Source organism: Saccopteryx bilineata, chromosome 8, assembly GCF_036850765.1.
Source record: "Saccopteryx bilineata isolate mSacBil1 chromosome 8, mSacBil1_pri_phased_curated, whole genome shotgun sequence".
Classification (NCBI taxonomy): domain Eukaryota; kingdom Metazoa; phylum Chordata; class Mammalia; order Chiroptera; family Emballonuridae; genus Saccopteryx; species Saccopteryx bilineata.
The window spans coordinates 17,624,962-17,697,050 of NC_089497.1; the positions used below are offsets into that span (position 1 = coordinate 17,624,962).

A 72,089-nucleotide genomic window follows, 5' to 3' on the forward strand; every position below is an offset into this window, starting at 1 on the left:
CAGAAAGCCAACTAAATGGGAAATGATATTTTCAAACAACAGCTCAGATAAGGGCCTAATATCCAAAATATACAAAGAACTCATAAAACTCAACAACAAACAAACAATCCCATAAAAAAATGGGAAGAGGATATGAACAGACACTTCTCCCAGGAAGAAATACAAACGGCCAACAGATATATGAAAAGATGCTCATCTTCTTTAGCTATTAGAGAAATGCAAATCAAAACGGCAATGAGATACCACCTCACACCTGTTCGATTAGCTATTATTAGCAAGACAGGTAATAGCAAATGTTGGAGAGGCTGTGGAGAAAAAGGAACCATCATCCACTGTTGGTGGGAATGTAAAGTAGTACAACCATTATGGAAGAAAGTATGGTGGTTCCTCAAAAAACTGAAAATAGAACTACCTTATGACCCAGTAATCCCTCTACTGGGTATATACCCCAAAAACTCAGAAACATTGATACGTAAAGACACATGCAGCCCCATGTTTATTGCAGCATTGTTCACAGTGGCCAGGACATGGAAACAACCAAAAAGCCCGTCAATAGATAACTGGATAAAGAAGATGTGGCACATATACACTATGTAATACTACTCAGCCATAAGAAATGATGACATCGGAACATTTACAGCAAAATGGTGGGATCTTGATAACATGATACGAAGCGAAATAAGTAAATCAGAAAAAACCAGGAACTGCATTATTCCATACGTAGGTGGGACATAAAAGTGAAACTGAGAGACATTGATAAGGGTGTGGTGGTTACCGGGGGGGAGGGGGGAATGGGAGAGGGAAAGGGGGAGGGGGAGGGGCACAGAGAGAACAAGATAGAGGGTGACGGAGGACAATCTGACTTTGGATGATGGGTATGCAACATGATTGAACGACAAGATACCCTGGACTTGTTATCTTTGAATATATGTATCCTGATTTATTGATGTCACCCCATTAAAAAAATAAAATTATTAAAAAAAAATCCACCCATTTTGTTGTAAATGATCCGATGTCATCATTTCTTATGGCTGAGTAGTATTCCGTAGTATATATGTACCACATCTTCTTTATCCAGTCATCTATTGAAGGGGTTTTTGGTTGTTTCCATGTCTTGGCCACTGTGAACAATGCTACAATGACCATGGGGCTGCACGTGTCTTTACATACCAGTGTTTTTGAGTTTTGGGGGTATATACCCAGTAGAGGAATTGCTGGGTCATATGGTAGTTCTAGTTTTAATTTTTTGAGGAACCACCATACTTTCTTCCATAATGGTTGTACTACTTTACATTCCCACCAACAGTAGATGAGGGTTCCTTTTTCTCCATAGCCTCTCCAACACTTATAATTACCTGTCTTGTTGATAATAGCTAATCTAACAGGTGTGAGGTGGTATGTCATTGTAGTTTTGATTTGCATTTCTTTAATAGCTAATTAAGATGAGCATCTTTTCATATATCTATTGGCCATTTGTATTTCTTCCTGGGAGAAGTGTCTGTTCATGTCTTTATCCCATTTTTTTATTGGATTGTTTGCTTTTTTGTTGTTGAGTTTTGTGAGTTCTTTGTATATTTTGGATATTTGGCCTTTATCTGTGCTGTTATTTGAAAATATCATCTCCCATTTAGTTGGCTGTTTGTTTTGTTGTCAGTTGTTTTTTTGTTTTGTTTTGTTTTGCTGTGCAAAAACTTCTTAGTCTGATGTGGTCCCATTCATTTATCTTTGCCTTCACTTCCCTTCACTTTGGAGTCAATTTCACAAAGTTGTCTTTGTAATCAAGGTCCATGAGTTTAGTACCTATGTTTTCTTCTATGTAATTTATTGTTTCAGGTCTTATATATAGGTCTTTGATCCATTTTGAATTCATTTTAGTACAAGGGGACAAATTGTAGTCAAGTTTCATTCTTTTATATGTGGCTTTCCAGTTTTCCCAGCACCATTTGTTGAAGAGGCTTTCTTTTCTCCATTATATGTTGTTGGTCCCTTTATCAAAAATTATTTGACCATAGGTCTGACCTGTGGTGGCGCAGTGGATAAAACGTGGACCTGGAAATGCTGAGGTCACCAGTTCGAAACCCTGGGCTTGCCTTATCAAGGCACATATGGGAGTTGATGCTTCCAGCTCCTTTCCCCCTTCTCTCTCTCTCTCTCCTCTCTCTCTCTCTCTCTCTCTCTCCCTCCCCTCTCTAACATGAATAAATTTTTTAAAAAAGAAAAAAAAATTTGACCATATACATTTGGTATTATTTCTGGGCTTTCTATTCTGTTCCATTGGCCTGAGTGTTTATTTTTCTACCAATACCATGCTGTTTGATTATTGTGGCTCTATAATATAATTTGAAGTCAGGTATTGTAATGCCCCCAGCTTTGTTCTTTTTCCTTAGGGTTGCTTTGGCTATTCAGGAATTTTTATAGTTCCATATAAACCTGATGATTTTTTGTTGCATTTCTTAAAAAATGACATTGGAATTTTGATAAGAATTGCATTAAATTTGTATATCATTTTGGGTAATAGAGTCATTTTGACTACATTTATTCTTCCTATCCAAGAACAAGGTATGATTATCCCATTTCATTATATCTTTTTCAATTTCCCTTAACAATGCTTTGTAGTTTTCATTATATGGGTCCTTTACATTTTTTGTTATGTTAATTTCTAGGTATTTTTGTTGTTGTTGTTGCAACCATGAAGAGGATTATTTTTTTGAGCTTGTTTTCTGATGTTTCATTGTTGGCATATAGGAAGGCAATGAACTTTTGTATATTAATTTTGAATCCTGTGACCTTACTGTATTGGTTTATTGTTTCTAGTAGTTTTTTTGTGGAGTCTTTGGGGTTTTTGATGTATAGGATCATATCATCTGCAAAAAGTGAAACCTTTACTTCTTTCTGAATACAAATTGCCTTTTATTTCTTTTTCTTGTCTGATTGCTCTGGCTAGAACTTCTAGCACTACATTGAATAAGAGTGGAGAGAGTGGACAACCTTGTCTTGTTCCTTATTTTAGGGGAAAAATCCTCAGTTTTATGTCATTTAATATAATGTTAGCTGATGGTTTATCATAAATGGCCTTTATTATTATGAGATGTTTTCCTTCTATACTCGTTTTGTTGAGTGTTTTAAACATAAAATGATGTTGTATTTTATCAATGCCTTTTCTGCATCTATTGATAAGATCATATGCTTTTTGTTCTTTATTTTGTTGATATGGTGTATTACGTTAATCGTTTTACGTATGTTGAACCATCCTTGTGATCGTGGGATGAATCCTACTTGATCATAATGAATTATTTTTTTAATGTGTTGTTGTATTTGATTTCCTAGTATTTTGTTTAGTATTTTAGCATCTGTATTCACTAGAGATATTGGTCTGTAGTTTTCTTTTTTTGTATTGTCCTTGCCAGGTTTTGGTATGAGGTTATATTGTTCTCATAAAATGTTTGGCAGTATTGCTTCTTCCTCAATTTTTTGGAAGACTTTGAGTAGAATAAGAACCAAGTCTTCATTGAATGTTTGATAGAATTCACTAGCATAGCCATCTGGCCCTGGACTTTTATTTTTGGGGAAGTTTTTGATAGTTGTTTTTATTTCCTCCCTGCTTTTGGGTCTGTTTAGGCTTTCTGCTTCTTCATGACTCAGTCTAAGAAGATAGTATTGTTCTAGAAATGTATGCATTTCTTCTAGATTGTTAAATTTGGCAGCATACAGTTTTTATTAGTATTCTACAATAGTTCTTTGTATATCTATGATATCTGTGGTGATTTCTCTTCTTTCATTTTGGATTTTGATTATATGAGTCCTTTCTCTCTTTTCCTTAGTGAGTCTTGCTAAGGGTTTGTCAATTTTGCTGATCTTTTTAAAAAACTAGCTCCTTGTTTTATTAATATTTTCTATAGTTTTTTGTTCCCTATGTCATTTATTTCTGCTCTGATTTTTATTATTTCTTTTCTCCTGCTGGTTTTGGGTTGTCTTTGTTCTTCTTTTTCTAGTTCCTTAAGATGTAAAGTTAAGTGGTTTACTTGGGCTCTCTTGTTTGTTCATATAGGCCTGTAGTGATATGAAATTTCTTCTTATTACTGCTTTTGCTGCATCCCAGAGATTCTGGTATGTTGTATTGTTATTGTCATTTGTCTGTATGTATCTTTTGATCTCTGCTTTTATTTATTCTTTAATACACTCATTTTTTAAAAGCATGTTGTTTAATTTTTACATTTTTGCAATTGAATTGTAGTTTTAAGGCTTTATGATCAGAGAATATGGTTGGTATCATTTCAATCTTTCTGAATTTGTTGATGTTATTTTTGTGGCCCAACATATGGTCGATTCTTGAGAATGTTCCATGTACACTAGAAAAAAATGTATGCTCTGGTACTTTGGGATGAAATGTCCTGTAGATGTCTTTCATATCCAATTGTTCTTGTGTTTCATTTAAGGCCAATATATATATATATTTTATTTTCTGTTTGGATAAATGATCTAAAGCCATCAGCGGTGTGTTGAGGTTTCCAAGTATGATTGTAGTTTTGTTGGTTTTTGTTTTTAGATCAGTCAGTAGCTGTCTTATACATTTTGGTGCTCCTTGGTTTGGTGCATATATATTAAAAAGTGTTATGTCTTCTTGATTCAATGTTTCCTTTATCATTATAAAATGACTGATTTTGTCTCTGATTACCTTTGCCATCTTGTAGTCAGCATTGTTAGATATAAGTATTGCTACATCTGCTTTTTTGGGATGTTAATTGCTTGGAGTATTGTTTTCAAACCTTTCACTTTGAATTTGTTATTATTCTTGTAGCTTAGATGTGTTTCTTGTAGGCAGCATGCAGTTGGATTTTCTTTTTAAATCCATTCTGCTACTCTGTGTCTTTTTATTGGTGAGTTCAATCCATTTATATTTAGTGTATTTATTGACACTTAAGGGTTTCCTATTGCCATTTTATATATTGCTTTCTGATAGTTTTGTATCTTGTTTGGTTATTCTCTTTTGTGTTTCTATCACTTGTTTTTGCTTGGTTGTAATCCATACTTCTTTCCTCTGTTACTTCTTTTTTCAAGCCATGTGTTTCTGTGGTGATTTTTTCTTTTTTCTTTTTTTCTTTTTTTTTTTTTGTATTTTTCCGAAGCTGGAAACAGGAAGAGACAGTCAGACAGACTCCCGCATGCGCCAGACCGGGATCCACCCGGCATGCCCACCAGGGGGCGATGCTCTACCCACCAGGGGGCGATGCTCTGCCCCTCCGGGGCATCGCTCTATCATGACCAGAGCCACTCTAGCGCCTGGGGCAGAGGCCAAGGAGCCATCCCCAGCACCCGGGCCATTTTTGCTCCAATGGAGCCTCGCTGCAGGAGGGGAAGAGAGAGACAGAGAGAAAGGAGAGGAGGAGGGGTGGAGAAGCAGATGGGTGCTTCTCCTGTGTGCCCTGGCCGGGAATCAAGCCCAGGACCCCTTGCACGCCAGGCCGACGCTCTACCACTGAGCCAACCGGCCAGGGCTTTGGTGATTTTTTCAAGGGTCGTTACCATTAAGTAATGGAAAGGATACATATCATATTCATTGCAGTACATTATCTCATGAGTGCTTCTGCACTGCATCCTCCTTTGCTAGTGTTAATCTTTGTCCTCTCTCCTTTTTCGTTTTGTTGTCACAGATTAATCTTGTTTCTATTGAGATCTTAATGGAGCTTTTACTTGTAGTTTTGTTTTGTTCTGTTTTTTGTATCTGGTCAGAAAACTCCCTTTAGTATTTCCTGATGTGGTGGTTTTCTGGTGATAAGTTCCTTCATCTTTTCTGTATTTGTGAATGATTTTATTTCTCCTTTGTATTTGAAGGATAGCTTTGATGGCTGAAAGTTCCTCTCTTTCAGAGCTTTAAAAATTGGGGTCCACTCTCTTCTAGCTCATAGAGTTTCTGCTGAGAAATCTGATGATAATCTAATGGGCCTTCCTTTTTATGTTATATATTTTTTTTCCCTGGCTGCCTTGAGAATTTTTTCTTTGTCATTGGTTTGTGCCAATTTCATTATGATGTGCCTTGGAGTAAGTTTGTTAGGGTTAAGATAACTCAGTGTTCTGTTTGCTTCTTGGATTCAAGGCTTTAGTTCTTTCTACTGGTTTGGGAAGTTCTCATCTATTATTTGTTTGAATGTTCTCCATTCCATATTCTCTCTCTTCTCCTTCTGATATACTCATTATTTTTATGTTGGTCTTTCTGATGGAGTTTGACAATTCCTGTATGTCTTTCTCATTTTTTTTTAAATTCATGAGTTTCTCTCCTCTTCTCTCTATAATACCTGTAGCTATCTGTCTTCTATGGCACTAATTCTCCTCTCTATTCGGCCTGTTCTATTGTCTAAGATTGTTGTCTCATTTTTCAGTTCATGAATTGAGTTTTTCATCTCTGTTTGATTCATTTTCATAGTTTAAATTTCCTTGGTGATGTATTCTTTCTGTTAGTTGAATTGTTTTTTGAACTCCCTAATTAGCCTTTCTGTGCTTTCTTGTATATCCCTGAGTATTTTTAGAACTTCAATTTTAAATTCTCTCTCAATAAGATTTCCAAGCTATTAAAACTTTTTTCTGTAGATTTTTCCTCATCTATCTGAGCTACATTTCTGTCTTTTGTAACCATGATATTTGATTTCTTTTTCCTTAGTGTCATTTGAGAGTGGTATTTTTAATAACATTAATAAGAGTTGATAAAAAAAATATTGAGAAAATGCAGTGAAAACCTGAAAATTCTAATGTGCTAAATGGAACAAAAATATGTAGAATGAAAGGCCTGAGTTTGGGAAAGTGACAAAGAGGCAAAAAACGAGGCAAGAACCCACAAAATGCCACAGGGAAGAAATTTGGATTAAGAATAAAATAATTTGTTTGTAAATGATGGTTTAATGAGAGAAATAGTGTAAGAGAAGAGAAGGAAAAAAGAAAAAATACAAAGAAAAATGAAAATTCTATTTTATTAAGTGGAACATAAACTACATAGAATGGAGAACCAGAGTTGGGGGAAATGCTAAAGAGATAAAAAGCAAAGTAAAAAGCACACAAAATGCCACACAAAAAATTTGAATCTAGAATAAAATAATTTGTGGGTGAGATTCAAATGAGAGAAAAAGTGAAAGAGAAAAGAAGAAACAAAAAGAAAGAGAGAGAGAGAGAAAACAAACTGAGTTTTTTTTTGGGGGGGGATGTAACTCATAGAGAAAAAAATAGAAAATGTAACACCTATGGTAATGAAGTTCAAAATGAAAAGAAAAGAATAAAACAGAAAGAGAATAAAATGACCAAAGTGAAAGAAAAAAAAAAAGATAAAAGGGGCCTTGGCTGGTTGACTCAGTGGTAGAGCGTCAGCCTGGCATGCAGAATTCCCGGGTTCGATTCCTGGCCAGGGAACACAGGAGAAGCATCCATCTGCTTCTCCACCCCTCCCCCTCTCCTTCCTCTCTGTTTCTCTCTTCCCCTCCTGCAGCCGAGGCTCCATTGGAGCAAAAGTTGGCCCGGGCACTGAAGAAGGTTCCATGGCCTTGCCTCAGGCACTAGAATGGCTCTGGTTGCAACAGAGCAATGCCCCAGATGGGCAGAGCATCGCCCCCTGGTGGGCATGCCAGGTGGATCCCAGTTGGGCGCATGCAGAAGTCTGTCTGACTGCCTCCCCATTTCCAACTTCAGAAAAATACAAAAAATAAAATAAAATAAAATAGAAAAAAAATAAAAAATATAAGAAAAAAAATGAAAAAAGTTATAAAGACTAGATTTTTCCTGGTTTTGAGAGGTTATCTTCCTCCTTTTTTCTTTCTTTTCTCTCTTTTTGACTGGTGGCAATGTACCCCAGGTTCTGCCACTGTGACACTCTTAGGCAGAGATTTGCAGTTGATGGGTTCCTATGGCGATCATATAAACTAGGGTTCAGTCCCATTGGTAAGCAGAGCTTGTTAGCATTTGCATGCTTCAACAATGGGAGAGTCTGTTTTCCCTGAGCCTTTCCCCAAATCTCTCCTTCCTGAACCAGCAGCCTGGGGATCTAGCTCTTCACTGCCTGGAGAGCAAGAGGTTCTAAGAGCTCCCAAATCCCCCTTTTATCCCCACTCAAAGCAGCGTTCTGAGTAAGGCTTTGCCAACCACAACCGCCAGCGTAATCAGGGAGGGCTGGGAGCTGATTGCTCTCCAGGTGTCTTTCTATGAGCCTCCAGGTATGTCTAGTATGCCTCAGTGCTCTGCAGCTCTACTCTCCCCAGGCTTTTTACACTTTGTAACCTGCATTGCCTGGCAGGAAGATGCCCCAGTCACTGCCTGCAGAGCAAGAGGTCCTAAAAGCTGTCAAGTCCCTCCTCCAGGTTCATTCAAGGCACAGCTCTGTGTATGAAAGCTTTGTTAACCAGAGCCACCAGCTCAAGCAGGCAGGGGAGTGAGCTGATTTCTGGTTCTAGTTAAATTTGCCTCAGTGCTCTGCGGGTCTGCTCTTCACAGGCTTCTGCCTTGTTGGGAAGCCTACAGCACAGCCCAACCAACTTCCACAGTGTTCTCTGAGGTCTGTTCTGTGGGATTGCACTTTTTAACCTATATCAGCTGGCTTCAAGTTGCCCCAACCACTGCCTGCAGAGCAAGAGGCCCTGAGAACTATCAAGTCCCTCCTCTGGGTCGGCTTAAATCGCAGGGCTGGGAAAGAATGCTTTGTCAGCCAGAGCCACCAGCATAAGCCCGCCAGGCAGTGAGCAGACTGCGGATTAGGCTCCTTTCAGCACTCTGCAGGTGTGCTCTCCAGAGGCTGTCTGGGCGCCCTTTCCCCCACCACTTTCGCAGTCTGTTTCCCGGGAACGTGCTTTGTTCACCTATAAGGCTTGCAGAGGTGCTGCACTCCTAGGGAAGCCGGCTCTCTGTGCACTTCCCACATGCTTCTGTTTGGGGCACGGGGATTATACAGAGACTCTGGTCACAGCCCACGCAGAGGGCCACTGCTGACTGTCTCCGACCCAGCCTCTCTGTCCTGGAATGCAGGCTCCTATGCCCGAAGCGCTAGGTGGATCCACTGTCACATTGCCCATGCTCGCTGACCGGGAGACTGGGAGTAAACAAGGCAACTGCTCGCCCACCTATGCTGGAGTCTGCCACTGGAGTTAGCTCCGTATGGGCTGAGCCGCGGGCACACTCTCTCCTTGGCTTGAATGTCTCTGCCCTAAGACCAGTTTTGTCCTCGCCCCCAGCCCTCCCTTCTTCTCAGATCTAAGTGAAAGCTGCCCTGGCTCAGATCAGTGAGGAAAGCGGAATACTCCATTTATCGTCTTATTTCCTTCAGAGTGGATTATATATTCAGACACCTTTACACCCAATCATACCTTTGTTTGATGTATGTGTATTTCAGATGCTCCTGTGATTGTTTTTTTTGTCTCTTGATGTTGAATTTGTTGAAATTTCAAGGAGAGGTCTTGGGAGCATTCCTCACGACGCCATTTCTCTGATGTCACCTCCATATTTCCGTCTTAAGTTTTATTAATGAATTACACTAGACGAATATCATCATTAGCAGAGAGTTGTCTCTTTTTCTCTGTTTTCTCAGTATTTAACAAAGCATCTTGGCTTGTGTCTTGTGCACATTTTGATGCAAAATGGTTTAATTCTTTCAAATTTCAGGAAGGAGACAGCACTGGAAAGCCCACTGCAACCATTACATTTCAAGCTGTCAGAGTCATCAAAAACAACATCCAATTAAAATTGTTTGTCGTAGTATCTCAAAGATCTATATGTCAGATATAAACAATAAATAAATTTAAACCATCAAAATAAGATGAGCTATTCCAGAAAAAGGTAACAAATAACTGGACTTAATTTAAATTAATATAGTTTTTTTAATCATATATATTTTTAATATGAAATTTCTTAAAACCAAAAATGATTCTTAATTTTCTATATTTTAAATTAAAATTATAATATATTTACATTTAAAATATTTTTTAACTTTATCATCATTTGTTAATGAAATTTTTAGTTTTTTAAATCATACTCATAACAAAGAGGGATTAATTTTGTATAGTGTTCCTGGTCAGAATTCATGATTGTGAGGTCGGTTGACAATGGGGGAATGTCAGGTGAGGAACCAGGCCTGGGAACTTTGGCTGGAATTGCCCATACCCATGCACGCCAAAAATAAATGGCTCAGAGTACTTTGAAAAGGAACAACTGTCTGTCAGGCAATAAAATTTCAGCACGTCATATCAATTTGCCTTCACCCTACCGACCCTATAAATTACCTCCAAACAGAAGAATCTGTGTGACTTCTCTGGCCCGTTTTGTGGACCAGAGAACCTAGTCTGGGAGGCGTTCTACCAAATAAAGCTTTGCTGTTCCACACTTTGTGGCTACACCCTTCTTTCTTCCTTGGTGGGAAAAATACCTTATATTTGGTGCCGAAACCCAGGAGAAGCAGGAAGCCCACTGGGGCCACTCCTCTCCCCTTTCCTTCCGAAGAAGAACAGGATCTCTAACCTCCCACCCATTTCAGCACACGGTACAGTAAGTCCTCTGCCTCCAGCTTCCCCTCAGTTCTTTCTGCCAAGACTCCCTGTTCATAATCACAGCTGCACCAGGGACCCCTTATCCGTTCCGAGTGCGTGTGTGCCCATGGAGACATCCCAGACACTCCCACTCTACCTAACAGTCCGGTGGCCAGAGCTTGAGTTGTGGGATGTTAATTCTTATGTCTGATTACTCCAAGGGCTGAGGGTGACCATAGAGGCACAGGAATCTAAAAACCTGACTCAAAAACACTCCTGGAGTGCCTTATCTGGAACCTCTCCCTCCTTAAAGATGAAGAAACTGATCTTCTTCTTTAACATGGCTGGGCCACAGAACCCACTGGATAACAAGACCAGGTGGCCTCCTGAAGGTACTTTCAATTTTAACACCTTCACCAATTTAACTATTGCCAAAGAACTGGGAAATGGTTGGAGATCCCTTACATCTAGGGCTTCTAGTATTTGCGCTCCTGTCCTAATCTCTGTGCTGCCTGCTCCATGGTGCAGGCCATTTTTGGCCAGAGAAACCTCAGCTAAACTCTCCACTCCAGATCTTTCCTCCTTTGCTGACTCCCCTGAGGAACCCTCTTCCCCTCCTGCACAAATCCCTCCATCCTATAAGATTCCTCCCCTTCCTTCACTGAATCCTGTTTCTCATCCCACAAATACTAGTCTCTCTCTCTCCTCCCCAGTCAGTGCTCACACCAGATCCCACTCCAGGCCACAAGAAGGAACCAACCTCCTATGCCCTCTCCGCGAGGTGGCCGGAACAGAGGAGTTGTAAGGGTTCATGTCCCCTTCTCCCTCTCTGATCTGTCTGCTATCAAAAAGTGTTTAGGCTGCTACTCTTCCAATCCTACCACCTATACCAAGAAATTCCCATATCTCACTCAGGCATGTGACTTCACTTGGCATGATCTCTGTGTTATTTTTTCTACCCTTACCCTGACGAACGGGAACAGATATGGACAATGGCACAGGGTCATGCAGATAAGGTCCACCTCTCAAACCCTCAAATGCCAACAGTCCCAGAGGCAGTCCCTGACATGGGCCCCAACTGGAATTACCAAAAGGAACAAACAGGTAGGAGACGATGAGACCAAATGATTGAATGTCTTATAGCTGGCATACAGGATGCAGCACAAAAGATAGTTAACAATGAGAAATTAAAGGAGGTTACTCAAGGACCCGAGGAAAATCTGGCTCTCTTCTTAAATCGCCTCACTGACACTATGGTCCTCCACACTCATTTAGACCCTACCTCCAAAGCCAGGGCCACTGTATTAGCTACTCACTTTATTTCCCAATTGGCCCTGAACATTCAGAGGAAACTTAAAAAGGCAAAAGAGTGCCCCCAAACCCCTATCCAAGACCTGATAAACATGACAGTTAAAGTTTTTAATGGTCGTGCCTAGTAGAAAAAGGCTGAGGCTGTTCACCAGGCCTGCATGCAGCAAAAGGTGATGCTCTAAACCCAGGCTCTTGTGGCAGCCCTGATGCTGGCAGAGCAACAGGGGCAAGGCATAGGAGATGCCCGATCCAAGTCTGGGTCACAAAGAGGAATCCCACCAGGAGCTTGCTTTAAATGTGGCAAGGAGGGTCACTGGTCCCAGCAGTGCTCCTGCCCGAGGCTACACACTAAGCCCTGCCCTGACTGCAAGCAGCCCGATCATTGGCAGAGCAATTGCCCACTTTGGGTGACAGGGTCTTCCTCGGTGCCTCCAGATGGAGGACAAGCCACCCAAATGGGAGGCCAAGCCAGCCAGGCAGGCCCATCACTTGAACTCCTAGGCCTCCCGGATGACTGATGCAGCCCAAACTCAAAGACTCCCATCACCCTCACCAAGCCCAGGGTAATACTGCAGGTAGCGGTAAGTCCATCTCATTTCTTGTGGAAACAGAGGCTACCTTCTCTGTTTTGCCATCACACTCTAAACCTCTAGTTCCCTCACAGGTCTCGGTTATGGGAGTTAATGGGACCCCTTCTTTTCACCTTCGCACACCACTTCTGACATGCAGTTTGGACAGAATCCCCTTTTTCAAACTCCTTCAGATTATTTTTTTCCTGGATCTAACAGGCTTCTTTAGATACTGGATTTCTAATTTTGCTCTCTTAGCCAAACCCCCCTCCTCTTACCATCTACCTCCCCTTTCTGTCTTTACTTCACCATCTTCTCAGGGAACACATGGACTGGACCCTTCCACCCATAGGGGGTCCAGATGAAGCACACCCAGTGGTCCCCCTCCAGCCAGGAGGCAGGGTTCTCAGTGAGCTCCAACCAGGATCTCTACAGCCCAGATGGATGGGACCCCATATGGTAATATTGACTACTCCTACTGCAGCCAAGCTCCTAGAGCAGGGGTCCCCAAACTTTTTACACAGGGGGCCAGTTCACTGTCCCTCAGACCATTGGAGGGCTGGACTATAAAAAAAAAACTATGAACAAATCCCTATGCACACTGCACATATCTTATTTTAAAGTAAAAAACCGGGAACAAATACAATATTTAAAATAAAGAACAAGTAAATTTAAATTAACAAACTGACCAGTATTTCCATGGGAACTAGGCTCCTCTCACTGACCACCAATGAAAGAGGTGCCCCTTCCGGAAGTGTGGCGGGGGCCGGATAAATGACCTCAGGGGCCTGCATGTGGTCCGCAGGCCATAGTTTGGGGACCCCTGTCCTAGAGCAAACACCTTGGTACCATGTCTCTCACCTCAAACTTGACCCCATGCAGGACTGCTGGAAGTTGGAACCACTGGGTCCCACCTGTCTCCAGTCCACCAAAAGGTTGGGCCCTGCAGATCCTTCTATTGCTCCTGTCCCTCCCACCGGGAACCTACCACCACAGTGAGTTAAAGGGGGAAATAATGCTGTTCCATGAGACTGGCCTGATGGAAGAAAACATTAGTGTCCTCAACCATCTGCAAGAGAAACTATGCAAGAATCTCTCCTCCTATAATCCGCTTAACTCCTGATGGCAGCCACCCATCCTCACCTGGGTTGCCCCTATCCTAGGTCCTCTTCTAATTATCAGCATAATACTCATATTTGCTCCTCTTTTTAAAATTCTTTCAGGACCACATCCATGAGGTTTCTCAAGTCACGGTCAACCAGATGTTCCTACACCCATATATGCGACTCCCTTCAAAGCCACCACCTTTGACCTCTCTTTCCAATGAAGCCCCTAATCAGTAGGAAGTAACCAGACAACTAGGGGCACCCCTATCTAAAATAAAAGGTCAGAATGTGAGGTCGGTTGTCAATGGGGGAAGGTCACGTGAGGAACCAGCTCCGGGAACTTTGGCTGGAACCGCCCACACCCATGCCAGTCAAAAAGAAACGACCCAGACCCAGAGTACTTTGAAAAAGAATGACTCTCTGTCAGCCAATAAAATTTCACTATGGGCCCTGGCCGGTTGACTCAGTGGTAGAGCGTCGGCCTGGCCTGCGGGGGACCCGAGTTCGATTCCCGGCCAGGGCACATAGGGGGGGCATCCATTTGCTTCTCCACCCCCTCCTGTTTCCTCTCTGTCTCTCTCTTCCCCTCCCGCAGGGGTTCCATTGGAGCAGAGATGGCCCAGGGGCTGGGGATGGCTCCTTGGCCTCTGCCCCGGGCGCTGGAGTGGCTCTGGTCACGGCAGAGCGACGCCCCAGAGGGGCGGAGCATCGCCCCCTGGTGGGCAGAGCGTCGCCCCTGGTGGGCGTGCCGGGTGGATCCCGGTCGGGCGCATGCGGGAGTCTGTCTGACTGTCTCTCCCCGTTTCCAGCTTCAGAAAAATACCAAAAAAAAAAAAAATTCACTATGTCATATGAACTTGTCTTCCCCATACCAAACCTATGAATTAACCCCAAACAGGAGAAGCTGTGCGACTTCTCTGGCCCGTTTTGCGGACCAGAGAACCTTGTCAGGGATGCACTCTACTAAATAAAGCTTTTGCTCTTCCACACTTTGTCTCTACACCCTTCTTTCTTCCTCGGCAGGGAAAATACCTTCCAATGATCATTTTTATTGCTTTAATATATATTAATTTTCTGTCATAAGTACAACAGCTTTATATCTGTAAATTTAAAAAGTATACATTATTGCCAAGAATTTTAAATACAAATTTTTTTTGTTTGTTTGTTTTTTGTTTTTTGTTTGTTTTTTTTTTTCCTTTTCTGAAGCTGGAAACGGGGAGAGACAGTCAGACAGACTCCCGCATGCGCCTGACCGGGATCCACCCCGCATGCCCACCAGGGGCGATGCTCTGCCCACCAGGGGGCGTTGCTCTGCCGCAACCAGAGCCACTCTAGCGCCTGGGGCAGAGGCCAAGGAGCCATCCCCAGCGCCGGGGCCATCTCTGCTCCAAGGGAGCCTTGGCTGCGGGAGGGGAAGAGAGAGACAGAGAGGAAGGAGGGGGTAGGGGTGGAGAAGCAAATGGGCACTTCTCCTATGTGCCCTGGCCAGGAATCGAACCCGGGTCCCCTGCACGCCAGGCCGACACTCTACCGCTGAGCCAACCGGCCAGGGCAAATACAAATTTTTTAAAACTCCTTTTAAAATTTGTCCAAATACATTCTTTTTTTTGTTTACTCTTTAGATGACATAAGAAATGGGTGGATAGTCCTGCACACTTACCATAAAATTGCTCAAAATGTAGTTTTTTTAAAAAAAATAGAAGTAGTTGTTGACATAGAAGTATTAATCTAGAATAAACATTAGTAATAAGCACTGCATGTAGATATATTTTCTTGTACTTTGTCAGTCTTCTACTATTCTACATCAAAGGTGAATTTGTTACAATCTATGAGTTGAGTAGAATGATGAATCCATAATATTGCTCCACAACATTTGTATCTCTATATGGGCAGTATTTCTTACACTCCTCTTGAGGAAGAAAGGGTAGGCCCCCTTGGCTTAGAAGGAAGAAACAAAAAGAATGCAAAAAAAAAAAAAAAAAAAGAGCCTGTAAGGGCAACTGAGTCAGCCAATTATAGATGAACTACTTCCTATTGTTCTCAAAAGGTTGCCTAGAGCTAATTGGAAAACAAAGCAAGAAAGACAGGACTTGTAAATAGCTGAGACCAGTGGTCCAGAAACGCTTTCCCCTTAGATTGCCCCACTGAAACTCACCCTCCCCTCCTGGAGTCATGAGAATGGTTTATACCTCTGGACAACAGGATCAAGAGCCTCTTTCATGAACACATGTATTCTGTAAAAGGTATATAAGATGTAAGAGATCAAACTTCAGGGAGCTTGTGAAATGTTGCCTCTTTTGGGAAGTCACACGGTTTTGCTGATAATAAATCCTACTTCCTTCATCAAGTTGTCAAGGCAACTTTGTCCCCCTTGATTACCGCTACACTCTTAAATGCCAGATAAAACATAATGTTGCTAAGAGAACTATCAGATTTTGGGAGAAATGGTTCTCAAACTTTAGCTTGAACTTAGATTTACCTGAATGAACATAGATTTCTCACTGAGTTTCATCCCCAGGATTTACATCTCAGCTGTATCTGGAGGGGGCTAAATAAGTTGCCTTTCTCAAAAATTCTTAGCCATGTTAATATTATCAGTAAGCGGATCTCACTTTAAAAATCACTGTCTTTGGAAATTTGTGTTTTTAACAAATTCTCAGGTAATTCCAGTGATTAACCAAGATTAAGAAGCACTTTTATTTATAGTATTGTTGGGCAGATAAAATATATTATGCTCACTTTGTTAAAGATGGCGCTACCCACGTGGAGGACATCGCCCAGGTGATATTAATGTGTGTTGGGGGCAAGCTGTGGGCAGGCAGGATCCTTGTAGCCTGGGGCGTGGTTTTAGGACTAAGCCTTTCCCACCCTTTTTGATGTGGGGTGGTACAATCCCATCATGCCTCAGATAAGTGACTTTGTATTAGAGACTTCCCTATTTTGTATATTGGATGAGAGGTTTTGATTTCTGCACTATAAAGTGGGGCAGGCCAGGACCTTGCTCTCTTCGGTTCCTGAGATTAATACTGGAGGAGAGAGCAGAGAAAGGCCATGTGAAGGAGGCCAGGAGAAGCAGCCAAGATGGTGGAGTGCTGAATGAGAAGCCAGTTTGTGCAGAGTTTGTGCAGGGAGAAGGAAGGAGATGGGGAACAGAGGTGAATAAGTCTGGTGAGCTAGAAACCTTTGATTCTAGGAAACTCGGATAAGTCAGTAGCTTTGTGAGCACTGAATGTGAGTGGGTTTTGGAGCCCACTGTGTGTTTTTACTTGCCTGTTGGGTGCAAGCTAGAATTAAAGATGATGGCCCACCAGCTTTTGGCTCCATTGTTTCTTTACCGACTGTCCGAATCCAATGTGAACCTGCATGGGCTGGGCTGCTGTGATGGTGGCCGTGAATACTGGCTTTATACTTAGTTATTTCTCTGTTCCAGGATCCCTTCCATTCAGATAACATTTAAATTATTGTATCTTGTAGGCTTCTCCTGTCTGTGATGTTTCTCAGAATTTCCTTGTATTTGATGACCTTAATAGTTTTAAAGAGTACTGCTAAGATATTCTATACAATGGCTCTCAATTGGGGGTTATTTGATATTTTTAACCGGGGGCTTACACTATTTGGAAAGAGTTCCATGGAGGTTAAGGACCATAATAATCATAATAATATAATTATTACCCATAAGCATGTGGTATCAATAGGGCTCATAATTGATGTTAACACTTATCTACAATACATGCCAGGCTTTTCCCTGTAAAGTTACACCAGCCCCTTTTTATAAATTACTATCTGAAAGTAAAGTACTGTAAGGCCAGGAGCCACCATTGTGGCCATTCACAAGGCAGGTTCCCATTGGATTCTGGCAGACGGTAAAGAAATGGTGGAGTCAGAGGATGGTAGGCTATTCTGTTTATTGGTGTCTCACCAAAACAGGCAAGCCACAAGAGAACACAAGGGAAAAGCAGAAAACCAGCTTTTCGACATGAAGGGCAAGGAATCAGGGGGGCCCCTGCAATGGTGATAGCAGAAAACGAGACAGTGCAAGCTCCTGGCTTAACCCACTTTATAGTATCAAAATCAAAACTTTTTATTCCATTATACAAACAAGGAAGTCTCTGATACAAAGTCACTTATCTGAGGAATAATGGAATCCTCATAAGAGTGCACCACCCACATCATGCAACAGTCAAGGGTTTGTGGAAACAGTCTTAAAACTAAGCCTTAAGCTATAACCACCCTGCCTGCTACAGCCTGTCCCCCACACGCAATACAAACTATAATCGAGCAAACATATATATCATATTTACAAACTTATTAGACCAATGTTGGGCAGATAAAATATATTATGCTCACTTTGTTAAAGATGGCGCTGCCCACATGGAAGCCCGTTGCCCAGGTGATATTAATGTGTATTGGGGGTGGGCTGTGGGCAGGCAGGATCCTTGTGGCTGGGGCTTGGTTTTGGGACTAAGCCTTTTCCACCCTTTTTGATGTGGGGTGGTGCAATCCCATCATGCCTCAGATAAGTGACTTTGTATTAGAGATTTCCTTATTTTGTATATTGGATTAAAGGTTTTGATTTCTACACTATAAAATGGGGGCAGAACAAGAGCTTGCTCTCTCGTTCCTGAGATTAGCATTAGAGAGCAGAGCAGAGAAAGGCCATGTGGAGAAGGCCAGGAGAAGCAGCCAAGATGGTGGAGTGCTGAAGGAAAAGCCAGTTTGGGCAGAGTTTGTGCAGAGAGAAGAAGATGGGTAACAGAGGAGAATGAGGCTGGTGAGCTAGAAACCTTTGATTCTAGGAAACTCGGATAAGTCAGTAGCTTTGTGAGTTTTAAATGAGTAGGTTTTGGAGCCCAGTGTGTGTTTTTACTTGCCTGCCGGGAGCAAGCTAGGATTAAAAATAATGGCCCACCAGTTCTTGGCTCTGCTGTTTCATTACAGTCTGTCCGAATCCAGTGAAAACCTGCATGGGCCAGGCTGCTGTGATGGTGACCATGGATACTGGCCTTACAACCAACATTCTACCCCTTTTGCTCACTTCACAATCTAAACCACAAGTATCTTCCGTTATGGTCACTGTGCAAGGAGTGGGATACATTGCATGAACAGAAACACTACCAACTACAATGTAAAGTCAGTAGCATAATATATTTTATCTGCCCAATGGTCCCCAACACATGGCTTAGCCGACCCATCTTGTTAGCTCTCAAGGGAACAGAAGCATGCAAAGGGGGAACAACTTTATTAAGTTCTCTGTAACCTACTGTCATTCTCCAGGTTCCATCTGGTTTGTGCACAGGCCATACCAGGGAGTTGTAAGGACTGTGTGCTGGCCGGATGATTCCCACCTTTTCTAGTTCGAGGATTGTCCCTGTGACTTCTTCATAACCACCTGGCAGGTGGTACTGCTTCATGTTAGTCACACGCCGAGGGATGGGTAATTGCAAAGGGGAATGTGATGTGTGTCCCTGCAATACTGCCTTCAAAACCCTGATCCGCAGCCGGAACTCCCCAGCTGTAGTTTCCAACCACAGTCCTTGCAAGACATCTACCCCCAAAATATATTCAGAAATAGGAGATACATACACCTTCTATGGATTAGGAGGCAGTCTTCCTATCCCCAGTGGAATAGTTATTGGCTTCACTAGAACAGTTTGGCTCCCATAACCGTCAATGGCCACTGTGGTCCCAGCAAACCACTCTGGGTTCCCATAAAGGAGGGAACATTCTGCATCTGTACCCACCAAGGCCAACACCCGTTGTACATTGGAAGGGGACCAGTGGATAGCCAGTTCCACATATGGCCTCCGGCCCCTGCCCATCCCCGTTAGATGGGTCCCTTGGCCCTTTTCCTATTCAAACTGGTACAATGGGTCTTGAGAGTTCTCCTCTCCCTCAGTTGTCTCTATCACATAATCTTGTAACCAAGCTGCCTGTGCACCGAACATTTTATTAATAGCTGCTGGAGCCTTTCATTTCAGTGGCTGGAACTTCTGTTCTGGTTTAAGCCATGGCAGTTCTGAAGACGCTGCCTCAAGGAGTGGTGTGTGGTAATGGCGGCCAGTTTCTCCATCTCTGTTCCGGAGAGCATGATGCCATTCACCCCCATGTCCCATAATTGTAGTAACCAGGCTACCAGGGATTCAGTAGGTTTCTGCCTAAATTGTGCCCCCAACTCCATCAGCTCTGCCTGGGTATAGGGCCGGACCACACAATGTTCCATTACCTGGGAAGGAGGCTGTGGCTGCCCCTGAAGGACTCTTTGCTGCTGGGTTTTTACCTTCCTGGTGACCACTGGTCAGGCTCTCAGTGGGTGTATGGCAGCTTCGACCTGAGCCTTCTCATCCTCAGAAGAGGAGTTGCAAGCGCCTGCTCCCGCTGACTCAAAGCCAATCCACCGGCATGGATGCTGCTGCTCCTTTGGCAAATGTTAGGCTTCTTTGTCTGCTGACTTTTGGCCAGAAGCTAAGACTCGAGCTCTCAAATCCGCAGTTGTTTCTCCAACAACTGCCGGTGCAAACATTCAGCTTCCAGGACAAACTGCTACTCGCGAACCTGTAATTCCTTTTCCAGTGCTCACTCCAATTCCAGCCTTTTCTGCTATTCAATTTGCAATTCATACTGAAGCTTTCGACCTTGGGTGGCTTCTCACAAAAAACTCCTGGTTTCCTCTTAAGTAAAGAACACCCAACCCATGGCCATGGGGAGCCAGAACAGCAACCAGTCCTCTACCCCACCTGTCAAGGGTGGCGGCCCCATACTGATCTCTGAATCCTGCCACAAACTATGCCAGTTGTAAGGCCGGGAGCCACCATCATGACCATTCACATGCAGGTTCCCATTGGATTCGGGCAGATGGTAAAAAAATGGCGGAGTTGGAGGATGGTGGGCCATTCTGTTTATTGGTGTCTCACCAAGACAGGCAAGCCACAAGAGAACACAAGGCAAAAGCAGAAAACCTGAAACCTGCTTTTCTCATGAAGAGCAAGGGATCAGGGAGGCCCCTGCAATGGTGATAGCAGGAACCGATGGAGAACACGAGGTCCCGGTCTGCCCCACTTTATAGTATCGAAACCAAAACCTTTTAATCCAATATACAAACAAGGAAGTCCCTGATGCAAAGTCACTTATCTGAGGCATAATGGGATTCCTCATAAGAATGTACCACCCTACATCATGCAATCAGTCAAGGGTATGGGGAGAAGCTTAGTCCTAAAACGAAGCCTCAGGCTATAAGACCCAGCCGCTTACAGCCTGTCCCCCACACATAATGCAAACTATAAGCGAGCAAACATATATATCAATTTACAAACTTATTTGACCAATAGGTACTAAACATAATTCATATTCAACAGGAGGTAAAGTAGTTCCACCTTCTTGAAGGGGAATATCTTCATAAATTACCTGGGTTCAAATGTAAGAGATTATTTATTCTCTCTCATAACAGAATTCTTTTTTATTAAAAAATTAATAAGAAAGCTTTCTTATATTTTACATACTGTGACACTTTAAGAGAATGTGTATTATTCTTCATTTCATTTTAAAACAGTGTAAAGGCAGTAGCCATGGCCACCATGACAGCCGCCTGGCCTGTGCAGGTTTGCATTTGATTTGGACAGATGGTAATGAAACAATGAAGCCAAGAACTGGTGGGCCATTACCTTCAATCCTAGCTCACATCCAGCGGGCAAGTAAAAACACAATCTGGGCTCCAAAGTCCACTCATTCAGGGTTCACAAAGCTACTGACTTATCTGAGTTTCCTAGAATCAAAGATTTCTAGCTCACCAGACATTCACTTCTGTTCCTCATCTCTTTCTCTACACAAACTCTTCACAAACTGACTTCTCCCTCAGCATTCTGCCATCTTGGCTGCTTCTTCTGGTGTCCTCCACATGGCCTTTCTCTGCTCTCCTCTGCTCTCCTCTCTAATGCTAATCTCAGGAACTGAGAAAGAGTCTGCCCCACTTTATAGTATAGAAATCAAATCCTTTAATCCAATATACAAACAAGAAAGTCTCTGATACAAAGTCACTTATCTGAGGCAAAATGGGATTCCTCATGAGAGTGCACCACTCCACATCAAAAAGGGTGGGAAAGACTTAGTCTTAAAACTAAGCCTTAGGCTATAAGAATCCTGCCTGCTTATAGCCTGTACCCCCAACACATATTAATATAATCACACCCATCCCAACCAAGAAGGGCAACTAATATCACCTGGGCAAACGGGCTTCCACATGGGCAGTGCCATCTTTAACAAAATGAGCATAATATATTTTATTTGCTCAACAAACAGCAATGTTGATAATTAACATTGTTTTCTAAATTCAGCGCCACATTAACACCTCTCACAAATACAACTTCGAAGGTTGGGTGCACATTGATGAATTATCATAATAAAAAATCACTTAGGTATTGAAGAAGAAAGAGTACAAATCTGAATGAGTTCATAAAGCAAATCTTATCTAGGACAAAGCAGGATACTGTAAGCCTTTGAAGAGCAGGCGATATATAAGGGCCAGAACAAGCAATGCACATTACTTTTGATTGACTCAGCCTTCTTAATATATTAAAAACTCCAATAGCCTAACCATGTTTTAAATTTTTTCTTTGTTATGAGTAACAAAGAAACGAAGAAGAACAATAAAGTAAATAATAGTATTTTAAGCTAAGAAAGAATTTTAGCCACTATTAATTTAATAATCTCATTTCATATAAGGAAATGTTGATCTTGAAAATGTTGAAAGACTTGTATTGTGGTATAGAGCTATCTGAGGAATAAATAGCACTATTCTCCATTTTTCTGACTCCTATTTCAGTGCCTTCTTATCACACTCTGTTTTACTGTGAAATATCAGAAAGGAAATTAACCTTTACCTGACAAGAATACTGAACTGCAGAGTTTTTTGTTGGTTCTTACACTGGCTTGTATTATGTGGACTTGGCTAAGGCTGAGGGTGTTGTTTCCATAAATCCTCTTCCCTGGTTTTCAGATTATAGTTGGGCATGAGTAAAACTTACATAAAATTTGGATGATTAAAAAAAAAAAAACTTCATAAGAGCTGAAAATTACTGTTTCCTTCAACCTTACACTGAGGTCATCCTTCTCCATTGTTCTCTTGTTGCCAGATGTGCTTGACTTCTTGAGTTTTCCTGCAGTTTTAATTTAGGCTCCAGTATAGACTTTTTCTCTGATTCACTGACATTCCATTGCAGACATCTGTTCCTTAAACTGTCTCAACCTTGCTCATTTAAACGAGGTCAAATTCATATAACAAATATTTGATTCCCATAATGCTTAATAATTATTTATTCCAGTTTTATTAGATATAATTGACATACAACATTACAAGTGGTACACAGTCTAAAGAGTATGTATTATCTTGCAAAATGATTACCACAATCGTTTAGTTAACACTCATCAACTCATATGCTTAAATATGATACTTTTCCCTTGAGATGAGAACTTTTAGGGTCTACTCTCTTAATAAGTTCTGTAAACTATAGTCTTCATATTATACATTACATCACCAGTGCTTATTTGTACTATAACTGAAAGTTTGTACATTTTGACCACCTTTGTCTAGTAACTTTATTTTCTTGGCTGACATCTGGCAGGTATGTTTTATATCCTTTTGTTCTGTTTTCTGTTTAAGCTCTCTCTGAACTATTAAATGAATGAAAAATAAAAGCATTAATTCTGGAAAGATTTACTACAAATAAGATAATTTTTTTAAAATCTAAAAATGAAAGAAATAATTATCTATATGTTGCTTTATTATTCAGCCGAAACTGCAAAAATGATATACCATCGACTGAGGATTTGAACAACTGAAATTTAGTTTTTCAGAGTTCTGGAATTTAGAAGTCCAAGATTAAGGTTAGAGCATAATTGATTTCTATGGAAAGCTCTCTTCTTGGCTTGGAGATGGCATCTTGTTATGTTGTAACATGGTATCCCTAAGTTAGTGCACTCTAAGGAAGAGAAAGAGTGAGCTTTCTGATACTCTTCTCATAAGAATACTAATCTAATTAGATTAGAAGCCCACCTTAATTACTCTCTTAAAATCCCCATTTTCAAATACAGCCACACTGGGGTTTAGGCTTCAACAGAGAAATATGCAGGAAAGCATTTAGTCCATAATATTACTTTAGCATATTAAAACAAAGAGTAAACCAAATAAATGTATAAATATAAGCATAATAAGTTTAAAAAGTGAGAGGAACAGTAATTTGAATATTTCAGACCAGATATTCCTAAATGTTGACCTTTAATGTGCTTCAATCTAACCTCTTAAGATTTACATCAAAATGAAGATTCTCAGACATATTGAATCTAAATCTCCAAGGAGCAAACCTCCAAATATCAAGTATATATTATGACAAAGTTCTCTGAATGATTTTTTAAAAAAACAGATCTATAAACTACTGGTTTAACACAAAATATCCCAATTCAGTGGTAGTTTATTATAATTACATAATAAGAAAGATTTTATCCTAATTTGGAAACACTGTACAAGATCAGCAGTCCCTACGAAGGACATAAAAAGTTATAGTGACAGCTGATATGGTATACGTGTGTCAGCATTGATGGAAGTAAAAAAAAAATAAGATCATATTTTCAATTTGCTCCTCTAACAATATGATTTGTCCTTTAGGTTTTTAAAATTTATCTAAAAGTAAATTTGAAAAAGTTTGAAATCTATTGTGAATATTTATACCAAAGTCTAAACCAAATATTCTATAAATGTCAAATGAATCTAAAGCTTCATTATACATAAAAGCAAAGATCAAGAATATAATAAAGGTTAAATGAAGGGGGATGTCTTCTTGAATAACACACACAAAAAACTATGAAAATTAAATTCCTTTAATATTTAAGTGCTTTTTTTTAATGGAAAAAAATGTAATTGACTTTGGCAAAGAACTCTTAGAACTAATGTATTGGCAAAATACAACTATGTCTCTCTTTAAATGAATTTTAAAAAAGCACAATTCATTGGGGCAGAATTATTTCTTAGAAAAAAGTAACTTTGTATAGTAAATTAATGTTTTTAAAATGCATGAAAGATTATTACAGAGGGAATATGAATTGTTTCTGTCCCAAGTTATAACATGACCAGATGGTCCATTAAAGGAGAAATCCAAATAATCAACACAAATATACCACTAAAGTAACTCCTTTTAAGGATGATACAATGTAGCTTTTGACTTTAAAAATGAAGTAGTTAAAGGTAGAATAAACAAGTGGGAATAAACTAGACACAGAGAGTATGTGAATGACAGCTGAGAAAAAATGATTTAAAAAAATAAGTTAAAGTGAACAATAATAGAAGCAATTAAAAAAAGTGAAACTTTATTAAATCAAATAGTTCTTCAGTCAAATTAATCTTCTTTATTTTATTCCAAACAATGGTAATCCTCTTTTATTTTACTAGTATTAATATTTGAGAGCAGATAATGGAAATAAATATGATGAAGATACTTCAGGATTATCAGAATGGGGACCAGGTGTGAAAGTTAATATTCTGCTGTTCAGACAGCAGTCCGGTCCAGTGGTTTAGAATTTTTAAATTCACCACTTTGTTCATTATTTACACATGTCCATTGGCAGCTCGCCAATCATAATATATGCATAAAGACAAAAGCCATATAATTAGCTGTGGATGACCTGTTTTGGTTGGAATCCTCCTGGATGTACATCAGGAATGTTATCTTGAAGCAAATATTCTGATAAATTTTTTGTTAGAATAGATAAACATGTCTATATCAAAATGTGCTCTTGTACTCTTCCAAACTATCTGTTTGTTGTTATAATGACCTTGGCTGACTTGTGGACTGTAAATCACTTTTTATGTTATGTTTGCTAATAATACAGGAAAAGGTATTTGCTATATGCCTCAAGATGGAGAATAATTCTCTGACTTTTCAGTAAATTAACAATTGACTATATTTTTTCATTTTATTTTATGTGCGCTTGGAATTACTTATGCAGTATATTTCATAGTTGATTTTAGCACAGGATCCAGATGTTTCTGACACATCTGTTTTGTACCTTTATATAAATGAACTTCGACTTGATACTAGCAACTCCTGGGACTGCATTAGTCACAATAAAAAGTACATATTTTTGTCCTGTCTACGTGGGGATTATCCATGTATAAAGTAGATGTTGAGTAGTCATTTTCTATGTGTCTTTACAAAGTTGTGATTTACATACTACTGATTTGCTATGCCTGGCCATCTGCTTATGGAAGAAATGTTGCAGTTACAGTTACATTTTTTTTGCCTTTGTTTAAAAGGACTTCATAAATGTTATCAATACCAAAAGTTGTATAATCATTTCTGCTAATAATTTATACAAACAGTTTACATTGTTTTCACAGTTTCATGATATATTGAAAAATTTAAATACCATTTAATTTTCAGCTGACTTCATAAAATAGCAGAATTAAGATAATATTTTGTTTTGTAGAAGTTATATGAGACACGTTATTGCTCAATAACTATGTAAAACAGTAGACCTACTACCACCCGCTCTTTAACCTGTGAGGATGCAGCCTGGGAATAAAGCTCAGGAAGCGCAGTCAGAGTGTTTCATGACAGATAGAGGTTGGTCTTTTTGCTCTGTGAACTAGGGACATAAATTCCGATTTCTTTATTAAGAAATAAAGTTTGTTGTAGTAGTAATTTATATAATTATTGTGTGGATTGAATTAGATAACTTAAGAGATTTAGCACAGAATCAACCATATAGGCTCTGGACAGTTGGCTCAATAGCAGAGGCTAGCCTCAATATGTGGATGTACCGGGTTCAATTACTGGTCAGAGCACACAGGCGAAGCAACCATCTACTTCTCCACCTCTCCCTCTCTTTCTTCTCTCTCTCTATTTCTCTTCTTCCCTCCCACAACCATAGCCAGTTGGAGCAAGTTGACACCGGGTACTGAGGATGGCTCCATAATCTTGCCTCAGGCATTAAAATAGCAGAGTTGCTGAGCAACGGAGCAGCACCCCAGATGGGCAGAGCATTGCCCAGTAGGGGGTTTGCCGGGTGGATCTCAATCTGGGTGGCAGTACGTCTCTCTGCCTCCTCACTTCTCACTTAAGAAAAATGAAAAAAAAAAGTTATGTGAAAGATGTAAATCTAAGAACAATGTTTTAAAGGCAAATATGGATGTTTGATTATAGCACTACATGCATTTTTTAATTGATCAATATAAATTTATTGCATGGAAATTAATACATTTGATTTTGAAGTTCTACTCCACTACCCTCAAATATATTATTAGCTTAACTATTAAAAACACACAGCATTTTATAAGCTCCATTACATAGTTGAAAATGATTTAAAATTAAAATAAAAAAATATTTAAAATGTAGTTCTAACTTTATTATTTTGGGTCTATAATTTCCTGAAAGTACAGGAATATATTGTTATTCCACAAAGCTTAGTGGATATTCATTTTTAATTTATTATAAAAACCTGATCAGTATATTAAAAATGTTATGATTACATAAATATATACAATACTACCCAAGTAGGATTTACGGTGGAAATTAAGCATCAGAACTTTTTGCCTTTTATTTCACTTGTATATAAATACATGACAAAAGATACTGTATGTGAGACTGGAGAGAAAGACTTAAGTCCTTATTTTTATCCTGATTTAACGAAGAGATCTAGCGATGCTCACCTATTTATAAATTGAGCTACCACATCAAATATTATTGCCTCTGTTTCATATTGTCTCTCTCTGATTCCTGTTTTGTCTATCTATCCCTAAGACAATCAAGAGCCTCTGGGGAAAAAGGTATTCTATAAAATGACATACTTGTAAAAAGCAAAGGTTCTTTAAGGAAGCCAGCCCAGTGTAGAGAAGCATGAAATGATGAGATGAGGTAGAGACTGAGATTTTAAAATATTTATTTTTGCCTGACTTGTGATGGTGCAGTGAATAGAGGCACATACTACATGTGGATGCTTCCTGCTCCTCATCACCCTCCTCTCTTTCTTCTCTCTCTAAAATCAATAAATTTAAAAAATCTTAAAATATTTCTTTTAATTAACAATAAGACTCTACGTGAAATAATGGTTTTGGAAATCAAAATATACCTTACTCATATACCTTCATTTGGCAAATAGCCATATGTCCACATTACAGTGGATACATATTCCGGATCTATAGTAACCTCTGTCAGAACAGGAGAGGCTGCTAAGCATGCTATAACTCATTGTCTGTATGCATTGTTCTATTATTGGATTTCCTAAACTGGCTAAACTGAAAATGCTCCTGCATATGGAGCAAAAGCATTTACTGTATTTTGTCATGCTTACAATCTTTAAAGTTAAGGTATTATTAAAGTGTACTCAGCAAACACTTTAAAGTCAATTAAAAAAAATTCAAGAGGGGGTAGTCATATCTTGGAACTCCTACGGGTCTACCATATCATGTTTTTTACTTTAAAAAAAATGTACATTTCTTTGGAATGCTGATGAACAGGAGACACCAAATCGTTTTCGCCTGCAAACTACTACCTTCTTTATTAGATCCAGCTAATAACACTATTTAGTCTTTTTCCAAATAGCTCCAGATATATGGAAAAGATTTATATAGGCGGATGGGGATCCTCAAACCACTCAGCGAGATCTTCTGAGCATGGCTTTTAAGATACCAAGAGGCAGAAAAAGCCCAATAGAGATCAGGGGAACTACCAGCTTTTAGGATACACCCTTAAAGGCTCCAATGCCCCAAAGGGGTCTCATAGGATGCCGTCTGGGTCCTGCTTCAATAGTGGAAAGGAAGGTTATTTAGCTAAAGCCTGCCAGGCTTATATGCCTCTGCTGGGAGGAAACAGGGACACTGGAAGGTAGGCTTCCCCCTCGCTCCTCTAAGGGAGGGTTCAGTCTCTTCCAGCCATGCTCCAGTCACCTATGACCTGAAGGCTGAAGGTGCCCAGGGCCATCAGCCCCATCTACGACACTGTGGACGAGCCTAGGGTATTTCTTCCAAGAAGCAGGTAAACTGATCTCATTTGCACAAGGGACTCTTAATTATGTTTTGCCTGAATAGTCAGATTTTTTATTCTTCCCTCAAAGATCTCTGTTGTGGGTGTTGATAGTCCTATTTGCTGCTGCTTTGCTTAATATATAGTATTTCCTTTATCCCTCCTACCTCAATGCCTCACTCATATTTCAGGCTGGGACCTACTCCTAATCTAGAGCTCTCTTTCCCTCTTTTGCCAACTTTTTTATGAATCTACCTTTGCCACCCAGCTTAGTGTATCCCAAGGTTCTCTTTACCATGCCACAGTCACAGAGCTCCAGAGAAAAGAAAGCAACCTGGTCTCAACTCTCCAGGCAGAGGAGAACAGAAGCTCCATATCCATGCATGCTGCAAATGGCTTTTCCAGTCTACCTGAACCATTCACAGCTAGAAGCAGCGGTCATTGGGACTTGGACATGAGCTGCAAAGTATAGAATGGTGACAACAATTCCAGTGCCATGAGGACTTTTCCTGGATGTGGACTTTTCCTGGACTGCTCCCTGTGACAGCTCTTAACAGACTGAACTGTGGTTGGGTTGCATTTTTCAGGGATTTGGCATGGTGATGGGGCCAACTTGGACTCGGTGAACATGTTAAGAACACTGCTCTTTTATGGATTCTTGCTGTATTGGCCAAGAGTTTGCTTAAAGGCTTTTAATCACTGTAAAAAAAATAGAAGACTGGATAAAGAAGATGGGACACATATACACCATGGTATATTATTCAGCTAGAAGAGATAATGACATCAGATCACTTATAGCAGAATGGTGGAATCTTGATAACATTATGCGGAGTGAAATAAGTGAATCAGAAAAAAAAACGAGAACTGCAGGATTCCATACATTGGTGGGACATAAAAGCGAGACTAAGAGACATGGACAGGAGTGGGGTGGTTACGGGGGGTGGGGGAAGGGAAGGAGGGAGAGGGGGAGGGGGAGGGGTACAGGGAAAACTGGATAGAGGGTGATGGAGGACAATCTCTCTTTGGGTGATGGGTATGCAACAGAACTAAATGACAAGATAACCTGGAAATGTTTTCTTTGAATATATGTACCCTGATTTATTGATGTCACCCCATTAAAATAAAATTTTATTTATAAATTAAAAAAAAATATTGCAAGAGTGTTCTGACCAGAAGTCATGATGTTGCAGTCGTAGTTTATTATATAAATTCCTTTTGACTTTACGGCTTTTCAAGGGAATAATGAAAAATATTGTTAGTTACCAAAATCTGTCTGCTCCACTGAGAATTACAACCTAATTTAAGTGAGTCCAAAAATCTCTCCTAAACAGGAAAGAAACCGACTTCTTCAAAATGAAGTCAGCCTGGCTGTGGCCTGAGGCACAGCCCACTGTGGGGCGGAGTCCCACCTTCAGTATCTCCTGGGGAGCTCACACTTGGCTCTTTGCATTATCCAGGAGCTGCTGGCTCTGTGCAGGTCAGATGACACTGATATTCTGACAGTGTGTTGCTGCGCAGAGACAGGAGAGAGGCTCTCACTCTGTATTTAAAGGGTCCAAGAGCTGCAGGAAGACAGTGTCCCTGCCTCTTCTAAGTGGCATGTAGGAAGAGATATCTGATTTAGCAGGTCTGACAGCCCACAGGAAACTTGATCCAGACAGAAAGAGAATGTGAAATAACAGGAGCTCTCATCCTTGAGTTTTAGAAAGAGGGGAGAGGACTAAGAATTCTGAGGGCCTCTGGTAAACCTGGCATTATGTGGTACATTAAACACATACATCCATTTAATTTTTCAACATACCAAGTATGCTTGTAAAGTTTAAATAATGAAACTTCAGTCATCGAGTAAGTATGTAGTTGTGGAGGAAAAAATAATCTGAGATGAAGACAGATTGAAACACTGTAATGTAAAGTGTGAGCCCTGGAAACCTGCAACTGGATTTCAAAATTTGTTTTAATCACTTCTTATAAGTAAGAATTAGGACAAGTTTTCTAAGTGATTTGTTCTTCAGTTTCCTCATCTACAAGATGGGAGTAATATTCACATGGCAAAGTTTTTGTAAAACTCAAATAAGATTATCTGTATTAATTGCTTAGACAAATATTTATCGTTTAGCAATGCTTCAGAAATGTTTGATATTATTTTCTATAATTATCAAAATTTATGTTTATTCTAAAATGCTATTCAGCTTTCTGTATTTGAGTGTGATCATAATAATAATACCAAGTGAACTATGATTTTCAAGGTTTTTATATATAAAATTCCATCACATAATCCTGATTCATTTACTTTATCTTGATTACAGTGATGATCTCAATGTATTTGTGTATTTGATGAAACAATTTATTTTATCCTTAATGCTAAATAGATACTTTAATGAGTTATATGTAACACATTATTGGAAATCGAAAACTTTATCTGTAACTTTGTAGTATCAGGAATTGTGGTTAGAGAGCAATGAATATATGAAAAGATTTTTTTTTAAGTAGGTATAAAGGTTAAGTACATCAGGAGAAACACAAATAAAAATGTTTTAAAGACATTATTTGTACTTTGACATCTGAATGCCTCAGGGGGATCTTGAACTTAACATATTGAAAACTACTTACTTCCTTATCCTTACTGCAAATTGACTCTTCAGTCTGTTTTGTGTTTTGCATGTCCTGTTAAATGACATGAATTAATAATTTATTAATTTATTTACTCTTAAAGCAAATCATTGTTAATTATATAGGTTCAGACATACATATTCTAACATATACTTATTCAAATATAGAAACATATACTCAACAAATGTTTAACTAGTGCCTATCTTGAGCATTCACTTATTATAACTCTATAAACAATGATAAATTATTTTTTTCATAAACAGTTTACAATGTTTGCAGAAAAATACAAATTCATACATATTACAATAAAAAATTCTGATAGTACTTACTATAAGTAAGCACATTTTCAAATCACAACACAACAAAACATAGCAATGGAGATAGTTAGAAATTCAAAGGAAACATTCAATTGTTTCTTCAGTCTGAAACACACTTTTCCAGGTAATTATATTGTCCTTTCCTTCAATTCTTCAAGCCTCTGTTCTAATGTTGTCTCTTGTTATTTATATAAAATATCAACCCTCTTCCAATGTCAAAAGGATTAGATTTTCTTTAATTTGGTTATTTTTAAATAATAATACATATCAACAGCTAAGTTATGGATGTTTATTTTTATATTTGTTAATTTTGCCACTCATCAATAAGAATGAAGATCTGAAAGGCATGGCTTATCTCTAGTTTATTGTCTCATCCCAGAGCTGAAAAGAACCAACAACATACTAGATACTCAGTAAATACTGTTAAATATAATAAGTGAATGAAGCACATTGACCAGTAAGCCTCAAGAATAAGGAGAGGCTAAGGTGTTACAGGTGGGAGAAGACAATTCTTATTTGCAGAGGAAGTACAGTATTGACTGACGATGATATGGAAAGAATTTGACAGTTTGAAAAAGTAATGTAGTTGGTGTACTTGGGAGTCAGTGAAAAAAGGAAATGTGACTCAAGAGAAAGTGAAAATATAGTGTCAGTTCTTTCAAGGATTTCTTAAGAATGTTTAGAATTCATTTTAGGTGCATCATAAGTCCATTAAAGGGACAAAGTATTTTGAAAGTATAGCAATAAAATACCATTTATTTAGTGTTTATGTAGTGTGGTATCTTTTTTTTGTGTGTGACAAAGACAGAGAGACAGAGAGAGGGACAGATAGGGATAGACAGTACAGAAGGGAAAAAGATGAGAAGCATCAGTTCTTCGTTGTGGCACCTTAGTTTCTCACTGATTGCTTTCTCAGATGTGTCTTGACTGGGGGCTACAGCAGACTGAGTGACCCCTTGCTTAAACCCGTGACCTTGGGCTCAAACTGGTGAGCCTTGCTCAAACCAGATGAGCCTTCGTTTAAGCCGGCAACCTCGGGGTTTCAAACCAGGGGACTCTGCATCCCAGTCGGACTCTCTATCCACTGTGCCACTACCTGGTCAGGTAGTGTGGCATCTTCTTAAGTGTATTTTGTAAATTATACACACAAAAACAACTTTACTGAGGTATAATTTCTATCAAATAAGATGTGTGCCCATTGTAATTATTTAAATACATGAGTTTCAATACTAAATTAAATTGTATAGCCATAAACCCAATCGAGATATCAAAGATCCCCATCACTCCAAAAAAGAACTTTGGTGCTCCTTTCCATATGGTCCGCACTTGCCAGTCTAAGGCAGTTGTCAGCAGACTTTGTGTCACAATATTTGTTTTTCTTATTCTTGAGGATATTTTTGAATAAATGAAATCATACCAAGTAAACTACTTTATCTGTCTTTCTTTGCTCATGATAATATTATTGAGTAATTGTGTTGTTGAATGCATTTATTTTCATTGCCGAGTTATATTTCAGTTTATTTTTTAACCATTTACTGGTTGGTAGACATTTGGGTTGTTTATAGCTCAAGGCTATTAAGAACAAACTTGGTATCAACACACATCAACAGATTTTTCTGTGGACATATATTTCATTACTCTTGGATATTGACAGAGTTGTACAGCTAAGTAATGCGATAAATGAAATTTTAAGTTTGCAGAAATTGCCATCATGTTCTTCAAACTAGTCTCACCATTTTACATTCCCACCAATATTACATGACAGTTATAATTTCTCCACATGCTGAACAATTCTTGATAATTTTAGAAATTCTGGTTGGCATGTAGTTGTATATCATTATGGCTTTATTTTACATTTTCTTGATGTGTTATTATGTTAACCATCTTTCATATGTCTCGTTACCATTCGTATATCTTCTTTCAAGAAGTGTCCAACAAGTCTTTTGCACATTTGTGAAAGAGAATGTTTACCCTCTTATTATATGATTTTTAAAGAGTTCTTCAGATTTTCTAGATACAATTTTCTTTTTGGATATTTGTATCACATTGCCAGTCTGAAGCTTGCATTATCACTTTCTTAATATTTTTAAAAGCATTTTTTAAAAATTTTATATAATTTAAAAATCACTTTTTAACTAGTTCAAGTTTCATATATTGTCTAAGTTATCTTTGTCTATTTCAAGAAATGGGTTTAGGAATTTTATCTGATTTCCCAGTACTTATAGATTTTTGTATGTTTTTTATGAATTTCTAATGAAATTCTTTGGTGGTCAGAATATATATGTATGCTATGATTTTAATTTATTTACATTTGTTCAAGTTTGTTTTATGGCTTTCTAAAATCTATGTTGGTAAATATGTCATGTGTACTACAATAAAATGTGTGTTGTAGCACATAGTGGTTATAATGCTCTACATTATCAATTAAGGTAAGTATTTTATTAATACTATGCAAGTTTTCAATATCCTTAGTGATATTTGCTGCTTTTTTTTATCAATTGCTAACAGAAAAATACCAAATTACCCAATTATGATTGTGGGCTTGTCTATCTCTTCTTTCAGATTGCTCACCTATTGCTTAAATATTTTTAAGGTTTGTTGTTAAAAACATATACATTTTGGATTACTATGTCTGCTTATTAAGTTGAAGTATTTTTGATTAAAAATACTCCTTTTGTATTTAGTAATATTCATTTTCCTGAAGTAAATTTTATAAAATATTAATATAGTCTGTTTTTCCATTAATATTTGAATTAATTTTAGATTGTATTACATAAGGATAATTAGGTTTTGATTTTCTATCATTTCTTCTTTCATTTTAGTCTTCTATTTTGAGTATTTGAATCATTTATGTATAATATACTTAAAAGTATAATTGCTGTATTGGAATGAATAGTTTCCCCCCAAAACTAATGTCCACCTTGATTTTGTGGATATGATCTTATTTAGAAATAGGATGTTTACAGATATAATCAAGTTAAGATCAGTTAAACAGGATAGGCAAAAAAATAGAAATCAACTACAATAGAAAAACTGGAAAACACTCAAACACTTAGAATCTAAATTGCATGTTATTAAATAACTAATGGGTTAATAATGACATCAAGGAAGAAATAAAAATTTTCCTTGAAATAAATGAAAATGAACATACAACAGTTCAAAATTTATGGGACACAGCAAAAGCAGTCCTGTGAGGAAAGTTCATAGCATCACTTTTTCTACCTTAAGAAGCTAGAAAAAGTTCAAAGAAACAATTTAACCCTGAATCTAAAAGAACTAGGAAAAGAATAGCAAGTAACGTCCAGAGGAAGTAGAAGGAAGGAAATAATAAAGATCAGAATGGAAATAAAGGCCCTGGCCGTTTGGCTCAGTGGTAGAGCGTCGACCTGGTATGCAGAAGTCCCGGGTTCGATTCCCGGCCAGGGCACACAGGAGAAGCGCCCATCTGCTTCTCCACCCCTCCCCCTCTCCTTCCTCTCTGTCTCTCTCTTCTCCTCCTGCAGCCGAGGCTCCATTGGAGCAAAGATGGCCCGGGCGCTGGGGATGGTTCTTTGGCCTCTGCCCCAGGTGCTAGAGTGGCTCTGGTCATGGCAGAGCGATGCCCTGGAGAGGCAGAGCATCGCCCCCTGGTGGGCAGAGCGTTGCCCCCTGGTGGGTGTGCCAGGTGGATCCCGGTCGGGCACATGCGGGAGTCTTTCTGACTGTCTTTCCCCGTTTCGAGCTTCAGAAAAATACAAAAAAAAAAAAAAAAAAGAATGGAAATAAATGGCATAGAGGCTAAAAAAAAAAATACAAGGATCAATGAAACCAAGAGCTGGTTCTTTGAAAAGGTAAACAAGATTGATGAAGCTTTAATGAGAATCCCCAGGAAAAAAAGAGAGAGGACTCAAATAAATAAAATTAGAAAGGAGAATGGAGAAGTAACAACTGACACAGCAGAAATACAGAGGATTGTAAAAAAAAAAATACTAAAAAAACTGTACTCTAAAAAGTTAGACAACCTAGGTGAAATTGAAAAATTCCTTGCAACATATAATCTTTCAAAAATCAATCTGTAAGAATCAGAAAACCTAGAGACTGATTACAACAAATGAGATTGAAACAGTTATCAAAAAACTCCCAAAAAACAAAAGATCTGGGCCAGATGACTTCACAGGCAAATTCTACCAAATATTCAAAGAAGAACTAACTCCTATCCTTCTCAAGCTATTTCAAATAATTCAAGAGGAGAAAAAACTTTCAAGCTCCTTTTATGAGGCGATCATAATTCTGATTCTAAAACTAGGTAAAGACAATAGAAAGAAAGAAAACTATAGGCCAATGTCCCTGATTAATTTAGATGCTAAAATTTTCAACAAAATATTAGCAAACCAGATCCAGCAATACATGAAAAAAATCATACATAATGCTCAAGTGGGATTTATTCTGGGGAAGCAAGGCTGGTATAATATTTGCAAATCAATCAATATAATTCATCACATAAACAAAAGGGAGGAGAAAAACCTCATTATAATATTAACAGATGCAGAAAAAGCATTTGATAAAATCCAGCACCCATTCATGATCAAAACTCTCAGCAAAGTGGGAATATAGGAAACATACCTCACCATGATAAAGGCCATTTATGAGAAACCCACAGCCAACATCATACTCAATGGGCAAAAATTAAAAATAATTCCCTCAAGATCAGGAACAATGCAGAGTGCCCCCTTTCACCACTTTTATTCAACATAGTTCTAGAAGTCTTAGACACAGCGATCAGATGAAAAGAAGAAATAAAAGGCATCCAAATTGAAAAAGAAGAAGTAAAATTACCACTACTTGCTGAGGATATGATACTGTTTATAAAAAATTCTAAAGTCTCAGTCAAAAAACTACTCGACCTGATAAATGAATTCAGCAAGGTTGCAGGATATAAAATTAATATTCAGAAAACAGGCATTTTTATTCACCAAAAATGAACTGTTTGGAAGAGAAATTAAGAAAACAATTCTCTTCACTATTGCAACCTCAACAACAAAAATAAAGTACCTAGGAGTAAATTTAACCAAGGAGGTTAAAGATTTGTACTCAGAAAATTATAAAACATTGATAAAAGAAATCAAGGAAGATACAAACAAGTGGAAGCATATATCATGTACATGGATAGGAAGAATAAACATCATTAAAATTCTATATTACCCAAAGCAATTTTTAAATTTAATGTAATTTCTATTAAAATACCAATGACATACTTTAAAGATATAAAACAAATATTCCAAAAATTTATATGGAACCAAAAAAAAAAACCACAAATAACCTCAGCACTCTTGAAAAAGAATAAAGTGGGAGGTATCACACTTTCTGATATCAAGTTATACTACAATTCCACTGTACTAAAAACAGCTTGGTACTGGCATAAGAACAGGCATGTAGATCAATGGAACAAAGCAGAGAACCCAGAAATAAAACCACTGCTTTATGAACAATTGGTATTTGACAAAGGAGGTAAGAGCATAGATCGGAGTAAAGACAGTTTTTTTAACAAATGGTTTGGGGAAATTGGACAGGTACCTGCAAAAAAATGAAACTAGACCACCAACTTACACCATACACAAAAATAAACTCAAAATGAATAAAAGACTTAAATATGTCAGGAAACCATAAGCATCTTAGATGAAAACATAGGTAGTAAGTTCACTGACATCTCTCACAGTAATATATTTGCTGATTTATCTCCACGGGCAAGTGAAATAAAGGACAGGATAAACAAATGGACTATATCAAACTAAAAAGCTTTTGCACAGCTAAAGACCATATGAACAGAATAAGAAGACAAACCACACAATGGGAGAACATATTTGACAATACGTCTAATAAGGAGTTAATAACCAAAATTTATAAAGATTTTGTAAAACTCAACACCAGGAAGATAAACAATACAATCAAAAATGGGCAAAAGAAATGAATAGACACTTCTCCAAAGAGGACATACAGATGACCAATAAGCCAATGAAAAAATGTTCAACATCACTAAGTCATTAGAGAATGCAAAGTAAAACCACAATGATATATCACCTCATACCAGTCAGAATGGTGCTCATCAACAAGACAACACAGAATAAGTGCTGGCGAGGATGTGGAGAAAAGGGAACCCTCCTGCACTGCTGGTGGGAATGCAGACTGGTGCAGCCACTGTAGATAACAGTATGGAAATTCCTCAAAAAATTAAAAATGGAACTGACTTTTGACCCAGCCATTCCACTCTTAGAAATATATCCCCAAAACACCACATCACTGATTCAAAAGAATAAATGCACCCCCATGTTTATGGCAGCAGTTTTTACAATAGCTGAGATCTGGAAACAGCCCAAGTGTCATCAGTGGATGAGTGGATTAAAAAGCAGTGTACATATATACAATGGTATACTATGGGGGCCATGAAAAAGAAGGAAATCTTACCTTTTGTGACAACATGGATGGACGTGGCAGCTATTATTATGTTAAGTGAAATAAGCCAAGAAGAGAAAGAAAAATATCAGATGACCTCACTCATTTGAGGAATCCAAGGAACAATGTGAACTGAGGAGTGGAATAGAGGCAGAGGCTGGATCAAAGGGATCAGAGGGAAAGTGGACAGAGGGAAAGGGGATGATAGGATGGGATCAGAGAAGGGAAAGAGATTGATGAAATTATATACACAAAACACAGCATTAACACAGCGTTATAGAGAGCAGAAAAGCAAATCCTAGAGGTAATTGGGTTGGGCATTGAGGGAGGGGGCAAAGGGGATGTTCAGGGGAACATGAGGAGGGGAATGCATTCAGAGGGACACTGGAATCTATGGAAACACAACAAAGTAAAAAAAAAAAAGTTAAAGAGTTTTAAGGTAGACCCTAAATCCAACATGACTGATGTTCTTATAAAAAGAAATCCAGCCCTGGCGGGTTTAGAGTGTCTGCCCAGCATGTGGAAGTCGCAGGTTCAATTCCCGGCCAGGGAACACAGGAGAAGCTCCCATCTGCTTCTTTACTCTTCCCTCTCTCCTTTCTCTCTGTCTCTCTCTTCCCCTCCCACAGCTGAGGCTCCACTGGAGCAAATTTGGCCCAGGCTCTGAGGATGGCTACATGGTCTCCAGTAATTTGCTACTGTATCTATAGAAAAATAATCTCATTGGGTTAAGGCTGCCATCTCTACTTGCTGTGTGAGTTTTCTTCCCTTTTCCTTTGATCAGATATGTATTTTGTAGTATTCCCTTTTCTCTCTTTTCTTGACTATATTTTGCAATGTCCATATTTTTTATTTTATAATACTTAATTTTAGTTCATCAGAACCTACCTTCTCTTCAAATCTGCTGTTTCTCCCTTCCATTTCTTTGCATTATTTTTAGTATTTCATAATTCTGCATATTTTATAAATTTCACAATAATTATTAGTTATCTATTTTCATCTTAATTTTTATTAATGTTATACTTATTTATTTTTATATCAGTTTTCTTTATTTCTTTGTAATTATTTATAATATCTGAGTGAAAGATTTTGTTTGATAAATCTAATGTGTGAATCCACTTACAATCAGTTCTAATTTGATATGTTTTTCTTGAGTATGTGACATTTTCTTTTTTCTTTGCATATTAGTTTTGTTAAAAACTGGTCATTTCAGATATTATTTTGTAGCTACTCTGGATTTGCCATTTCTCCTTTTTAAGTTGATTGTTGCTGTTTTTAAATTATTTTTTAAATTATATTAATTTTTTAACTTGTTTATGTATTGATATTTATCTATTTTTTGCCTGGATTTAATTTTTGGAATTTGTTTCCTCTGTGGTGTGACTGGTGATATTTCTATTTTTTTTCTTTTTACGTGTTTTTTTTTTTTATTCTGACTTTGTAGTGTCACTATTTTATCTGCAAAGCTTAGTGGTTGACCTATAATTGGAAAGAAGTTGTGTTTCAGCAACGTGAATTTATTAGTCTTCCAATCTCTGCCACTAAATGTTCAAAGTTGAGCCTATTTTCAACTCTCGCTTAGCTTTTATTCCTCCCTGGGCTCTCTGAAGCATGTACATAGCTTCCCACTCAGCCAAGGATTTATGAAAAGTTCTCTCTAAATTTCAAGATCTCCCACTAATTTTCTGGCTGGATTATTACTGTCTCAACAGGGATGCTAATCTCATGGTAGCAGAGTTATAGGATAAGACATTGTTTCTTACAGAGTTTTGTACACTTAAGTGATGATAATTTCAGACATCAGTATTTGCCTACTCCAAATAAAGTGTGCTTTTTGGCAGTGAATTTATTTTTCCAACTTATATATAGTCATATTACAAAATTCAACACAACAAGGTAGAGTTTGAGGTGAGGAAGTACAGAAATACTACAGACTCCCACTGTTCTTACCCATTGTTAAATGTCTTTTCAAGAAATAAATAAAAGCTAAAAAATATATGTTAAAATGAGTTTGCCACTCTGACAGGAACTTATATTGTAACTTCAGCTTTAAAGTTTTTTTTTCTATAAAATTGGAAATATATTAATCTGTAAGATAACTGAGACATTATTGTCAAGGTTTATATAGATAAAGAAATTATTTCTAAAACTTATTATTTATATTTATTACATAGTATTAATATAACATTTTTATTATACATCTTACTTAATTTAATTTCAAATTTCTACCTTGGTAATTTTTAGATACTCAGTAAAAATATTTTAATTAATTAAAATTTACATTTTTATTGCTAAAATCAATATTTATCAATAGTTTATATATATTTGAAAATATATTTTGCATTTGCATTTACTGATGTTGTTATGATGATGTTTCTAAGTTGGTATTTTTACAAGGATTTGTAAAGTAATTACAAATTGTTGTTTTCTGTATATATTTTTTTCCACCTCACGTATGTTTCCTAAAATTACATCTTATTACTATTCAGATCTTTTTATAATAGCAAACTAAGTTTCAGGCAGAGTCTTAAATAAAAGAAATATTAGCCAAGTGATGTTCTTAAAAACTTTGAGAATATCTAAATTCATTACTCTTATGTAATATGAACTTCATAATTAATAGAGACTAAAGAAAGCCTGGCAGGTTAGTCTTTGCCTTTCTATTTCTCTCTTCCCCTTCTGCAATCAAGGCTCAAGTGGAGCAAGGTGGCCCATAAGCTGAGGATGGCACCAAGCCCTTGCCTCAGGTGCTAAAATGGCCCCAGTTGCAAGGGAGCAACTGCCCTAGATGGGCAGAGCATCACACCCTCATGGGCTAGCTGGGTGGATCCCAGTTTGGCACATGCAAGAGTCTGTCTATCTGCTTCCCCGCTTCTCACTTAAGAAAAATACAAAAAAGAGAGGTTTAAGATGGTACTATATCCTGCAGAATATGTTGACTCACTTTTAATATGGTTTTCTCCCATACATCAGCTTTGAAAAACAAGCAATTAAAAATTTTACATCACCTCAGCAAAATAAAAAACAATGAAAAGTCAGAAAATTTCTTGGTTACCCATAGATAGCTGAAACTAAAATTGTGCCAACTTTGAATGACATTTTTACATTCCAAATTCTGTATTTTTCACAGTATAATAAGCAAAGAGAAACCCAATTTTCTTAATCAGTTATATGACACCGCAATGTATTAGTGCATAAGCAGATAATTCAATATCAAAACTAACTATATTTTATATATATTTCCTACACAAATTATAAACACATTTAAATAGTCACTGATTTCTTCTATTATAATTTTCCTTGAGTTTGAATACTTATTCAAATATGTTTTATTTTTTTATATGTGAGAGAATTATATCACTAAGAAAAAAGAAAAGCAAATGCATATGTGTGTATAAGATCTTCACATCACATCTTCAATGAATGTGATGTACCTGTTAGGTCCTACAAGGTCTAATTGCTTTCATAAACTCAGCATATATTTCTAACCACAAACCTAAATTTAAAAAAAAATTATATTTACCAAACATTTCTGATTCTGATATAAGTTTTTATGTTAATAGTTATAATGTAGTTACCATTTTGCGGTTAACTAAGGACACATATAAAAGCCTGCTACTATTATATTATCATTAATATTAGAATATTTTGGTATTGTTGTGCTATACATTTTACATTTTAATTGCATTTAATGTTATCATTTTAATTACATTATCACAGAAATAATAGATAGCTGTTTCTGGGTTGTTAAAACATGATTTACAAATGCTTTCACTCATAAATCATTGTTGCTACCACTTTTCTTTCTATCTACTCTTCATGACAATAGTACATTTATCACAATTATGAAAGTCATATAAAAGCAAACAAATCAAACAAGCAAAAAATAACACAAAAGAATAAGTGCTTTTAAAGAATCAGTGGTAAAAAAAATGAAAGAAAAAAATATACCAATGAATATGAGAAACAATATTTACAATATTTCTCCAAGGTTGATTATTAACTTTGCTATTGTCAAATCTCTTTGTCTTGATTGTTAAAATACAGAATTATAGACTCTTACTCAGCTATATTAAATCAGATTCTCTAAGAGTACTGCACCAGGATATATTAAAATTTTAGCTAAAACCCCATTGATGTTGCCATTTGGAAAATGTAATAATCCAGTTTGGTAGACCTGGACTCAATTCCACGAACCTGTATCACAAACATTCAACCAACACTTTCTTAATATTGTTCATTGGACTCTGAAATATTTATAGAATCAGAATTTTAATTCTGTAAATTAAAAAGTAATTTTGGAAAATGGCTTTCACGGAGTAGTTAGACTAACATTAATAAAATGATATATGCAGTGTTATGTGAAATTACTTTGTCATTAAAATGATGGACACTCAAACTTGAAAGACTTGCATTAACAGTGTGTAGATTTATAAATAGTATTAATTTCCTTCTTAACTTTGGCTTGATGAAATAGTTAATTTTTTTCATCCCTGTTTTTAACTTAAGACCAGCTAAAGAAAACCAAATATGCAGCCCTAAAATATTATGTAAGATGTTCCACTTTTAGTTAGCCTGTCCAAAGCTTCCCCATGCCAACTGCCTCAAGTTCATAAAATGAAGACTTCCTTTTTTTATTTTTTCCTAAAAAAACTTCCCCATCTTCTGCTTGCCTTTGAGTCTCTGTTAAAATGCAAGGGATAATGGCTGACTTCCTTGCTATGTGCTAACACTATATAGTATTCTATATTATCATTGTATCGCTCTTCATTTATTACACTGTCCTTTCTCCCCACACTTCCCCACTTTTGGAATGTGATGGTTAATTTTCTCTGTAAACTGGACCACATTGGCCCAGATATATGTCAAATATTATGATTTTTTTGTGTGTGAAACTCTCTTTTGGAAGAAATTAAAATTAAAATTGGGACACTCTGAGTAAAGCAGATTTCCCTCTATAATTTGGATGAGTTTTGATTGGACAAAGACCGGTCATTCCCTCAAACGAGAAGGGATTCAGCCAATAGAATACTTTCAGGCTTGAACTGAAGCATTTACTCTTTTAGACATCTCCCATTTTCCAACCTACTCTGCTGATTTTGGACTTGCCAGCCTCCACAAGCACATGAGCAACTCCTTAAAGTAAACTTCTCATTTTCATATATACACATTCTGTTGAATCAGTTGCTCTAGGAAACGCTGATGAATAAACCAAATAAACCACCTCCCAATTCCCTTTTCTGTAATTTGGCACCCTGAAGGAAGGATTTGGGTCAGTTTTGTTTACTGATGTATCTCAAGAGCCAAATATTATAGCTTATACATATAGAAAGACAATATGGAATTGTTAAATAAATAAGTAACAATCTTCTAGAATATATAACTTGCTTGGTTAGGTTTAAAATGGTCAGGGATGTTGCATGATAAGACAGGGCAGGAAAGAGAGAGAAAGAGAGAGAAGAAAGAGAGAGACAGACTACAACCAGCTAGTTTCTAAACTCTGAAAACCAAGGTCTTATGAGTGTAGAAATAATCAAATAGAAGCTATTGAAGATTGCCTAGGCTTCCCACTGCTTTCTGCTAAACTAGAAACAGAACAGAGAGGAAACCAACATCCCACTCCTTATTAATGGAATTTTATGAACACATTTCACTTAAATTTATATTTCATGGCATCCTGGTGCTAAGTGCAGCTTCAAGCATACTCTACCCCACCATAAATTACACCCTAAATCATCAGTTGGTAATAGGCACTTTATTTTCCATGCTGATTTCCTTAAGTGCTCTGCTCTGAGGCCTCTCAGTCATAACCAGCCATATGCTTTTCTCTCCTTTCAAATATTTGAATATATTGCCATACGGACAGTCCCCACTTTTTTTTTTCACCATTTTTTATAAACCTTGGATTATTCAACAACGTTCTTTCAGATCAAGAACGAAATGAAAACCCTTCAGAAAACCAATATGTGGTGAACTCATTTTTTTTCTTTTTTCTTTTTTGCCTTTAATCATTTTTGCTAAGATTTATTTGAAAAAAATTTTCCTGGAAAAAGATGAAAGTATGACAACTTTTGAATCAAAAGTGCCTTGGAAAGTCTAAACATAGTTCAAGAAAATGTGAAAATGTGTTACAATTTTTAAAAAAAATTTGACACAGTATAATATGTGTTGGTTTTGTTTGTTTGTTTTGCTTTTTTTTTTTTTTCCTCCACATTCTGGCTCTTTTGTATTGAACCAGATATGATGAAAAATAAATCATGTCTTACGAAAACATATCAGTTAAAAATTGTACTGCTAGACTGATACACCATTTTTTCCCCTTCATCTTCCTTAGACATAATCATCCCAATTAGTTCTTCTGCAGTGTGACAGCGAACCCCCTGGGTAATCTCGGGCTGCTGGCAGGGCCAATGTTTCCGCACGCTGCTGGTTCTGTGTATTGCTGTCTGGCCCATTCCCAGCTGTTCAATTCCCCTTGCCTCAAATTTTAATTTTTACTATTCAGAGTTTCCTAACATTTTTCAAACAGGTTTTTTTTTTAATTTTATTTATTCATTTTAGAGAAGAGAGAGAAAGGGAGAAAGAGAGACAGAGAGGGAGAGAGAGAGGAGAGAGAGACAGAGAGAGAAGGTGGGAAGGAGCTAGACGCATCAACTCCCATATGTGCCTTGACCAGGCAAGCCCAGGGTTTCGAACCGGCGACCTCAGCATTTCCAGGTCGACGCTTTATCCACTGCGCCACCACAGGTCAGGCTCAAACAGGTTTTATAAGAGAGAATGTTTTCTGCTTTAAAATTTTGTGAATTCTCAAAAATTACATCTGGCCATAATTTCCAGTTGCTCTAAAGGTCATTATGACTTGAACTGTGGAAAACGAGAAGGAAGACTTATTATACAAAATTCTTTCATTTTTATGTGATTTCTGTATTTAAATAATTTTAAATTATTTCTAACATTAAGTGGAAAATTAAAATAATTGTTATGAGTAATTTATAAGAATTTTAAGATTTGTTCTTTGGTCTTGGGGATCAAAGGTATAAGAATGCTTCTAAAGCAACCACCAGAGAATAGAAAAAACAAATCAGCTTTATTAGGAAAGTTTACACTTCCACAAGAGATTTACTCATTTGCCTGGAGGCTTGCGCAAACACCTCTAACAGTTGTTAATCAGCATGGTTTAGCTTTATGGCAAACCACTTTTAAATGAAATGAAAATGTGTTTGCAATAACTTTTAAAGGATATTATTCTATAAAGTCAAATTTAATAATAAATTTATCATTTTAAGGTATATAGTTAGTTTTTTTTATATTTAGAGTTTTAATGTTCCACAAATAAAATAATTTTGATATTTTGGTAAATTATTTAAAGAATGGAATAATTTATTTAAAATTTCCAGGAAAAAGAGGTCTTTTATTATTAAAGCATACATTTTAAGTAACTCCTGAAAGTTCAACATTTCCTTAATGGAAATATTTTTAAAATATAAGATACAAGGTTTTGCCTCCTTAACAAAAGTATTTGTATAACTTATATTTCTGCTTACCTGAATTCTAATATAATGTTGAGTAGTCTTCTGACAAAACATGAAAAACTGTTATCATCAAGAATAATAAAATGTTTTGTACTGCGTGGCTATACTCTGATGGAACTAATTAGGCTTTCTTTTTTTTTGACTTAGTGTTAGACTACTAGCAAATTTCTATAACCTCTAACATCTTCTGGTGTCATTAGTACCTTTGAATGGCCAGATTTTCTTGATCCATCAAATCACCATGAAGGTTTTAAAACTCCATGATGATGTAACCTTTATCAGTAAGATTGCATGGGATAGTTAATCTTTAATATCAATACTTTTCCTAAAGCTATGTCGCAAAATGTCTTCTTTAGCTTGCTTCAGGGGCAATTATTCTAATTACTACCATCTCCTCAGCTGTGGGCTGAGAAATAGGATGATTTCATATCATATATTGATATATTTCTATTTCTCGCCACTAGCTTGAAAAGAGACCATCAGTGTAATTTCAGAATAAATGTCTTCCTTTTGAAATGTACTTTTGAATTTTATCACCCTCTAATTTTTTATTTCCCAGATATGTTATTGAATGGAGAAGGTAAATACAAATATTTCTTGTTTAGCTTTCTTTAATCATGTTAAGCTGTAACCTCAGTATCTTCTTATCTTCAAGCTGTGAGATGTTGTGTTACTTGTCATGAATGTCTTGGTAAATCTCTGTATTGCGGTTCTCCTATTTCTGTTGAGAGTATCCTATTAGCTCCTCTTTGACTGTGGATGCTATGACTGTTTCTTTGTTAAATGTTGTTAACCTTCCCGGTTATTCTCAATAGGACTTCCACCAGGGGGGCTACAGGTATGAGACAGGACATGTACTATTAGCCTCAAGTTCAGTGTGGCACCAGATGGCTACTTGCTCTTTTCAAGAGATAGAACATTACAGTCTGATTATTTCCTTAGTCCTGTACGTTTCTATTTGAAGGATGCACTTCTGTGTTTTAAAAAAGTAGAGGCTAAATGTTGTAATAATATAAGGTTATAGTAATTAAATATATAGAAATATAAAAATATGGAAGACATATAAAAGTAATTAAAAGGATATTAAAAATAATTATTAAAATTAAGTAAAGTTATGCCAATTGGGTAGGAATTAATATAGTGGCTTAGTGTCATAACTCTGTAATGTGATAAACAGACTCTGATGTACAAGCAGAGCCCAGTTAGTATGTGTGTGTGAAGTTATACATAGATAAGAAGTGGCTTGGTGTTATTTACATTAACTTTGTAAATTAATGAAAATAAAAACATCTTAAAAAGTGGTTTAATATAAACATTTCAGTAGATTGACATAAAGGAGGTTCCCTGTGAGGAATTCCCAAAAAGGTGGTTTGAGGTGATAATCCTGTAGATTGACACCTGTTAGAAGGCCTTGGCCAGAAAGGGTACTAAAGCTGAGGGGCCCCTGCTGCAGTAGTCTCCCAGACTCCAAGGTTGATGTGGACTGTCTCCACGCCACTCTGAGCTCTGAACAAAGCCAGCCGAGAGGAGCACGCTGATGGGGCCTCCTTAAGCTGTACCCAGGCATGCCAAAAAGGATTTGTAAGTAATAAATTGCCTGTGTGATTATTGCAACTAATTTGTGTGTGGGTCGTGTCTTTCCTCCAGTAGCACTTAACAGTAGCATCCTCATAGCCACTTCAAGAGTAGTCTCGAAGAGGCTGCCAGCCCTGCTGATAAGCAGGAGTGTCCCACTGCACGGGGAAGTCGAATCAGGGACGCCTGATCGACGTAGAGCCTGGGCTCTGCTGGGACACTAAACAATTCAATTTGTCTTCATATTAGTCTATAATATAAGTAGGTTAGAGAATGGGTGTTAAGGGAACTATTTATGTGTCTGAAAGTTCTTGCCATTTTAAGAGCATTACTGTTACAAATCTAGTTGCTTAGAAGTCTGACCTTATGACATATTAAATTACTATAGATTATTAATATAAAGTTAATTAATTTGACCACTGTGCCCACCGTATAATTGTGCATATTTTTAAAACATGTGTGCTGTAATGTAATTTCTTATTCATATATTTATATTCATGAAATTGTTAATTCTCTGACAAAGCCTATATTGCATATGTCTTATAATTTAGAATCTTGCCACAGAGTATATTATTAACATGAGGTTGTTAGACAAATTGATTAATTTTTCTTTTTATATTTAAAATATGAGGTACTGGTGTTAAAAGGACAAAATCATGAAGTTATTTTAAGTACAAATATGTATTATAAATAAATTATTGTGTTACACGTTGGTGATGTGTTGTTGAGTGAAACTAATCTCTCCTAGAGCTTGCATTCAATGACAGACAAGATAAGTAATACATAGTCAAATAAAGAATACATAATTTTAGACCCTGGCCAGGTAACACCAAGGTCACAGGTTCAAACTCAGGTCAGGGAACGTATGAGAAGCCATCAATAAATGCACAAGTAAATGGAACAATTATGGTAAATGGAACATTGAGTTGATGCTTCTTTCTCTTTCTCTCCCTTTTCCCCCTCCCCCTTCCTCTCTTTCTCTCAATCAATGGAAAATATGTATATGTATATATATATGTATACATATATGTATATGTATTTGTGTGTGTGTGTGTGTGTATATATATATATGTATGTATATAATAGCCTTTTCCTTAGCTGCTACTAAGGTGCTTGTCCTCCCAGGAAGTTAAGGCCGTGTTGGGAGGAGACTCTCACTTTATCCTGTGACTAGCACCGCTCAGGCAGTTCGCCCACACCATGCCATCTCAGAGTTCACCTGCATCTACTTGGCCCTCATCCTGCACTACAATGAGGTGACAGTGGCGGAGGATAAGATCAATGCCCTCATTAAAGCAGCTGGTGTAAATGTTGAACCTTCCTGTGCAGACTTGTTTGCAAGGGCGTTGGCCGCAAGTGTGAACACTGGGAGCCCTGTGTGCCGTGTGGAGGCTGGCGGCCCTGCCCCAGGAGCTGGTGTTGCACCAGCAGGAGGTCCTGCCCCCTCCCTGCCCAGCTGCAGCCTCAACTGAGGAGAAGAAATTGAAAGCAAAGAAAGAAGAATCTGAGGAGTCTGATGATGACATGAGCCTTGGCCTTTTTGACTATCCTTCTTTTGGAACATAGTCAATAAAAAGTTGAAATGAAAATATAAATAAATATACATGTGTGTAAAATTTTTGGTAGAGATTCATATTTTCAGGAAAAATAAAACAGTAAAATGACCAAGAATGCCCTAGGGGAAGGGAGTTGCAAGGTTTTTTTTCAGCCTTGAGAAAATAAAAAAAGTAAATAATGTAAGAACCTGGGGAAAAAACATTCCAGAAAAATATAAAAGGAAAATTATTTTACAAAGAAAAAACAGTAACAACAATGGCCAATATGACGGGAACAGAAATAAGCAATAGGTGAAAGGGGAACATGGGTTTCGAGAGAGAAGCATGAAAAATATTCACATACAACCTTGTAGGTCGCATAAAGGTTTTGTATTTTATTCTAAGGCAAATAATTGTTTTGGGAATAGTAAATATAGATAAATGAGGTTTTAAAAGTTTTTTTAAATAGATGAAACTATTCAATATGTTTGAAAAGAGACTATATAGGTTATACAAAAGAAGAGTTTCAAGACCTTGAAAATGCAAAGTCGATGAAAAAGAAATCTCTATATATAATGTGAGGAGAGGAAAGAGTGATGTGTATGTAAGTGTGATGTTCACCCAGAAATAAGCTCATGGAGATGCCCTGCTCAGGTCTGCCTACAAGGAAGTGTTGATTGCCACAGCTGTCTACTAGTACAGAGGTCCACCTTGCTCGAGGAAATGGCCTTCCCAGGATATCCTACATCAATGACGAATTGAGGATGGGACATATTTTTCCTCAAAATATCACAATTCATATGAATTTCAGAGTTCTTCATGGGATCATCTAAGGTCACAGTTCTACGATTCTTTATGCTCAATTCCATTAAATTCCCCTTCTTTCAACAGATGTCTATCTCTAATAAATACCCAAGAAGCCCAAGTGTCACACATAACTTAATCTGTGACAAAACTGGAAAAAAGTTTCTGATATATATATAAATATATAATATATTTATATTTATATATATATTTGATTAATGAGACAGAGCCTTTTCTGAGAATGCATTATGAGATGTATACAGGTATAGGTGTAGTAAATTATAAGTGGAGGAAATAAATGTTTAAAATAGTTGCAAAAATAAAAATGAAGTTAAGAATAGTCTAAACAGTGGTCGTCAAACTTGTTAGTCAATAGAGCCAAATATCAACAGTACAGCGATTGAAATTTCTTTTGAGAGCCAAATTTTTTAAACTTAAACTATATAAGTGGATACATTGTTATTAACTTAATTAGGGTACTCCTAAACTGGCCTTTGCTAAACACTCAAGGGGCCAAAGAGCTGCATGTGGCTCATGAGCTAAGGTTTGCCCATCACAGGTAAAGAAAACACAATTGTAGGACTGTCCTAGCAACCAAATAGAGATTTTAGAGCAAGCTTAGTGCAGATATGCCTTTGTCCTTTAAAGTGTACTGTATCTTCTTTCAGCTATTTTGAAAACCCACACTTGTGGTTTTTCCTTTTGCTACACACTCTTTCTCAGTTTTCTCTAATGGCCTTTTTTCTTATCCTCACTTCACATGTTACCTGAATAAACTTATCTATTCCTCAGCTTGTTACCTTTACTATACTTTCATATACTGATGAAACTCCAGTCTTTTGTAGCCCGTGTCTTTTTCTTCAACACATGACCATATATATCCAACAGTCTATTGGTTATCTCTACTAGGAAATCTCATAGGTGGCCCAAACCCAGCGTACACCAAAGTTAACCGCTTGTTTTCGTTTGTCTTTTGTTGTGAAATACCTGTTTCTCTCATATTTAATATTTCATTTCATAACATACACATTTTAAATTTTAACTGAAGATAATATTCTATGATTATATGTTTTCTTAATTATTAAATGTTGTCAACTTTATACCTTAAATAATATACTTTTTTATTTTTATTTTTTTGATAACTAAAAAGACAAGAAGGAAGAGAGATGAGAAGCATCATGTAGTTGCCTCATTTTAGTTGTTCATTGATTGCTTTTTCATATGTGCCTTGACGAGGGTGCTCCAGCTGAGCCAGGGATTGTTTGCTCAAGCAAAGGACCTTGGACTCAAGCTAGTGACTTTGGGCTTCAAGCCTGTGACATTGGGCTCAATAGCCAGGGCAATGAACTCAGAGACTGAAGCCTCCACCTTCAGAAATTTTTTTCTTAAGCTTTGAGACTTGATAGGATGTGCTCTGCTAGAAAATTCAAAATAACTTATGATCTCATTTTTCTTTTCATTTTTCCCTTTGGAATAAGAATGTCAATAGTTGTTATCAAATCCCTGTCTGGCCACTGTATTTTGGAAACACATAACTTATTTTGTAGGTTCACGAGTCCACAGACAGGGAGGAATTTTGCTCCCAGATGAATCATATACAGTTTCACACATATCTGATTTAAGGGATTTAGATTATGAGATTTGAGATTTTTGATTTGATGATATTTTTTTGAAATCTTAGAATTGAGTTGATGACATAATCGACTAAGATATTTGGGAATGTTGGAATATGAGACATGAGTTTTTTATGTGCCATTGATGTGAATAATTTAGACTACAAGAAAGTTTATAATAGAGTTTTTAAAAAGTTGCACTGAAGTTATCTGATACTAATTTCCAGAGTTTGTAAATGTTGCCTCATTTGAAAAAATATATATATATTGCAGATATTATTGTCTTAAAGAGAAAAAGTTTTAGATAGTAAGCTTATCCTGGATTATCCAGTTGGACCCTAAATGGAATCACACATGTCCTTATAAGAGAAAAACAGAAGGAGATTATACAGAGACATGCAGAGAAGACAACGTGACCATGGACGCAGGGATTAGAGTTGTGTGGCCACAGAAGAGAGAATGCTGACAAGCACCAGAAAGATTCTCTTTTTCAGCCTTTGGAGGGTATAAAACTCCATCAATACCTTGATTTTGAACCAATAATACTGATTTCAGATTTCAGATTACAAGATTTGTGAGGGAATAAATCTCTGTTGTTTGAAGTCACCAAGAAAAAAATACACTGGAATAAATTTTCTCTTTAACATGTTCCTCTCACCGTCTTGCATTCTGTCACTGTGCCTATTTTTCATGGCAATTTCAGAAGTCAAAATCAGAATAGGACAAGACCAGAGCCTATAAGTCTCTGCTTGAACTAGTTTATTGATAATCCACTGACAAAAGTAAGTCATGTGACTTGTTGGTTGAGAATCAAAGTTGCCCTGGTTGGGTAGCTCAATTGGTTAAAGCATTGTCCCAAAACAGCAAGGTTATGGTTTTGATCACTGGTCACGGCACATATAAGAATCAGTCAATGAATGTATAAATAAGTATAACAACAAATCAATGTTTCTTTCTCTTTTTTTTTTCCTATTTCTTTCCCTCTTTGTCTTCCTCTCTATCTAACATCACTAAATTAAAATAAATAAATAAAAAATCAAAGTGGGAAGGCACAACATGTTTGCACAGCAAATACAAGAATGTAAATATAAATAAAATGAGGAGTTGGGTCCAATTTCACATTCAAACATGAATAGTTGAGGAAATTTTAGCCACTATTTTAAAAGTTTAATAAGGAGACACTAATTGTCATATGTTCAAATTTGCAGGACAATAATTATTAAATTTTTTTCAATGTATATTTTTATTATTCTCCTCTAATTTTTCCAAGAAGCTTTGAGAAGCCTTATGAAGTTTATTTGTTGTTGTTCACATATACCCATGTAAACATTTACTTATGGTGACAGGAATATATTTAATTATCTAATGCTCTTGCTGTAGGGTTAATGCTGGACATAGCCCTTCTACACCTTCCGGCAGGTGGCCCAGGGCTTGGGCCCATCCGTTCTTGAATGTGCATCATGTTCTGTCAAGTAACAAACAGACCTTGAAGAAGACTTGCATTTCCTGACTCTCAGCTTGTGCGCTTCCCTCTTTGTGCCACTGCTGTCTAACTGTTTTGTAAGCCAGACTGCCCATGCGGCCAGCTGTGAACTCACAGCCCCGTCCACAGACCAACCCATTGCTATTGGATCTTCCCATAAGTAAGTAATTAAAGGTTGCCTCTGGCCCACTATGCTTTTGGGTCTATTCAGCACTGAATGCATACATGCAGCAATATGATAGGTTTTATATACCTTCACTGGTGCAGGCCTGGTGGTAGCTTCCTTGGTGAATAAGGCCTCGTATACAGTATTCACCTGCTGTCCTATGCGGCTCTAGAGACCTTCTACTCCACGCTGTAACTGGGACCAGAAACCTACCAGTGTCTGCATCTGTCCTTGTCTCCACCATAGGCCATAGTCACACCCCTCAGCTGTTATGTGAACATAACCACTGCTGGCATCATCTTTGTCTTATCTGACCAAAAATTGTCCAGGAACTGACAGATAAGCCAAGGCCTTGCACTTTGCTCTCGCTGACCTCCCATCCTCGTTGTCGGAGGTGAGCCAACAAGGAAAAAGCAGCTTCCTCTCGAGCTGGAGTCGAGTCAGGAGCTGGCATGACGTCGTCAGTATGACGATACAATAGTACCTCTGCTGGCCTGGTACGTACTATTAAGCATCATAGGTGTCTGTCTTTTCTTTTTAGTTTTTGAATATATTGCGTCTGTGGTATTTGGATGCAATGTATCACTGCTCGACCCACACAGGTTCCTCATCAGAGGAATCCCATGTAGATTGCGAAGTGGAAGTGCAGTGTCGGGGTGGGATGTAGGGTTAATACTGGACAGGGCCCTTCCACACCTCCTAGCAGACTGCCTGTGCCCCGGGCCCATTGACCCTTGGATGTGAATCATGTTCGGCCAAGGAACAACCAGACCTTGAAGAAGGCTTCCCATTCCCTGGCTCCCAGCTGGTGCCTTCCTACTCTTGGCCTCGTGTTGCTATTGGCTAACTGCTTTACAAGCCAGACTGCCCATGTGACCGGTTGTGGACCCACAGTTAAAGGAACCACCATGGGGTCTGCCCTTATGTAAGTAATAAAGGCTATATCTGCTCCATCTGATTCTTTTTTGGTGTGTGATTTTTTTTTTTTTTAATATTTGCAAGACAGGTTAAGATACCTAGTCTCGAACTCCTGCGTTACATCTGCTAATACATAATTCATAATATGTTGTAACTAGTTATTTTTACATCTAACTCTGTTAATAAGTCCTGAATGATTAGTGAAGAGTAAGCATTAATCTTTTTTTCTTTGGATTTTGTGCAAAATGAATAAAAATATTTTAAAAGTGAAGTCAATTTTAACCAGTAAAACCAGGAGAAAAATTGAATACTAGAAAATGTAATAAAAGCTTTAAACACATACACAAATACATATCCTTATATATTTTATAGTATTTCTTATTGATATTAGATTTTATTCATAAGCTAACATTTTTTAATCATAATAAATGAAATCTATCCTAGAAAGTATCACTTCCTTTCTTTATATTTGTTTCTAACTTGACAAATATTTATAAAAAGAAAAAGGAGTAGTAGCTAATATTGGCTAAAGAAATATTTTAGACACATTCCCGGTGAGGTCCCTCAAACAGCTGTGCCACTGCAGCTCTATCCAAGCCACTCGTCAAGTGCTGGGCCTCTGCGGAGCACGGGGTGCCAGGTCCGCTGTTCTGCGCCAGACTGCAGGGAGGTCGCCGGATGCTGATTCAGATCCAGTTGGGATTGCATTTAAAAACTCTAAATCCATTACATTTTTTAGCTTAGGAAGAAAGTCACACGTTCCTTTTCTCTTTCTCTTTAGTCTATTACTTTTGCAATGCTATCAGCTATATAGAATAAGAATCACAAAACGAGTGTTCTTAATGAAATCGTGTTTGCCATTTTATAGCTTCCGTACCCCACAATTCTCATGATCTCTGGAAAGTTGGACCTCAGCCATTTAAACATAATTATTTATCAAACTTTTTTTTTCTGGCAAAAGACCACAGTCCATAGTGGCTTAATTGGCACACACGCAAGCAATACAAACAATCTGAGTTATTGAACCCATGTCAGTTAAGTGAGAACCGATGGATTCACTCATGCTGGTCAGGCTACAGATGTGGTTGCTAAGGGAATAGCAGCACAGGTCAGGCTAAATACACTTAATAAATTAAAGCACATGATAAGATAAATCCTTGATTTCCAAGTAAATTTAAGGAGCTCATAATAAAAGTTAAAATATCAGAAACCACACATAAATGTTGTGGATGGCTTATAAAATGTGTCTAAACTTGAAGTAATCATAAATATATCTTATTTATGGTCACTACTAGCTATGTAATATTAATTTTCTTAGAAAAATAACAAAATAAACCGGAACCAACTGTTATCATCACAAGTATATTATCCGTATACTAGTGTTATCACCTAGAAAAAACGATTGTAGAAAACATTAATTGAAATAGAGCTTCAAAAATTTTAAATCCTAATGATAAAGAAATTAAAAACTCAGAATTAAAATTTGATTCTGTAGTAAGCATTAAATATTTCAAAATTGAAAAAGATGAAATTGCATACTACTCACTTTGTGCCCTGTTAACTATTAATGTGTTGCTATGATAAAAGTATCAAGGCAAGTTGAAGAATAAGAAATTTATATTTAATGCATGTTTAAGCAACACATAAGAAAAAAGAAAATTATAATTATAAATAAATCTCAGAGTGGTCATCCTACGATTCTAAGGTTTTACTTTTTTTCTAGCAACGTTTCAAAATTAGAGATTCTTATACAATAATATGGGAAACTGCATTGATGGAGAATAATAACACTTTTTGATGAGCGCATTGCATATGTCTCTCAGGTATCTCCAAAGTACCAGCAGATTCTACCAATATTACACGGGAACTTAATTTACCACACATTAAATATTTTACTAAATTTAATATTGGTTAGGAGCCTATAAAGTTACATTCTGTAGCCTAAAAACATACTCAAAATAAAATATTAAATAAGGAGGAACTTATATAAGATACATAATAGGCAGAATAAGTGATGCACACAGAGAATCATTCCAAAATAATTTTATGATCTATGTCTTCAGAGATCCTTTAAATTCTCAGTAATCCTAAAGGAGATAGTCTTCCAATTCTTATTTTGGTTTTCCTTCAGCTAGAAATGCAGAGTTGAATCATGATGTGCAAAGGCACTTATTGATGGATGTCCTAAATCAGAAAATAGAGAACAAAGGATGGAAAAATTGTTAATCTCTTAATTTTGAGGAAAAAATAAAAAACTTAAAAGCAACTGGCAAGAGGAATTCACCTTCCAAGAAAGTTGACTGTCATGCATATTTAATGTGTGACTAAAGTGCTCGCTTCGGCAGCACATATACTAATGTGTGACTAAAAAAGGGAAAAGAGACAGAAACAAAACTGGAGTAGTTTTCTGCTCAAGAGAACATCTGTTGTCATCCTAACAAATCACAGTATTTGGGGTGTGGGATGGTTTAGTCATTATTCAGATGAATTAATGTTAAGTAGAAAATGACCAATGAATTGATGGTTGCACAAACTAGAGAGCTATTGGCAAAACATAGTAAATTTATTTGGGTTTCCTTTAGATGTTAGAGATGAAAGTCTTAATTATAGTCATAAAGATGGTTAAATACCATATTTCCCTATGTATAAGATGCACCATTTTTTGAAAAATTGGGGGTCTAAAAACACACGTGTCTTTTACAGTGGTTGTGGCATTTCAAATGTCATAGATGGAACTGAAGATGAGGTAATATATGAAGACAGTGATTCATCATCAGACACAGATGAGGACAATCTAATGGATGAGAGTTTTGACAGTGATAAGGAGTTGTATAAATTTTATAATGAATAAAACTTGAGTTCAATAACTTTATGTAATACATAATTTTTTTTTTCAAATTTTGGCCCCAAAATTAAGGTCTTATACATGGTAGTATCTTATAGATGGGAAAATATGGTGAGTCATAAGACATAATCACTAAGAACATACAATATATATAGACAATAGGCAAACTCCACTTTGGAAAAAAGTATCCACTATGTGCATACCTTATGTAGCAATTATAACTGCTTTAAAATACAGATCTTAAGTACGGAAATTGCCATGTGATGTTTGTGGATTAGAATGATGTTTTTAGGCCCTGGCTGGTTGGCTCAGTGATAGAGCATCGGCCTGGTGTGCAGGAGTCTGGGGTTCAATTCCCGGCCAGGGCACACAGGAGAAGTGCCCATCTGCTTCTCCACTCCTCCCCTTCTCCCTCCTCTCTGTCTCTCTCTTCCCCTCCCGCAGCCAGGGCTCCATTGGAGCAAGGTTGGCCTGGGCGCTGAGGATGGCTCTATGGCCTCTGCCTCAGGCGCTAGAATAGCTCTGGTCACAACAGAGCAATGCCCCAGATGGGCAGAGCATTGCCCCCTGGTGGGCATGCCAGGTGGATCTCAGTTGGGGCGCATGCGAGAGTCTGTCTGACTGCCTCCCCATTTCCAGCTTCAGAAAAATACAAAAAATAATAATAATAAAAAAATGATGTTTTTATGGCTTAACATTTTACAATGATTTAACTCTCTCCCTTCTAAATAACAATTATAACTACAGAAATCATATTTAACTTTAGTTTTGGAAATTGCGAAATGTTTTAAATGTATAAGTAAGGATTATTTAAACTAATACAAATATTTAATGCATTTTATAGTTTCCCAAATACAGTTTTCATAGTGCTTAATATTTTAAGATGCCCAACCACATATTTTACCACAGTATTTAAAAAGAAATACTGACATGTTGTCACAATATACTTTTTAAATAAATTTATTAAGTAGACTTACTAAACATTACCTAATTAGAAGCAAAAAATGTCAAGCATATAAATTTTAAAAATTATATCACTGTTGATATTTGATCAATATGAGACAGTTTCACTGTAATGCATTAAATTGGCATGCAAGTATTTAATATCAAAGCTTCTTTTTGACAATTGCTATTGGTTGCTTACCATTATGATAGAAAACAATATTTCTTATTTTCTCTCCTCCCAAGCTTACTAGGTGATTACACTTCTCTGTCCAGCTGAAATTCCACATAGCTCTATTACTTACTATTGCCAATTAAAAGGAAATTGGTTCCTGGTAGAAATACATAAGAAATAATAGGAGATTCCCCATTCTCTTCTCTTTTGTCATCCTAAGTGTGGAAGTAAAAAATTCTGTATAATGGAAAGTCCCTCAATCTGGATGTCTGAGATGTCACATAGTAAAGAGTTGCCCTAGAAGGACGCTCATATTAACAGCTGCTTGATGAGAAAAACAAATATTAATTATTAAACTACAGAGGTATGAGGTTGTCAGTTCAGTTTCACCAAGCTTACCCTGATTCATAAATTTCTTTCCCTAATTCTTACAACTGATAGTGTGTCTCTTAGCCCACTCCACTAACTTCACATGTTTAAAATTATCTTATTTCTAGAGTAGAGTTATAAACAGTACTTAAAGTCTATCAGAAACACCCAGCTGCATTTAGTGCTTTGGTAAACATAATTTAAATAACAGGCTTAACAATATTTATTCATAGAAATAATGAGATCGACCCTTGTTCTCCAGGAGCATATGTTCTATAGACAAGGCAGTCAAAACTGCAAGTAAAATGCTTCAAAAACAATGTGATCATTATTTCAATGAAATACAAAGAATAGTGAAAGCAGACAGAAAGAAGTCATATCCCAGCCTGAGAGAGTAAAACTTTGCGGAGGAGCAGTTGGTGGCTGAGCACAAAGTCTGAGCATATTCTAGGCAATGAGAATATCCAAAGCCCTGACAATTTATGAGCTTGAGACAAGTTTGTGGTTCAATATTGCTAAATAAAATACAGGCAAAGTATTGGAACAGATATGTTTAGACAGCTGGACTACTGAGCTAAATCACAATGAATTATATAGTCCAGGTGAAGGTCTTTATATGTCTATAAATAAGAAACTGAAAAACTTGGAGTCAAAATTGAAAAAAAAAACAATTTGCAGTTTAGAAAAAAAAAACAACAACAAAACTCTAGTTGGTAAGTTTAACATTGACTCAAATAAAAGACAAAAAAAAAAAAAAGAACATTTTGAAACCAAAAGGGAAGAGCAATTATCGAAAAAGAGAGCAATGAAATCATAGAAAACGAATAAATGGAACAATATTTTAAATGAAAGTTATAAATCTGGGGATCGAGATATGAAGAATGAGGGACCTGGAGGGACTGGGATAGCTCTGAGGTTTCAGATTTGTGGAAAAACAGGGAACCATAGACTGAGATGGGGGATTTAAGAAGAAAAACTGGTCAGAGGAATGGAAAGCAGAGATAGTGATGAGATATGTTTGAGACACATTGACTTTGTATTTATGGTTCATTTGAGTAAAGATATTTAACAAGGGCTCAAGATAAAGTTTTAGATGTGTGATTCATCCTTATTTTGTCACGATTATTTGAATCAAACTAGTGAAAGAAAATATATAGATTGAATTGAAAAAATAATGATGATTAAGTAGAAGGTGATAAAGGAGGCAGCTAGGAATAACTCTTTCTGGATTATACAGGTTTTTGCAGTTTCCTTGGAATATGAATCCCTGGATTTAGGTTTCCTGCGTATCTTATCATTAATTAGAAACTAAACTTTGTGAATTAAAAAACTTCACTTAATTTATCATTTACAGACTATAAATGTTATAACAATGTTTATAGTTAAAAATCTCAATAAATTGTAGGTCAGAGTTTAGCCTTTAGTGTGGTTACCTAATCATGGAAGCACTAAGAGAAGTATGGGTGGTAAGGATTTGCTAGTGTTTAAGTATTTAACTTAACCACTGGGTATCATTGGTCCCCCACCTATGAGTTCTATGACAATGAGATTAATTCGTGCAATCAGTTTTATGTAGAAACTAGGCTTATCCAGATTTATCAAGTAGAAGTGGCAGACCATTGTCCTGCCTTATTATAATATGCTTTCTTTTATCATTTTTGCAAGTTAAGATAATCTGAAAGTGTACCTCTTGAGTATGCTCCATTGAAAAGCATTTGATGACACTATAACAACTCCATTTAACCCCACATTTCAGCTCACAAACAAAGGAGATAATTTGTTTGGTTCACTCAAGATGATGAGAAGATCACAGAGATCTTACTGAAAGATCAGTTCGTATAGCAGAGCTTTTGAACTTTGACAGATTCTGTCACATCTGAGTGAGCAAAAGGCCCAAAATAGTGTTAAATAACATCATATATAATCAATGACAAAAGTTGATTGGCATTGTCAGTAATAAATAAAGATATCATAGGTCTAATTGTAGCTGAGCTGTCTTTGCACTCATGTCCTGATAAATAGATATTTATCTGTCCTTAAGTTTTTTTTATTTTAATTTTTTTAATATTTTTTTATTTATTCATTTTAGAGAGGAGGGGGGAGAGAGAGAAAGAGAGAGAGAGAGAGAGAGAGGAGAGAGAGACAGGGGGAGGAGCTGGAAGCATCAACTCCCATATGTGCCTTGACCAGGCAAGCCCAGGGTTTCGAACCGGCGACCTCAGCATTTCCAGGTCGACACTTTATCCACTGCGCCACCACAGGTCAGGCCCTGTCCTTAAGTTTTACTGTTTAGGTTTCTCCTGAAATTCCATTCTCACTTTAAATATACTAGAATATAGATTATCTCACTTCTATTATAACATTAATATTCACTGTAGAATAATTACTCAATATTTTTTTTTGCCTGCCTTCCATGACTGTGGTCATTTAGACATCTGGGTACTGGATTCAGATTTAAATTTTCATTATGATGAGAATGGTAGGTCTGGTCTTTGACCTGTAAATTATTTTTTTACTTTCAAAAGTCTATTTGGAAGCATGATGCTTTGTCCTGTCTCTAAATGCTTTATACCCTGTTTCCAAATAAGATCCCTGGATATGTACCCATTCTTGTTTTTTTTTTATTGTTTTTTGTTTTTTGTTTTCCATCTGCCAACTGCCATAAAACACCCTGCTTTGCATTCAAGCAGATCTGGCATATAGTTTCCAAATGTTTGTTAATTCAATAAGTTTATAATTCAATAAATTCCAAATAAAGAAACAAGCATTCTGTGAAAGATTAAAAATAATCTGTAGAAAATTAAGTATTTGGGTTTTTATGTCTCTATTTCAGAATGTTTTCATTGAGAAAATGATTTACTCATGCTATTTAACAACAGCACCACAGAGCCAATGACCTTAAACTTGCAATAGTTTGGTTTGTAGAACAAGAAATCTGTATTGTGAATACTACCAAATTAAAATGATTTTTTTGTGATCTAAAAAAAGGACAACTAAAAACATTACTGGCATGCTTTAGTCTGATGTCAGATGACGCTTATTTACAAGTATTCTAAGTCATAGCATGCATACTATTTCCAAGTTAAAACATACATAGCTAATTTGGAGTCATTTTTATTGGCTCCTACAAAATTGGCCTTAAACCCTTCTAAGTTACTCTTGATTGTATTTATGTTCAAGCAGTTCGTCATTTGTGTGATTTTCTAGGAACTCATATTTCACTAAAAAACATTATGTTTTATGCTCTATCTCATTTAACCATTTTTTAAAAAGAAATCATACTATCTTTTCTTGTTTTCTGCTTCATGTCTATATGCATAATATTAAAAATCTGACCTGAACTATAAACAGTTTAAACATATGTTTGTAAAGCATGTTTTCTTATTTCTCATGTTACCCAATAATAGACATATATCTAGAGACATTTGACAATATCCTGATGTGACAGTTTCAGAATATGCCTGTAGTTCTTTGGTAATGCACAGGACTCTTTAGGAGTCAGGGAGGATAAAACTTTTATTAAACAACAATATGTTAGTTCCTTTGTAAGCTTCATGTCTAATCAATAAATGTCAATGAAGACTGGAATTTTACAAAGTCAACAGTGATGTTAAAGCAATAATAAAATGAGAGAAAAATAAAAAAAATACTTTTACAATGCAAACTGTTTATATTATGCTCTACTTCCAAATTCACAGTATAACATTTGATACAATGATGGAAGTAAAGCTGTAAGATAGAAAGGATCTTGAAATTGGGATGTGGGTTTATGGGCTCAGGGATGAGCTCTGTCACTGATGATCTCAATGAACTTGAGTTAGAGACTAAATCTCATAGGTTCTTTTTTTTTTTTTTTTTACAGAGACAGAGAGAGGGATAGATAGAAACAGACAGACAAAACTGAGAGAGATGAGAAGCATCAATCATTATTTTTTCGTTGCAACACCTTAGTTGTTCATTGATTGCTTCTCATATGTGCCTTGACTGTGGGCCTTCAGCAGACCGAGTAACCCCTTGCTCAAGCCAGCGATCTTGGGTCCATGCTGGTGTGCTTTGCTCAAACCAGATGAGCCCATGCACAAACTGGCGACCTCAGGGTCTCGAACCTGGGTCTTCCACATCCCAATCCATCACTCTATTCACTGCTCCATCATCTGCTCAGGCCCATAGGGTCTTTATCTTTAAAAATTTGTCAAACCATTTCTACAAAAATTTCTCTCTTGTTATGTGGACTAAATTGCATTTTCTCAAAACTCATCTGTTGATGATGTTGATGCCCTAACCCTCAATACCTAAGAATGTGACTGTAATCTACAGACACTCGTGCAGTGGATAAAGCGTTGACCTGGAACGGTGAGGTCTCCAGTTCAAAACCCTGGGCTTGTCTGGCCAAGGTACATATGGGTGTTGATGCTTCCTGTTCCTCCTCCCTTCTCTTTCTCTCTCTTTCTCCTCTGTAGCATGAATAAATTTTTAAAAAAATGAATGTAACTGTATTTGGGATAGGTTTTTTAAAAAGTTTACTAAATTAAAACAGACTCATTACAATGATCCAAAATCCAATATGACTTGTGCCTTTATAAGAGTGGAGGAAATTAGGACAGGAAAAGACAGAGAGAGAAAGATGAAGAGAAGGAGGTAGAGAACCAGACACACATATGCATAGAGACACACATGAACACAAAGTAAGAGGTTGACACCCGAAAGCCAGGGAGAGAGAACTCAGAAGAAGTCAAACATGCTGATACTTTGATCTTGTAGCTCGAACCTCTAGAACTATGAGAAAAGAAAACTTTGTTTTTAAGTCACCGAGTCTGTTGTATTTTGTTATGACAACCCTAGCGATCTAAAATATCTCTCTGGGCTTCTGAAATTTTTAATCAAATACCTTTTGAACTAGATCTATTAATTAGATTTGGGACTAGGAAATGACATGGTGAAGATTTATTTTAGTAGTATAAATGCAAATGACTTACAAAAAGAGAAAGTAAAGGCATTTAGTTCAAAGTACAGATAACCTAATATAGCAGCCTACATCTCAAGAATTTTGTACTCTGATCCTGTAGAAAATATTGACCACAGAACTAAAAGATCTCTCTCTCTCTCTCTCTACCTATCTCTCTTTCTCCCTCTATGTGTGTGTATATAAGAGAATAGTTAGAAAAATATTAACAAAATGTAAGTAATTATACACTAATGCAACTCTAATTTAATGTAATAAATGATCATTTGGCATGATTCTAAATAATTTTAAGATATAATACCTCTACAACTAATATCTCATTATTACCAATTATCTCTACTATGTTATATGACTACTTTAAATGTGGTCTCTGATATTTTATATCAAACTATATAATATTATTTTAGAAATATTTATCTTTAGTACTAAACATTTCTTACAAATTACAATAGAAGAATATAATTTAAAACACTAACTATATCAGTCTGAGTTATTCAAAGAAGCAGAAACCACCCTAATAATACTGACTACAAGGGTTTACTTAGAGGAAATTGGTTAAATTTTTAAAATTTGGTGTTAGGAAACTAACAGAGCCTGACCAGGTGGTGGTGCAGTGGATAGAGCGTCGAACTGGGATGCGGAAGACCCAGGTTCGAGACCCCGAGGTCGCCAGCTTGAGCGCGGGCTCATCTGGTTTGAGCAAAAGCTCACCAACTTGGACCCAAGGTCTCTGGCTCGAGCAAGGGGTTACTCGGTCTGCTGAAGGCCCGCGGTCAAGGCACGTATGAGAAAGCAATCAATGAACAACTAAGGTGTTGCAACGTGCAACGAAAAACTAATGATTGATGCTTCTCATCTCTCCATTCCTGTCTGTCTGTCCTTGACTCTCCAGGGATCTCTCTCTGTCTCTGAAAAAAAAAAAACAACAGAAACTTGGGACACTGAGGTAACACAAAAATACTGTAGGAATCATCTACTCATTTCAGGGCTGAAAAAAACCTAAGGATGTATAAAAGCTTGATTCATTGATATCTTTCTCCTGATTGGTTGTGACTGTAAACATGTATTTTTTAAAAAATGTTCAGATTTAGGATCGATTTATACTGTAAGATATGTCATAACCAATTAGGGAGCATAAGATTTACACCCTGGGCTTTGGTTCATGAGTACATGACTGGAGCAAGTCAATGTGAACTTTAGTTCTTAGAAGAGTTATAACCTGAGGAAAGTTCTGAGGTTGTCTCAAACATTTTAAATACTGTTGAGAATACCTCACTAATCACCACCCACCCACTCTAGGGATGAGTAATCAAAGACTTTTTACTATGTTGTGCATATCTGTGGCTTTTTTTTTTTACTGTACATGGAATGTATTATTTATTGATCTTTCTAGATGTGTAGGTTAATGTTATTTAGTAAATGTGAGAAGTTTCCAGGTCTTAATTTTTTGAACATATTTTCTGCTCCTTCTCTCTTTTTGGTACTTTCACTGTGCATATGTTGGTGTACTTACTAGTGTACCACATTTCTCTGGGGGTCATTTTTCTCCATCTTTTTCTCTCTTTTCTTGAGCTTTCATAATATCTCTAAATTTCTCTTTAAGTTCACTTATTCTTTCTTCTGTCATTTCAAATCTACTGTTCAGACACTCAGTGAATTATTTTAGTTATAAAATATTTCATTCCAGAGTTTCCATTTGTTTCTTTTTTATAATTTATATATCCTCATTAATATTTGTTTGATGTGACATTGTCACCATACATTCCTTTACTTTAATCATATTTTCCTTTAGTTCTGTAAAAATATTTATAATGACTACACTGTAGTCTTTATCTGATAAGTATGACATCTCATCAATCTCACAGACAGTTTTTGATCCTGCCTCATTTTTTCAGTGCATATAACATTTTCTTATTTCTTGGCATGCAAGTTTCAAAAATTTGGGTTGGAACTGTACAGTCTAAAAAACATATTTTTACAAGTCCAGATACTATCCATTCATCTTTGTTTCTGGCATTTGTTATTGTTTCATAAACCAAATTAATTTTAGACTGTAATATAGATTAAAAAGCATTTATTTGAACAAAAAGGAGTGGTAATTCAAGAGACACAAATTTAGGTAGTGTTACCAAAACAAGCTGGACTCTGAGCACCAGATGCACTTAGCCAATCAAAGATGAACCAGACTGAGTGGTATAAGAGTATCTTTAATCAGAAATACTGGTAGCCTGAGAAGTCTGGGCAATTCTGTCCAGAAAGCTGCCTTAACACTCTCTTGCTGCTGCCAGTTTTTATAGGGTTTAGAGACAAAATAAAATAAAGTCAAAAATTCGTTCAGTCGGTCACGTAACAATGTGCAAGAGGTGGGGAAATGTACAGAAATGTCTCCTCTGCCAGTTGTTTTGTAGTAACAGAGGCCACATCAGCATGGTCCTATCTAGAGTCTTCATAAATCTTCAAGACAGCTGGGGTCAGGTGTCTCCCAGAAACAGCTGGGATCTTGTGGCTCTGGGACCATCTGCCTCTGGGAATTTTCTGTGAAAAGACTCCCTGTTTCCTTAGGATACAAAGTAAAGATTTAAGATTGGTGAACTAAGTTTCTAATTAATTTATAAACCTTACTTTTTCACAGTGAATCCTGTGGCTAGGCTTTTACAAACAACTATTGTGATTTAAACTCCCCTAGTCATCAGGTCCCTCCACAATGTCAGCTGTTCTGACATTCCTACAAAAGTAAACCTTTCCATACATTTCAAAGTGAAGGCCAGGGAGCCTTTAAGAAAGAATAGCAAGCAGATTAACTATTTCCTAATGCTTACATATCTCCTATTCATTACAACTAAAAGCTACTATTACTGAAGCCAAATTTCTCACTTCTGGGGCTCCTTTATCAGTAGTGACCTAAACTGTGTTCCACCAAAGGTGAGACCACTTTTAATAGTCAATAGTCCTGCGTAGGTCCTTAATTCGGTCAATTTTATGTAAATGAGGCATATGATTGTGCCATTCTGATTGACATAGCAGGTCTCAATCCATTGGTAGAAAAATTGAAATGTTTCACTGCAGTTGCTGGCTCAGGGTCATAAACAGGTGGGCAGAGTGTGGGAGGCTGAGCTTAAGCCTGAAGTTCTTATACAGAGTAAATGAGGAGACTCAAATGGCTGCTAGGCTCTTATTAGTTATAAAAGTTAAACCCCTAATTGATCAAGGGAGTCCATCTCAGCCAATAAATTCCTTCTCAGGGTTTACATCAAATGAATCTTTCTTTTTAACATCCACAACATCTGATTCTTATTTGTTTAATGACTGGCTGAAATGTTTCAATACAGTTTTTTTCTCCCTTTCCCTTGAACACAGTGTTAACCTTCCAATTTTGCTTGTCAGGCTGACAGCACTATAGATATTTCCACAGTCACCCTGAACCTTGGGTGACAATGGTCTGACAGTTTCTTTCCCTGATGGCACCAGCTGTTAAAGTCTGCTAGTTTCCTGCTGATTTTTCTATTGTTTTTAAAAGACCCCTGGGGCTTGACTTGCTCTACAAACTAATCCAATCACTTGTCTTCTTTGAAGAAAACAGTTTTGAGGACAGTGTTTGATACTTGTACAGACTTAAGGTAGGCTTCTACCATCTCTTTCATACCCAGATTCCTTCCTGAAAATTAGCAAGCCTATATTTTAGCTGGTCTCTTAAATCTCCTCCCAAATGCCTTTCACCATACTTCTACTGCCCTTAAGAGAATGTTGTGTCTTCCACTTTTCCATGCTCTGTGGCAAGTAAAGTCAGTTTCTTTGGGAAGAGATTAGGAACTTTCTGTTTTCTGATCTCTTTCTCCTCCAAGAAAATTTTCAATCCAGAGCTCTGTAGCTGAGGCAGGGACAATGGCAAGCTTCTTTTGGAGCCCTGGGTCCCATAAATAAGGAGAGGGAGCAGGTTTTCTCAGCATTCCTCTCCTATAATGAAGCCACCTCTTCATGTGGTGGCAAGGGTTTACAGAGTTCTAGAATCCTCAACATTCAGGATCACTGTGTTGCCTTCATTCAATGAAGGGAGTTGGCAGAAGAAGAAAATCTTGACCATTAAGCCATTAATTTAGGAATTAGGAATTACTCTTGTCATTGAGTACCTGGGGGGCAGGTTAATAACATTCCACTATTCCTGAGAAGAAAGGCTTTGGTTGGGAGCTGAGGAGGAAAGGAACATTATACTCTAAATTGCAGTAGTCAGAATTGGAATATCAGTCTCACCTCATTGGAATGTAGAGAGAGAGAAGTAGTCTTGGATCAAATACTACTACTCTAAACTTTCTTACCCAACTTTTAAAGATTTTCTTAAGGAGCTATTTGTTCATTTTAGACTTTTAACCTGATGTATTACAGGTTGCTTATAATAGTATTGGGTTGCTTATAATTTTCAACAGTTGTACTAGGGAGCAATTTTCCAGAATTTCTCACACTATTTTATCAGCAGTTGACCTCTTGATATGTTTTGTTTTATTTTTTTCTCACAGATTTTAGTTGAGACTTTATAAACTTTAGTTTATAAAAAATATACTTCTCTTAAGACATAATAAGTAAAGTGACTAGCCATTAATGTGGGACTATAAAACACCCTTTTCAGCATAATATTATTGTTTAAAGCAGTATTTCTTACAGAATCTCATTGACCACATGATAGTTATAAGAATGTCAATTAATGATGCATAAATATCACCTTTAATATTATATCTTATGAGTTTACTTAAATTTTTAAATATTTTCTTTTAACAATATTCACTTAAAGGCATGTATGTGGGCATACATGTGGATGTGTGATTATATATTAGCTATAAAATGCTATCTATTATTATTTTACAAAAAAAGCTTAATTACATCAGCAAAATTATTTCATGATTTTGTTAAATATTTTTGACTGAGATAATATTGTTAAAAAAGAAAGCCAACTTTGTTGAGCAAATGAGTTTATAAAATTTATATTTTTTGAGTTTGCTCACTTTTACTGTTAAAAAAATGGCACTGAGCAGCCATGTGTGTGCTTGCCCTCAGAGCAGGGCAGCTGAATGCAAACTGTGTATTGCATTCCTGCTTCGAAAAGGCCATTGTTTTGCTAATGTTTGCTGGAGGAGGGATCTGTGTGGTCCCAGGTGGTTTGACAGGGAGAGCAGAGAGAATGCAGAGTGCTGAAGAAGAAGCCGGTTTTTGCAGAGGAACAGAAAGAGTGCAGATGGGGAACCAGAGCTGAGGGGCTTTGCAAGCTCCGCTGAGACTGGTAGGGCTTTTGATTCTAGGAGGAACCAGGGAAGATTCTCCTGGTTGTGGAACCGGAGAATGCATTAGGGTTTTGGGAGCCCTGAGGGAAAAAGAAGCGTTTTCCCTGCCTGTTTGCTTGTTGACCGGTGTGAGATCTTAATAAAGAAACGGCCCACCATTTTCGGCTCCACTCTTTCTTTACCATTTGCCTGAATCTGATGGGAACCTGCATGGCCAAGATGGCAGGGGCCACTGGCCATAACAACTTGATTTTATAATTATTTTCCAAGGCTAGAACCAATATATACTTATTATTTAAGAATCAACTGAATAAACCCATAGTTTCTAAAAGATGACTTTGTTCCCTTATGGAAGAAAATTAAATTATTTAAAAATTAAGGAAGTATATATATATACTTCTAAAAAGAGTCATTAGTGGCCTTGGCCATTTGGCTCAGTGCTAGAACATTGCCCAGCAGGTGGAAAGTAGTGGGTTTGATTCTTGGTCATGGTACACAGAAGAAATGACCATCTGCTTCTCCATTCATCCCCTGCCTCCTCACTCTATCTTTCTCTCTCTCTTCCCTTCCTGCAGCTAAAGCTTGAGTGATTCAAGCAAAGTTGGCCCCTGACGCTGACGATGTCTTCATGGCCAGGCCTCAGGTGCTAAAATAATGGAGCAGTGACCCAAACCAGCAGAGAATTACCTGGTAGGGGACTTGCTGGGTCGATTCCAGTTAGAGAGCATGTGAAAGTCTTTGCCTTCCCACCTCTCTCTTAATTAAAAAAAAAAAAAAGCCATTAATCAATATTGAGGAATTTTATTTAGTCAAGTTTAAAACCAGAAAATGGGAATTATTTCTCAGTGAAGTAAGATGATAGAAACATTCTTATTTACTCTAATATCAGGCTAGACTATTAAAAAAATCCAGTATTTTCAAAATTTATAATATATATATGAACTAGCTTAGAAAGTTACTAGTTAAAAGACAAGTTATTGGCTCTGGCAGGTTGGCTCAGAGGTAGAGCGTCGGCCTGGCGTACAGGAGTCCTGGGTTTGATTCCCAGCCAGGGCACACAGGAGAAGCACCCATCTGCTTCTCCACCCCTCCCCTTCTCTTTCCTCTCTGTCTCTCTCTTCCCCTCCTGCAGCCAAGGCTCCATTGGAGCAAAGTTGGCCCGGGCACTGAGGATGGCTCCATGGCCTCCGCCTCAGGTGTTAGAATGGCTCCAAGTGCAGCAGAGCGATGCCCCAAATAGGCAAAGCATCGCCTCCTGGTGGGCATTCTGGGTGGATCCCAGTCAGGTGCATGTGGGAATCTGTCTGTCTCTACCCCCTCCCCCACTTCTCACTTCGGAAAAATACCAAAAAAAAAAAAAAAAAAAAAGACTAGTTATTGCTATAACTTTGTTGGTTAGCGCATACCACATATTTTTTTCAACCACCTCAAAATAGATTGTATTTATCTTCTGATACTAGTAAACGTCCATTTATATTTAATTTAATTTTGCCATTATGAATATTTTGTTTCAATGTCCTAGAAGGAGAAATTTTTAAAAAGAGCTATAAAAGCTATTTGATTTTCCACCCTTTTATTATGCAAAATATTGTACCCTGAGTAATTAAAAGTCAATGTTTTTACATAATGAGCTTTTTATATTAGGTACTCTCTCTCAAGATTAAAAAAAAAAAAAAAAGCTCAACAACCTATATTAAAATCAAACGAACATCATCACCAAAAAATAACATCTCTGCATCTACGCCCAGGCAGGCACAGAAACACACTTGTTTTATCAAGTTATTAAAATTAATAAATGGGATAAAACAACAGTCTAATTGGTTCATAATGTGGTAAATAAAATGGGAAGCTTTGTTAGTTAGACATATGCTACTTTAAAAAATATATTTATGCATCAATTTTTGCATTCATTTTTGAAGAAATTCTAACACCTTACAATTCAAAGAAGAGACACAATTTGGTTTAATGTTTAAGAGGACAAAGAGGTGAGTTTGAATTTTGATTCTGCTGCCTGGTTTAATTACCTTTCACATAACCCACCCTAAGGCTGTAAACCAAAATTAAATTAAGAAGGTAATAATGAATAAAAAACATTTACTTGAGCAAACACCTGCTGTAGCTAAGAAGACACAGATTAGTAGCAACCTAAGCTTTGTTTTACAGAGACAAATGGGAAATTGCCTTTTCTAGCTAAAGCTCCCAACGAGGTTCTCAATTAGGTCCATTTTATATAAAGGAGATATCAAAATTGTGCAGTTCTGATTGGACAGTCGGGTCTTAGTTGGTAAAAGGATGAAACCAGGATTTCTCTGCAGTTGTTGACTCAGGACATAAACAAGAAGGGCCTAGTGCAGGAAGCTAAGAGTTCAATCTGAGGTTCTTCCTGAAGTACAGAGTAATGAGAATAGTCTGCTAGCAAATGGCTGCTAGTCTCTTATTATTTATAAAATTTGGACTCTCAGTTGACCCTGGGAGTCTATCCCTACAGATGTATTTCTTCTCAGGACTCATCAAATGATTCTTTCCTCTCTAGGTCCTTAAGCTCAGTATACTTATAATTGAAAAAGAAGACACTAACAAAAATAAAAGCAAATAGTAATGGTTATTACCTATTTCTGAGAATTGACTAAAACACCAAAGATTATGCTCCTTTTTAAGAGTGAGATTAGTAGCTACTTTCATGTAATATTAACCGTCACTTTTAATGTTGATATTAATGCTTAACTAGTGGAGTTGTTAATAATTAATAAGATAATATTATTGGACATGGATTTTATACTAATCATTTAATAAATTTTTTCTAAGCTATATAAAATGAGGAGGTTGAAGAGTATAGTTTATGTTTCAAACTATCAATTTGTCATTCTTTCAATATGAATTAATTTTCTCTAAATGTAAGAGGCTTACTTTTTTCTTACTATCTAACCCAATTCTCTGAATGTTCTCTTTTTGATTAAAATTAAAACTGGATTTAAAGCATAGAAATCACAAGAGGCAGACTGCTGAGGTATTTGCTGTTGTTCCTAAATCTCTGCTTTTTTTTTTCTTAATTCTTCTTGGATTTGAAATAATGTTTTTTATTTCTTTTTCTTAGTGCCACTTTTTGGATTGCCTTAAGTGAATGCCAAACAAATGGGAAATTCTAGATTAGAGAAGGACTCATGAGAGGGAAAACGTAAATGAGGAATTTTCAGATTCAGAGCAACTTTTATTCAACAATCTTTACCTTCCCTCCTTTTTTTTTTTTTAGCTAAATGAAAGTAGTAGCAATAACATGTTTATATTAACAGGACTTGCATGTGGCACAGTATTAATCACTTTCTTGGTGATATTGTAGTTTAAATGAATATTGTATTTCATTAACATTAAATTTTACTTGAATATATTTTATTTACTATTGTTATGCTGTGCTGTTTTACATATATAATAGGTATAAGGTTCATTGGCCATCTGCTTCTGTATGACAGATAAAGAATTAGAATAAGCCATGTATACATTTGTTGATCAATGGTTAATATACTAACAGGAATTATTTTAATGGCCAGCATGGTATCTTTACTTCCTAATGAAGCATAGAATTTATAAAAGAAGGTAAAATAAATTAGTAGTCAGTTATTCTGATTAAGTGCTTGAGATGTAGTGGTTACGTAGAAGAGCCATGTGCCATGATCCTGTTGACCTGGGTAGGAAGGTCCTGTTGACACGGAGAGAACCTTTTGGCAGAGACCAAAAGGACTCAAAAAATAAAATAAAAATAAATGACTTATTCAGACAAAGTAGGTGGAAGATAGTTTTGCCAGGGCAGACACCACTGATATCAAGCTCTCAAAGGCTAGAGAAAAAGCATCACCATCAAAGATTTGAAGAGAGCTCTGTGAGTCCATGAGGTAAAGGAATTGTGAGAAAAGAGAGTGAACACATAAGCAGGAAACAAACAGATGACTTTGGAAGTCATGTAAATAATCTGAATTTTGTCCTCAGTTCATTGGTTTATAAATCTTCTCTGGCTTTAGGAAAAAACAATGAATGATGCTAACTGCCAAGGGCAATCTGATCTTGGAT

At 37.0% G+C, this 72,089-nt stretch overlaps 1 pseudogene; it reads left to right on the plus strand.

Annotated features, from left to right (window-relative positions):
* The first annotated feature begins 11,495 nt into the window (after positions 1 to 11,495).
* Positions 11,496 to 48,510, plus strand: LOC136311640 (large ribosomal subunit protein P1 pseudogene; annotated as a pseudogene).
* Positions 48,511 to 72,089: the final 23,579 nt, after the last annotated feature.